This window comes from Mirounga leonina, unplaced genomic scaffold (assembly GCF_011800145.1).
Source record: "Mirounga leonina isolate KUSES-001 unplaced genomic scaffold, KU_Mleo_1.0 Mir_174, whole genome shotgun sequence".
NCBI classification, from domain to species: Eukaryota; Metazoa; Chordata; class Mammalia; order Carnivora; family Phocidae; genus Mirounga; species Mirounga leonina.
The window spans coordinates 79683912-79756000 of NW_023270451.1; the positions used below are offsets into that span (position 1 = coordinate 79683912).

Below are 72089 nucleotides of genomic sequence, written 5' to 3' on the forward strand. Positions count from 1 at the left end.
GCGGAATCAGGGCTCCCCACTTCGTACCTCAAAACCAACCGCCTGCAATATTCTGTTTGTAGAGATCCAGATCTTCTTACATCTCAGGCTGGTTTTGTGGGTGCTCAGACCGATCTGGTAGATATCCAGCTCAATTCTGGGGACCAGTTGAAATAGGGTCCCCTACTCCTCCACCATCTTTCGCCTCTCAGGTCTTTTTTTTTTTAAGATTTTATTTATTTGAGAGAGAGAGAGAGAGAGAGAGAGAGAGCACAGTGGGGGGAGGGGCAGATTCCCCACTAAGCAAGGAGTCTGATGCAAGCTGGATCCCAAGACCCTGAGATCACGACCTGAGCTGAAGTCAGACACTTAACCAACTGAGCCACCCAGGTGCCCCAGCTTAGGTCTTGATCTCAGGTTGTGAGTTTGGGCCCTGTGTTGGGCTCTATGCTGGGCATGGAGCCCAATGGAAAAAAAAAAATCACAAATCCTATGTATGAAACAGAAAGAGCACCCTAATGAACCAAGAACAATGTGTATAGGAAGAATCAACTTTAAACTCTTAGGAAGGAAAAAATAAAGTCATTAAAATTAAAAAAAGAAAAATCAGGCAGATGGGATAAATGTTAACCTGGTGTTAGTCATAGAATAAATGTACAATTACAATATAGTCATGTAAAAGTCTATCACATGGTGAAGAGAGAAAAAGAAAAACATCTGAAAGGGTAATTAAGGGACATAAGTTGATCGACTACACTTTGAATAAAAGACCCACAAGGTCTAGACACAGTGAAATGTAGAGGATGGAGAAAAGACAACAGTCGAAGAGATAATTGTTAAGAATTTACATTCATTGAGAATTTTTATTTATCCTATTCTGTTATCAGGATACATTTTTTATCCAAAGATTCATATATTCTTCAGTAATGGAAAATACTCCAGTTGCTTGAGTGTACATTTATGTTTATTTTTTTGTGCTCCTTAAGTGGAATGCATTTTTTTTTTTCTTAACCATTTAAGGACTTAGGTCTGTTTTGAATTCTGAAACATTTTTGCTGAAATCTCTTCAAATACTGTTTCTTCATTATTCTCTCCATTCTTTTGCTCTGGAAACTTTATCATGTCTAAGTTTAGCCACTCAATCTGTTATTCATGTCTCAAGATTGCACTTTGAAAATGGTAGCCCTTTGTTTGTCTGCATTAACATCTGCATGGGTTCTTAAATGTGACCTTCCAGTACACTTTTTCTCTCTTTAATGTGAGGTCTGGAAACTATCTCCTTATTGGTTATAAAATTATGTAGCTTTATGTCTTATTTCAAATATCTGTGCTTGATCTATTTTATACACTCATTTTTTTATGGTTACCTTGTTCATTTTTCTTAATTTATCAAGCATTTCAGTAATTATTATTAATTAATTTATTATTTATTTATTATAAATTTATTAATTTATAGGAGCATCCTAACCATCCTTAGTCTTTGGAAGATTGTGCTATACATTTATTACATCCTGAATGAATTCAAAGCTAATTGTTTACTTTGTTTTTCCTCGTTAGCAGAACTTATTTTCCCCAAAATGTGTTTAGGCACATATTCTGAGTGAAAGATTTTTTGTTGTTAGAATTGTTTTTATTTTTATTTGCCTTTTCCAACTTTTCTTTTTTTCTGTCTTGTGATTTTGAATTTTTGTTGTTCTTCACCCAGCTCTATGGGCCCTGCATATATAATATATAATATGTAATATATAATACAAGAGTGTCTCAGACTCTGGTGATCTAATGAGAAAGCCAGGAAGCATACTGACTTCTTTGTAGTCTCCTTATCCAGCTGCCCAATAGTTGTTTTATACCTCCTTTTATACCCAAGCGCTTAGTTTCAAGCAATCGTATTAGTATATCCCATCTCCCAAAACTTGCCTTGACTCTGTAAGAGCTGAGCTCCAGGTATAACATTCTGCCTTCATACTTGGAGCATACATGTTTCTGATTCATTTCTGGTGTTGCAAAAATGATCTCATTTTAAACTCTGGCTATTTGGGGGTTTGTATTTTATATTTTGATTTCTCATCTCCACGTGTTAGGAATTCCTCTTGAGCACAGATCTTTCTTCTTAACTAATATACAACCAATAGTGTAATACAATGATAAAATTGTTAGTGTCAATTATTATTGTTAATAATATTTCTGGGAGAAAATAGAAATTAGTGGAAGCAGAGGTAAGTGAAAGAGAATCTGACTCTAGTTCCTTATTATCTTCAGCTGATTATTGTTTACAATGAATTTCAAGAAATGACATTTCTTCTATTTTTGAAATGTAGCCAGAGACCCCAATTTTTATGTGAAGTCTACTAATTGTTAATATTGGTCAATAACTAAATTTATTAGGTATCTCTAAAAGCCAAATGTACAGATCAACATCACAGACTTTGGACTAGATTGGATCCATGAATTACTGACTTGTGGCCTCTGCATAAATTCTTACTCTGTATGAATGTATCATTCCTTTTTCCTTTTCTACCACTCAGCTCCAAAATTCCTGTGCTAAGTGCAGCAATGTACCCACCTGTGAAAAGAACATGGGAAGCAATCAGACATAGATCACAGAAGTCATCCTGCTGGGATTCCAGGTTGACCCCAAACTTGAAGTTTTCCTCTTTGGGTTCTTCTTGCTATTCTATAGCCTCACCCTGATGGGAAATGGGCTCATCCTGGGGCTCATCTGGCTGGACTCCAGACTGCACACCCCCATGTACTTCTTCCTCTCAAACCTGGCCATTGTTGACATGGCCTATGCCTCAAGCATTGTCCCCAAGATGCTGGCAAATCTTATAATGCAGATGAAAACCATCTCCTTTGTTCCATGCTTACTTCAGACATTTTTGTATTTGACATTTGCTGTCACAGAGTGTATGAGTTTGGTAGTAATGTCCTATGATCGGTATGTGGCTATCTGCCATCCCCTACATTACACTGTCATCATGAGCTGGAGGATATGCACTATCATGGCTGCCACTTGCTGGATATTCAGCTTCCTCTTAGCTCTGATCCATATTACTCTCATTCTGAGGTTGCCCTTTTGTGGGCCACAAAAAATCAACCACTTTTTCTGTCAAATCATGTCAGTATTCAAATTGGCCTGTGCTGACACTAGATTCAGCCAAATTGTTCTCTTTGCGGGCTCTGTGTTTGTTTCAGTAGGGCCCCTCTGCTTGGTGCTGGTGTTCTATATGCGCATCCTGTTTGCCCTCCTGAGGATCCAGTCTGGGGAGGGCCCACAGGAAGGCCTTCTCCACCTCTGCGTGGTGGGGCTCTTCATTGGCAGCGCCATTGTTATGTATATGGCCCCTAAATCCAGCCATTCTCAGGAACAAAGAAAGATTCTACCATTGTTTTATAGTCTTTTCAACCCTATGCTAAACCCACTGATCTACAGCCTGAGGAATGCAGAGGTGAAGGGTGCCCTGAGGAGATTTCTGAGGAAGAAGTCATCAGTGTGAGGGATGGTTTGGAGTATTCCAAGACTGTGAGCTTTAACACATGGTTCTGGGTCCTTGAATGCCTTTTTGAGTCCCTTAATTTAACAAACCCAGTACTCTTTATCTTTGGATTTCTTATAAAATGAGAATATAAATACTCTTACACTTTAAGCCATTGATACAAAACCTGAGATAAACATTATGAAACAGAAAATCACAGTCTAATCCTATTCATGAACAGAGATGCAAATATCTTAAAGAAAATATTAGTAAAATAAGTCCACAAAATAATATTACATTTTGATAAAGTTTTATCCTCCAAATGCAAGAATTATTTAACATTAAAACAAACAATGAAAATAATTGGCCACATTAACAAATTAAAGGATATATATCAGTAGATCCAAGAGAGTATTTGACAAAATTCAACATCAATTCATGATAAAACTCTTTACAACCTAGTATACAATCTACCAAAAAAACCAAAAGAACACATATAATAGATATAATACTTACTGGTGAAATGCCAGCACCTTTCCCCGTAAGCTAAAAAGTAAGACAAAGATGTAGACTCTCACCACTTGTTTTCCTTGTTTTGACCTTTTTGCTAGAGACCCTGAAGAGTACAGTTAGAGAATAAGAAGAAACATACAGATTTGTGCACACACTCACACATTTGAGAAGGAATAAACGAATTGTGATTATAAACAAAATAACATGATTACATATGTAGGAAATCCAAATTATAAGAAAGTTTAGCAAAGTAGCTTGATACAAAATCAATATGAACATCAATTATACATTTTTATATAACAAATAATTAAAATGAAATTTTACAAAATGCTGGTATAGACTACAGGACTTACTTTTAAAATGCTTAGGAATAAATTTAACAAACCATATACAAAAACTATAAAGATACAATTAGAAAAATTTATTGAGTCCCTATGACAACTAAATACACAGATAATACAACATGTGATATGCTGACTTCTTGGACTAGGAAACATAATATTACAAAGATTCGATCTCCTCAAACTGATTAATATATTTCATGTAATCCTAATCAATATCCCACAATATTCCAGTTGTGTGGGTATGTGCAGAACTTCACAAGCTGAATCTAAAATGCAAAGGGCCAAACACTATTAAAAAAGATAAAGGACGGGGCGCCTGGGTGGCTCAGTCGGTTAAGCGACTGCCTTCGGCTCAGGTCATGATCCTGGAGTCCCTGGATCAAGTCCCGCATCGGGCTCCCTGCTCGGCGGGGAGTCTGCTTCTCCCTCTGACTCTTCCCCCTCTCATGTGCTCTCTCTCATTCTCTCTGTCTCAAATAAATAAATAAAATCTTTAAAAAAAAAAAAAAAGATAAAGGACAAGGTGGGGAGTATTTAATTCTCCAGATAATAAAGTGTAATATAAAGTGCCAGTAAGTAAAACAGTGTGTCATTCATCCAGGCATTGACCAATAAATAAACTGAACAGAATACAAAGCATAGAAGCAGATTCATGACTTTATAAAATGACACTTGCTGTATTAGGGATGTGGCATGGCAGTTCGGTGGGGAAAGGAGAGGCTTTGCAGAGACCAGCATATTTCAGAGTCTCACCTGTCTGGACTAGGTGATTTTCTACCATATCACTCCAGCTTATCTTTGTACCCAAATCACTTTACAGAATAAATAGACTTTAGGAATAAAGGCAGAATGAAGATTTTTTCTTTCCTGGACATACGGTAGATGAGTCATTTTCAGATGTTTTGGTGGTAGAATTTTCTGACATATCAATATTTAAAACTGATTAAGAAGCAAAGAGAAACTTTTTTTGTCTGTCTTTCCCTCTTTATCAAGAAGGAAGATCTTTTCTGGAATTACTCCCCCTCAGCAGATTTTTCCTGGTATTCCACTGGCAAAAACTGGGTCAAATGGTCATCTCTAAACAGTCTCTGACAAAGAAGATGAAATTGAGAGTTTGACTTAGATCCATTATGGTTTAATCCCCTATGGCTCAGAGTGAGAGCCACTTTCTCTGATAAGTTTACTATTTAATACCTCAAGAATATCAGTACTAGCTCAGCAAGGAAGGGGTAATGGCCATAGGGCAGAAAAGCAACAGTATCTGCTAAGTGGTTCAAGTTGTGAAGCAAAACTTCTTGAATCTTAAGTAGGAAATTAAGTGTGCTAATTTTCTCATCCTTTAGCTTTAGGAATCCAACTGATACTTTCTCACAATAAGGCATAATGTTTAAAACCTAAATTAGAGGCTACAACCTCTAAATATAATGAAAAATTATTGTTATATCAAAGAGATTGTATTAAGAATCTTATAAGATTAAAAAATTCTGAATTAGAATAATTTGGTTACATAGTAGGTACTTTTCCTTCTGCTAGATTAAAAAATATATATACTTAAAAATAGCATGAGAAGTATGAATCAATTTTCATTAAAATGTTATCTGTTTATCCTTCCCTCCTTATATTTCTCTAAGCATACAGAGATATGTGGGAGTCCACTAACCAAATGTGTGGATAATGTATTTTTCTGAATTGCTTATTTTCATTTGGGGAAAATATTTTTTTACACAAAATAAAAAGTCAAAATACTTTCCTAAAATATCATGTGATTACATTTTATTAGCCCTGAATCCGATTTACTTGAAGAAATCTCTGGGATACTGAGCTATAGTAGTTACTTCAGAGTGCTTTGATATAGAATAATTTTAGATTTTTTCTTTGTACTTTTCAAGATTGCTTTATTTTTCACACATGGACCTCATTTCCTTTTTACAACAAAAATAATTCCATTTTTTTTTCCTCTAAAAGTGGGTGGAGAGAGGCTGGTAAAGAAGCATGAAGACTTTTAAGAAAGAAGGTAACATGAGTGCAGCCCTCCTGTTTACCACTAGGATCTGAGCAAAGGAAATGCAGATTTGTCTCTATCAGTTGTATCCCTTAGTGTCTGACCATTATTGGTCTATAATAAACATCTGATTAGGGAAGATAGTGGTGGTAAGCACCCACTCTCTGATCCTGAGCAGGGTACAATGCAATGTTGTTGTCCCATTGATCAGCCTAACCATGGAGACGCAATTTCTGGAAAAGTCTACGGGTGGAAGAAAGAGAAACACCACCACACTTGAAGCCCATTCATCCACAGCACATCAGCCGTGGCAAAAGTTTGTATAGGGGCGCCTGGGTGGCTCAGTCGTTAAGCGTCTGCCTTCAGCTCGGGTCATGATCCCAGGGTCCTGAGATCGAGCCCCGCATCGGGCTCCCTGCTCAGCGGGGAGCCTGTTTCTCTCTCTGCTGCTCCCCCTGCTTGTGCTCTCTCTCTGTCTCTGGCAAATAAATAAATAATAAAATCTTAAAAAAAAAAAGTTTGTATAGAAAACTCTTTATTAGGCCAATATTTTCCCTCACCCAATTTCTAAGCAGGAAGTATATGGCAACTAAAGGCTTCTAGGTACAAGTGATAAAGGTGATGTTAACAAATTACCTTGTTTTTCCCTCCACTTGGACTCTTACTCCCTCTTCCTAAGGTTTTCACAATCTCTTACTCCCCATCAGCCACCTCAAATAATATATCCATCCTTCAGGAGATTTCCATTCTCCTTCTATCTGGACTGGTTGCTTCCTGGCAATTTCATCTGCCTTTACCCTGTGTTATATTTCTTAGTTCATTAATCTCGTCTTTCTCTTTCTTGGTTTAACTCTCCTTGTTTTTATGGAGCACCTCCTTCAGTTGCTCATACACTTAGAAAGGTTTATCATGACAGAAGTGGTGAAAATAATCATAACCACTTCTCATTTCTCATCACTTATACTATTTTATCTTCTTCAAATACCATGTTGAAATTCTATGTGCTATGTGGACAGAAAGAAAGAAAGACAAGACTCAAGCTCTCTGAAGGAGGATTTTCTGTCTCAGAGATGGCAAAATATTAAAATGATATTTAGGTGCAGCTGTAGGTATTGTATTTGTGATCTGTAAACACCTCTCTCTAAATTGACATTCTTTAATAAAGGTCCATCACTAATGATAGAGCCAAGTATGCTTTGTAACATTTATTCTTACTAAAATATTAATCACTATGAATATTGATAATAAGTCTAAGACTCTTCATAAGAAATGCTTTTGCTTTCTCCACTTCAAAGATTAGAGACAAAAAATTAGAGATAAACCGTGACATCTCTTTGTATCCACAATATGCTGTGTTAAATATCATCATTCAACCAAAAGAAATAAAAGTGGTAAATATACATATTTTTTTAAGAGGGAGGGGCAGAGAGAGGGGGAGAGAGAACCTTAAGCAAGCTTCACACCCCACATGAAGCTCGACATAGGGCTCAATCTCACAACCCTGAGATCATTACCTGAGCTGAAGTCAAGAGTAAGATGGACATTTAACCGACTGAGCCACCCAGGCACTGCTAAATATGTATATTTGAATGAGCATACACCAACATATTATCCTTGGTTCTATCTGGGTATTGGTGAGTGAAATTTATTTTTCTGTAATAATCTTGTTTTCCTTGTAAAATACAAACAATAAAAAAATAAGAAAATTATAAAATTATTTAAGTACAACTTTGAAAGATGTTATCATAAGTGCTTTTAGTCTTCCGGAGAAGGGAGACCAATTTGGGTTTGGATAGCTGAAGAGAGCACCCTGAGTGCTTTGAAGGATTGTTATTATATTTGAAGTCAAATGGGTACTACAAGGACAAAACTGACTTGGAACAAGGAAAAGCATTTCAAGAGTGGGAGCTATGGAGGAGTAGTACTTGATTAAAGTGGAGTGTCTTGAAGAATGAGAAGGTATGCTCTTTCCAACACAGATTATTTTATGAAAAGAAATAACACCAATATCCTCCCCCTTAAATATATTTTTTCTGCTTTCCAATAGATTAAATATACTACTTTTATTTTGAAGTGACTTTTCTACCAGAGTTTAAGAAATAAGACTCTACATGGACACTCTGGAAGTTAGAAGTGGAAGGACTTTACAATCATCAAACATCATTTAGCACATGAGGTGGCAGGGAGAGAGATTCATTTTTTTTAAGATTTTATTTATTTATTTGAGAGAGAGAGAGCACCAGTGGGGCAGTGGGAGGGAGGAGCAGAGGAACAGAGAGAAGCAGACTCCCCGCTGAGCAGGGAGCCTGATGCGGGGCTCAATCCCAGGACCCCAGGATCATGACCTGAACCAAAGGCAGACGCTTAACTGACTGAGCCACCCAGGCACCCTCCACCCTTTTTTTCCTTTTCAAATATTTTATTGAGATTCATTTTAACTGTAGGCCTTAACCCAGAATGAAGAAATAAAAATGTGATCCAGAAATCTTGAGAAGTTTGAAATGGAGACCAAACTAAAGAAAATTAAGGGAGAATTATATCTAAACTGCCAAGTCAAGAATACTAGTAAGTGAGAAATGTGCAGTGATTTCCTGGCAACGATATTTCTCCATTGGGAGAAACCTGTTTCTCTGGATTGTGTATTAAGAGGGTCCATGGCGCCCCTACCATGAGACATCAAGAAATCACAGTCTCTCTTCTATAAACAGGAAGAATTACAGAGTGGAGCAGTTTTTTTGTTTGTTTGTTTGTTTAAGATTTATTTATTTATTTACTTGAGAGAGAGAGAATGAGAGACAGAGAGCATGAGAGGGAGGAGGGTCAGAGGGAGAAGCAGACTCCCTGCCGAGCAGGGAGCCCGATGCGGGGCTCCATCCCGGGACTCCAGGATCATGACCTGAGCTGAAGGCAGCCGTTTAACCAGCTGAGCCACCCAGGCGCCCCCAGAGTGGAGCAGTTTTAAGCCTGGTAAAATATATATGGAGAGAAATTAATTTATGACATGACCTTGAATTTTTTATTTTCTGTGCCAGGGTCTTGCATAGTTTAGAGACATCCTGGTCTCACCCAATCCCAAGCAAACATAAATCCCAAACAAATGCACACTAAAATTTCCGTGGGACACTGAAAGATCAAAATGAATACACGTGGGAAACACATTTATTGGTTCACCTGCTGATAGGAAAGTAGCAAACTCTAAATCTCTCTGAGGAGAATGTGAGTGGATGTAATGCCACAGGGTTCTGTCCCCTGAATCATTATTTGTGTCTGTGGGGATGGAGCTGGGTTCAAATGATGACAGAACAAAGCCCTAGCTTGCAGAAGCGAATCCATCATCAGGTTCTGCCATGAGAACTGTGAATGCGGGCTTCACCTCCTGATGAGGTCTCGTTAGACAAGGGACTCATTCCTGGTCCTTCCCTGTGAGATTTCTTCTAAACCCGAGGCCACATTTGAAGAAAAGAACACAGATTATACCACTGTAAGTAAACGTGGTTCATTAGCCGTAGGAAGGGGTTTGCAGGTGAGAAATGGGAAAGGGGGCTGGGAATGAAACCACTGGCTCTGGGTATTAGTGACTAAATGTCTTTCACGTGTGGCCCTAAGCCTATCTTCATAACTAGGGCCCTGATGGGGACCTCTAGGTACCGCTACTAATTCCCATGGTGTAGCCATGATGCCTCTGACCCTCTAAGACCCTCAGTCCATATTCTCATCATCCTCATGTGGCAGCTCTTGGCTTTGTCATGACCGTGTCAGAGAAGAGGCATCAGCTAACCATCCAGTAGGATATGATCTGACTGACGAAAGGCTTACAAAGAAATTTAGGGGGTCACGTGGCCCACATGCCTCTTCTTACAAATAAAAAATTCTGAAGTCGGAGGTTAAGTGGTTACTTGCCCTAAGACCTATCTTCCTTCCCTGCCCTGTTAAATGCCTGCCCCAGCAGATCTCAGAAATATTGTCTGCCCCAACAGGACCCACTTGTCTCTTGCCTGGGAGAGAGATGGCATTCTCTTACAGGGGAAACCCAGGTCTGTTGGTGTACAGATTTCTCTTTTTGTTCCTTGTTTTAGCAGAGAAGTATTGCGATTCTTAACATGTTTCCTTATGATTATCTAATCCAGAAGTTACTCTGTGTGATGGTTTTCAAATCCCTAATATATTGTTAGGAACTTATTAAGTGTCTTATGTGAGTTAACTCATGAGGTTTATTGTTCATCCCATTTTGTAGCTGATGGAGCTGAGGACCGGAGAAGCTCAGAGAGGTCACAAAACTACTATGCGGCAAAGTCAGGATTTGAACCCAGGCAGTTGGGCTCAGAATCCATGTTTGTTTGTTGCACTCTGCTACTCATTAAGATCAAGCTGAGTCTTGAAGTAAGTATTGGAGATGATAAGTAATTTCTGAGTAAGTGTGGAAATTGGACAAATGTGTGTTGCCCCAGAACACCATCTTTGATGGCCCAGGGCTCTCACTCAGAGTGATCAATAGAACCTCTCAGTGTAGGTCAGTGCTAAATATCCAAAGTACAGCCTTCTTTCCTGCCAAGAGATTTTTGAGTTTTAAAACCTGTGTTTTCCTCTTCAACCCAGGAGTGAGTTTCCTTTAAAGGACTTTTCCACTTCTTTAAAATCCTTTTGAAAATTAATTTTTAAAAATCAGCATATAAAAACATTAACAGAAATGAAAGTAAAATGGTGTGTTTATTTGTTTATTATTAAATTATTTATTTATTATTTATTTATTTATTTGGTGTGTTTTCTATTTAAAGTCAAAAAATAACCAAAAGAAAAGACAAAATAAATGTGAAAAGGTTTATAATACCATGGTTTTGTTAGATCTCTAATCCTGATGATTTGGACTCTTTCTTGAAATTTGTGGTCTTATTAATACTGTTAATAACAATTAACATTTATATAACTCCAAATATATGCCAGTTTGGTGGTCATTATTCTTCACATCAGTCCTTTTAGACACCTGTTGTCACTATTTTATGGATGAAAACAATGAGGCGGTGACTAGAGTAAGTGGCTCCAGGTCCTACCATTCACCTTGCAGAATGGAGATTGGAACGATGCTCTGACCAGCACTGTTAACACTGTTAACCATGCTATTTTCATCCTGGTTCAGGGATCTTGCTGTTTTCAGTCCTTGTGAATTTTCATGCTATGGAAGAACAGAGAAATGTATCCATGAAATGTCCCTTATTCTGCACACTGGAGACTTTTCTTTAATATGTAGCTGGAGCGGACACAAGTAATTTGAGATCTCTCTCTCTCTTTTTTGTTATCTGCCCCAGGCTTTTTCTCAGAGGAAAAAAAACAAATCTGGCTTCTTGAACTGTGAAATTCAAAATGCAAAATCATGCCAATATTTAAAAGGAAATAATGCTTTCACCTTGTATTTTTCTACTTTCTTTGTTCTCAACAAATGAGCTGATCGACAATCAGTGTATGCTGTAGAGTGGTCTCCTTGTGACCTTCCTACAAAACTGTACAAAGGTGTGGCGCCTGGGTGGCTCAGTTGGTTAAGCGACTGCCTTCGGCTCAGGTCATGATCCTGGAGTCCTGGGATCGAGTCCCGCATCGGGCTCCCTGCTCGGCGGGGAGTCTGCTTCTCCCTCTCCTGCTCCCCCCTCTCGTGCTCACCGTCTCTCTCTCAAATAAATAAATAAAATCTTTAAAAAAAAAAAAAAAACTGTACAAAGGTGAGATTGGCATCCAGTAGGACCTATAGTCTGTTAGTAGCTCACATTTGACGAAACGAGTTGTTTCACTAAGAATTCCATTTGCCTCCTTCATTCCTGCCATTTTGGAGGTTAGTTACTGGTTTCTCTCAAAATATCTTAGGAAAAAGAATTACACATAAAACTCTATCATTCCAGCTTGTTTTAAGTATGAACTTTGATGAGTTAAACAATTCTAATCATTTGGGAAAGGGAAGCTAATGCCCAGCCTGATAGCTGAAGGATCCAAGTGTCTGCTGTCCTAGGTCACTGGCCTGGGTGCAGGAGTAACACAGGGACACATCACAGATCAGCCCCCTGGGCTTGCCCTTGGATCCACTCCCAGCATCGCATCTCAGGCCCAGACAGGCTTCCCTGGCCACGGGCTCTGTGCTCAGCCTGCCTGCCCGTCCTCCTCAAGCTCGTATCACATTCACCTCCAGGAGGTGTCCTAGGACTCATCCAAAGGTGATCTTTGGAACAAAATTTAGTCTTTCGGCTTCCTGTGTCTTTATTAGCTCTAAAGACATGCATACAAGACTTTCTCTGAAAGCATGATCTCCTTTTCTGTCATTACTTGTGCCTTGCTTTCCATGGTGAAAGAATGTGTTTATTTCAGGAGAGCCTTAAAAATTTACAAAATGTCCATATTCCCAGAGGACTAGGGCATTAAGAGCTCTCTGAGCCCTCCTATTCGGCTTGATTTCCTGGGACCCATTAGCACAATATTCAGTCTGCCCACAAAATGCCATATTCTGTTCAGACAGAATTTGTATTGTCCAGACAGTTGGACAGTTTCCTATTTCATATCTGCTAATTGGTAGTTCAGTCTACATCCTTTAACTGTGCTCTGCTTGCATGAATTTAAAAATAAGTCAGTAAGTCAAAAGTAGATCAGCCCATATAAAATCAGTAATATTTGAGTGACTTTGTAGATATTTTACTGATCATAATTTGCTGCTATTTCTTGGGACCTCCAGTGAATGTCCACGCAGAACGTAGGAAGTTGGCTTAAGACAACCACTTCCTTTTAAGAGAAACACCAAATTCACAGAGACATAGACACGTAAGTTCACATGAGAGCAAATGCCTCTCAAATTTGCAACTTCATTGCACTCTGCACAAATGTGTCTGCTAGTAAGCATGTTGGTCAACCACATGATTATAAACAAAGGGAATTCACAGAGGCAAACATTAGTATGCAACATTTGAGCAGTATCCAGGGAAAGAGGAGGCCTTCATGAACTGGCTTGGGATAAAAAGTTCCCACTGGTAAACAGGCTGGTCCTATGTGACTTTTTCTAAGGTACTGAGGGGAAGATTCCTAGCTGACAGGTAAATTCTCTGTCACTTCTGATTCTGCTTACAGTTTTATTGTTTTTATTGTTTTCAGTGTTTTGGTTTTTAACTACAAACCCCTAAAAGCTACATTGCAGATGAGGAAATTAAAAGGGCATCTCAATGGGCTTCTCTGAATGACAAAGGCCACTTTCTTTGACCTCTGCAACATCACAGCTCTGCCTGTGTCTTGTTCACATTTTGGTGAGTGTTGCAATAATTTTCAACCTAATTTATGATCTATTTCTACTTTTAGTCAGTAGAAGATCTTGATCTTTTTCTCTATTAGGACAATTCAGGGGAAAAAAATCTGTATAAAGAAAAATGAGATTGAGATTTTCAATTTCCCCTTTCCTGTCAAAGGTTAACTATTTTTCATAATGTAGTGATTGATTTCTCCCATATGAAGCTGTAAGAAAATCTGCTTTGATTTGAGATTCCTGTTAAAATTTGGTGAGGATTACTCTGAAGATGAGTAGGAATAATGTGCACCTTTAGTTGTATATTACATTGTAGATTTTTCCAAAATGAAAATATTTTGTTTTTTTTTACCCATGGTAATGCATAAAGTTTATTAAGGAAATGAGCAAATAAGCAAACAATTTATATAAAAAACAAATCATATAATCAATATAATAGTTAATATCAACAGATAATCAATATAAACAGTTTCATGATTAAAACAAAGAATTTTTATACATATATGTATGTAGGCACAAAAGACGTGTATAAATATTTTTATATTAAAATATAAGTTGGATCATATTATATGCACATTTTTTTACTTCATGTGGAAAAATTTTTCATTTCACTATATAAAGATTTATATTAACCTTTTTAATGGTTGCATTGCATTCTGTGTTATAAAAGTAGCCAAATATCTTAATCCATCTCCAATTTATAACCTTTATATCAGTTCCAAAATTTTGAAAATATAAGCAGGGTTATAATGAATATTTACAACCTCTTAGTCACTATAGTTCTGGTACATTGGACTTTTTCCTTTCCCAGACCTCACTAAGTCCTTCCTGCCCAGGGATTTTGTCTTTACTGTTCCCTGAGCAAGGAGCAGTCTACTTTGGCAATAGTTAGGGTGGACTCCCCTTCATCATTTGGACTCTACCCATGTGTCTCCTTGTTAGAAAGATTTTTCCTGACAATCCCATCTAAATGACCTCCCTTCACACCAAGTGACTTTCAATCATATTACCCTGTTCATTTTCATCATTATACTTTCCACTATGAACAAATATTTTACGACTTTGCTCCTGTTGTTTTAGGGATGGTAATCAACCATGACGTCTCCTTGCTCCTGGTCTGAAGAAATAGAGAAACAGACCCAGGAATCAGGTAGAAATTAAAAATATATGCTTTCTTAGTGAGGTTTATTGGAAAATATGATCTACAGCTTTAACAAAATGTCTCTCCAAATTAAAATCACAACAATTAGCCCACCTCCACTCCCTAAATGGGACAGTACATGCTCCTGTAGGCTTTAGCCTGAAAGAATAGAAATGCATATGACCAAAAAAGAGAGCAGAGAAGGGGCATCCTCATTTCCTGTTTCCTGTTCTACAAATCCTATAAATAAGAGAGCAGGAGAGCGGCAGGTATCCTCCCGTGTTTCCATCCAGGGGGAGAGAGATTTCTCCCCTAAATGGAAACATGAAGAGTAGATGACAAGTACACCACCCAGCTTCTTCACTATCTGTATCCCCTTCAGAATGCATCTACTTTCCCTATGCTGTTCTTCCAGAGTTTAAAAGAAAGGCTGGAACAGATGATGCACCCAAGGAATATGTGTTAAAGAATTATTGAAATAGAAATTTAAATTGTAGGGGCGCCTGGGTGGCTCAGTTGGTTAAGAAATTTAAATTGTAAAAAACTACTCACATACTCCATTTTCAAAGTTCATAAGAGGGGGACATTGGTACATTTTTCGTGCAGGAAGCTGGCCATAGGTATCACAAGCTTTGAAATGTCTATATATTTTAGCACCTGCAATTTGACTTTTAGAATATATCCTAAATAATCATGAACATAGACAAAACTTCAGTTTGAAAGAATATTTATCTTGATGCTAATAAGAGAAATAAGAACCCCAATTTTTTCAACAATAAGAAATTAAATAAATTGTAATATAATAGAATATTGCATTAGTTTTAAATAATACCTGTAAAATATTACTTTTAATACAAGAAAAATGTTCATTATATTAAGGGAAATGTTAGTTAAAAATAGTCTCTATAATATAATCCTGATTTTAAAATATGACTTTGAGGATTCAAGTTTTTACAAAGAAAAAAAATGAAATTATTTGTAAAATATTCTGTTGGATTTGAAACTACAGCCTAATTTGAAAGTAAAAAGTTCTCAGGTTGTTTCTGGGAACAATGTGAAGAGAGTGTAAAGGGACAGCAAGCACCAGTTTACATGGTTTCGAGGCATAATGTCACCATCTGGCTGTTCCATGACCGTTTTTCCCCCTGGATAGACCCAGCCACCTCCCAGGAAGAGCTTCCTAGAAAGAAATAACCAACCAATGCCCCACCTGTTCCCACTCCCTGTGACCTGCTCAGAACCCATTAGAACAGCAGGGGGCAGTCAGCATGGTAGCAGGTGAAGAAGGTCTGAGGGGAGTTGATGGCCATAGGAGTTACCAAAGCTGGGAAGATACCATGATGACAATTCTTTCACCAGAAAATAAGATAAACTCTGAGATTTTTCTGTGTATTACGTTATAAAAGGAAAAAGAAAACACCCAAAGAAAATACAATTACAATATAGCTGTTAATGTTAATTCATTTTCCCTTTTGAGATTCATAGTTGAGAAAGTTGCAGAACTGTCCTTCTGTTTACCTGAATTTAGGATATATACACGTGTTCATTGCATGGGGCCAAAGAATTCTTTTACTTATGCCTAAATTTCAGTATCTGGTGCTGTGATAAAACTCTCAGAATAAAACCGCAAACACTGGAAATGGAAAAGAGGTACTAGAAGAAGCTTGTACAGAGGATTATAGCTGAAAATGAGGGGCTTACAAAGTTATAAAGACACTATAAAATGAGACTTCATTTAGAAGGCACTTCAAATCTGAAACAAATAAGTAGAAAAGCATCTGAGAAGGGAAATTGTTAAGTAAACAACCTATAAAGAACAGAGGGCCCTAATCGCCTCCTATCTTGGACCAAGAAGACAAACAAGCTTAGGAAACAAAACTACGTCCTGTTCCATACATTCTGTCAGGGCATCTCTCTTCTAACTACCTTAATAATCAAGACTCAAACCCTTGAAAGGAAGCTAGAGCACTTTAATTCTCCAAAACAACATATGTGTGCGTGTATGTGTGTGTATGCTATTAGGTACTGTATATAATAATGTATAATATTATCTTGTAATATATTTTATTTGTAGTAAATTATATACAGATATAGCCTATCATTCCATTGATAGAAGGGGAATTTTTTCTGATTTATATTAGCACACTGAGTTTTTTAGAGATATCTAAAAATAAATGACAGAAAATTGATCCAGAGTAATATATTTCTAAATGTTCATTCTGTAACATTTAGTGCTATTTTGAGTCTTGATTACCCTAGAGCTCTGACCTTCCTGTTGTGAATGTGGACTTGTCAGTCTCTGCCATAGGAACATGGGAGGCAACCAGACATGGATCACAGAAGTCACCCTGCTGGGATTCCAGGTCGATCCAGCACTGGAGCTCTTTCTCTTTGGACTTTTCTGCCTCTTCTATACCCTCACCCTTCTCGGGAATGTAGTCATCCTAGGGCTTATCTGCTTAGACTCTAGACGGCACACCCCCATGTACTTCCTCTCTCACCTGGCCATTGTTGACATGTCCTATGCTTCCAACAGTGTCCCCAAGATCCTGGCAAATCTTGTGAATCTGAAAAGAACCATCTCCTTTGTTCATGCAGACTTTTTTGTATCTGGCTTTTGCTCACATAGAGTGCCTGATTTTGGTCATGATGTCCTATGACTGGTTTGTGGCAATCTGCCATCCCCTACATTACACTGTCATCATGAACTGGAGAATGTGCATGGTCCTTGTTGTGACTTCCTGGGTGTTTAGCTTCCTCTTGGCTCTGGTCCATTTAATTCTCATCCTGAGACTGCCCTTCTGTGGGCCTCATAAAATCAACCACTTCTTCTGTGAAATCCTGTCTGTCCTCAAGTTGGCCTGTGCTGACACCTGGCTCAACCAAGTGGTCATCTTTGTGGCCTGTGTGTTTATCTTACTGGGGCCCCTCTGCTTCGTGCTGGTGTCCTACTCACACATCCTATTTGCCATCCTGAGGATCCGGTCCGGGGAGGGCCGCAGAAAGATCTTCTCCTCCTGTTCCTCCCACCTCTGTGTGGTGGGGCTCTTCTTTGGCAGTGCCATTGTCATGTGCATGGCCCCCAAATCCCACCACCCTGAGGAGCAGCAGCAGATTCTTTCCCTATTTTATAGCCTTTTCAACCCTATGCTGAACCCACTGATCTACAGCCTGAGGAATGCAGAGGTCATGGGTGCCCTGAGGAGAGCACTATATAAGCAGAGGCACACGTGAAGGATAACGAAAATCAACATGGTGAGGGACACTCTGCTCCCCATGAAATATGGTAGGTGGCATTTTTTCACCTTATGCTATAATAAATGCCACATTAAGATAGAATATTTTAGACCTAAACATACAACCTGAAGCCATACAGACTTTAGAAAATAAAATAGATGAATACCTTCATGACCGTATGTATGCAAAGATTCTTAGAGATGATTCAAGAAGCACAAGACACAGAATTTGAAGAATTAATAAATATTAGGCCTTTTCAAAATTAATCCTTCTGACCATCAAAGTCACTATGAAGAAACAAGAAATGCAAATCACAGATGAAGTGTTTTATATTTTTTAAATGCGATGGTGAGTCAGGTATGTCCACATGAGGAGACACGGGAATGTCAGGGAAACACAAAGTTTGTTGTCCTCACAGGTCCTGGAGAAGGAGGCATGCACGCCTTGCAGGGCCATGTAGGAAAGACACCAGGGTGCTCAGGAGACAGAAGACAGGATTAAGGGAAGGTTTACATCATTGCCTTCCTGGGCATTTCCACAGAAAATACCCAATAAAGGGTTGTATTAGAAAAAGCTGGAGTTTGTATAATGGGCAAATCTTTGCTATGTACAGAAAGGGCATCATGGAGACTGATGGTCCAGGAGAATTCTAAAGCTGAGAGTTTCTGTGATCTTCAGAATGCGAGTTACCTTACTTCCAATAATCTCCTTCAAATCCATCTGCCTTCTCTTCTGTCCTGAGCTATAGAGTGCTGTGTAATAGTACGTACTACTGTTTGCCCTTTCTCAAAAATCAACATGCCCAATTCTGACCTTCATACAACTGGGATGGATTTCCTCTTAGGTCTGCCAATCCCTTGGTATTAAAAAAGAATTATAATAAACCAATGTTCAAATGAACAGTTTACAATTGCAAACTTCAAAGTCATGAAATGTTGAATCTCTGATCTCTAAAAACAAAACAAAATGAAAATAAATAAATACCTTTTGCTTGGAAATGGAGTTTTTAAACCCTGACTGATAAACTAGATAATGTTTTCAGATCTCAAAGCAAATTTCTAAAATACACTGCCTTCAATTATGAGAATAAAGTAAAACAAACAAACAAACAAACAAACAAAACCCAATCCTTTTGTCACCAAATTATAGTTACTAAAGGTAAAAACACTAATGGGGATTTTCAATACAACTGCTGGGAAGGCAAGGTTCATGAGGCACCCACAGCCATACACCAGGCCTGTAGACACCAGGGTGGCGACGTAGACACCAGGCCCTATTGAGAGCCTCTTTTAGGAGCAACAAAGCCCATGAGTTTTTAACATGTATGAAGGTCATCAGCTGGGAGGAAAAGGAACTGCTCTGAATAACACCATGTCCTCATTGATATATGACACACAATAAAAACTAGCTTCAGCACAAGCCTTTAAACTGAGGTAGGGTAACTGGTTTTGTCTTCAAATGATTGGAACTCAGAAATCAGTGAACCATGGCTAATTGTAAGGACACCTATCATCATAATAATCTGGTGTATGGACAAGGGCCAAATCTATTGGAACGTCACAGCAAATACTTCTGTAATTCTTACTGATTTGTTTCGTAATGAAACAAATTGTACCATGACCATACTCTGCTGTGGGGTACCATTGGTATTATTGATAAAATTCAACCACCTTATGGAAATAAATGATATGTCAATGCTGATACTGAGGACCAAATGTATTGGGAGATCACGTTAAAGCCTCCTCAAGTTGTAATACCAAAGGAAAATGGCTGGTCTGGGGAAGCCCTAGAGTTGACTAACCATCAGCTCATTTCTATGCTAAATAGCTCTGCTCAAGGTTATTACAAGGTACAAACAACATAGCTCCAAGGGGAGCAAGTAATCAAATTAATACGAAAATGTATGCCATGGCTTTCTAGGATATCACTGTTTCTTTGAATCTATCCCTAGTCTTCACTGGCTCCTCCCAATATGGGGCATATTCATGCTCTTGCTGTATCTACCCTATTAAGTAAAACCTTGCTGTACCTGCTACCTAAGTGCTCTTTAAATGTAGATGCTCAGAAAAATATGGTCATTTTGCTGGAAGAGCACATAGGCTGAGGTCCAGGTGTGGACCATGCCATAAGAAAGGGTTAACTCGGTTAAATTTGTGTAAGTTAGGAATTTAAAGGAACTTTAAAATATTCTGATCCTAACAGCTAAAGTGAGCCACAGAACTAGAAATTGTGTCCCTCTGAGTTGGGATTCAGAATTACTTTGATAATTAGGGGTAGGAGTCCTGGAGGCACATGTGGCGGATGATGAAGAGCAGTGACAGGATAGCATGTGTCTGAGGAAAAACATGGGATCCAAGGGCTGCTCCCTAGTTAAGAGAAAAGACTGCAGGTGGCAGGATTCTCAAGATGACCCCCTGAGGTACCTGCCCCACTCTTTTTTAATCAAGTGCTAATCTGGGCTCTGCTGTGAAGATATTTTATAAATCAACTGATATTAAACTATGGAGTTACATTGGTGGGCATACCCCATTTAGGTGAGCTTTTGGAAAGCAGGGAGTGTTCTCATCTAGGAGCAGAGGAGGAAGTCAGGATATCTGAAGTGTGAGGATGGAGGGCGTCATGTGCAAGGTCTGCAGATAAGGACTTCAGACCCAGCCATGTCTTTGATGTCAGTCTGTGAGACAGGTTCAGAGAATCCAGCTGCCCCATCCTACAACTCTGATCCATGGAAACTGGGAGAGAACACATGTGGGCTTTTTTTTTTTTTAATGTGTCTGGTCTTTTTTTTTTTTACACTGTGTATATATATATATATATATTATATATATACATATATATACATATATTAATATATATATATTAATTTGTTAAAAATTCCAATATAATTAACATATAGTGTTATGTTAGTGTCACATATACAATATAGTGATTCAATAATTCTGTACATTACTCAGTGCCCATCATAAGTGTACCCTTAATCCCCTTCATGGGTTTCCTACCTCCCCCCACCGACCTCCCCTCTGGTAACCACCAGTTTGTTCTCAACAGTTAAGAGTTTATTTTTTTATTTGTCTCTTTTTTCCTTTGTTTGCTTGTTTTGTTACTTAAACTCCCCATATGAGTGAAACCATTTATCTGACTTATTTCACTTAGCATGATACCCTCTAGGTCTATCCATGTTGCTGTGAATGGAAAGATTTCATTCTTTTTTATGGCTGAGTAATATTCCATGGTATATAGATACCAGTTGTGTGTTGTTTTAAGCTGCTAAGTTTGTGTTCACTTCTGGCAGCAACAAGAGAAAACTATAAAACTTTTGGTATCAGATAAAATCCATTTGTTTTCAAATTAGTAAAAAGATTAGTAATCTACCATTTAGTGCAATGGTACTCTACATTTCTGGTCTTGGGGCTTCTTTGAACTCGTAAAAATTACTGAGGACCTAAAGATATATTATTTATATGGTAATATTTGTTAATATGTACCATATTAGAAGTCAAAAGTGAGAATTTATTAAATATCTTAATTCATTGAGAATTATTTCTATTATATATTAATATAATGTATTTTTATGAAAAATAACTATCTTTTATAAAGCAAAAAAAAAGAGTAAAGAGAGTAGCTATGTTTTACATTTTAAAAAAATATTTATTTGGGCGCCTGGGTGGCTCAGTTGGTTAAGCGACTGCCTTCGGCTCAGGTCATGATCCTGGAGTCCCGGGATCGAGTCCCACATTGGGCTCCCTGCTCAGCAGGGAGTCTGCTTCTCCCTCTGACCCTCCTCCCTCTCATGCTCTCTGTCTCTCATTCTCTCTCTCACAAATAAATAAAATCTTTAAAAAAAATTTTTATTTATTTTAGGAGAGGGTATGGAATGGAACTAGAGCAGGAAAAGGGCAGATGGAGAGTGAGTTAGAGAATCCTAAACCAACTCGGCTCTGAGTGCAAAGCCTGACATAGGGCTGGATCCATTACCCTAAGATTATGACCTGAGCTGTATTCAAGATTCAGACACTTAACCAACTGAGGCCCCCAGGCACCCCTGTTTTACATTTTGAACAATCTTACATGTTGGCTTAAGGAAAGCTGAATTTTATATTTCTGCTGTACTCTGTCTAATGCAATATCACATGTCATGTTACCTCTGGAAAACTCCATGGGGCACTCATGAGAAAGGGAGGGTGAAAAAGGCAAAAAGTCTAAATATAACTATCAAAATAGTTTTGATCATATGGCCCCTTCGAGAGATTCTCAGACATTCCCCCAAGCCCCTGGACCACACTTAAAGAACAAATAACTTAGTATATTCAAACTTAGTATCCACATTCATAAAATGGTAATGCTGATCAGATTAAACCATGTAGTCAGTATAGAGCATTTGGCACATTTTCAGAAACAAGAGAAGTGCTCAATAATTGTTGCTTGTGAATAGTAGAAACCTTCCTCATTTGTATTTACCAATCCTTGCTGCAGATAGAGATACATCTTGGCTTGGGGATCTATTCTCTCTCAGGTTTGCCATAACACGTTCCATGGGAATCCACTTCTCAAGCATCTAAAAATCCCAGTCCCTCAGATGCTTTGATGGAGATTGTAAAGAAGCATGACTTCATAAAACTGTAATCAATTTGAGAGTTTTGGTACAGTAACTTGTGACATTTGTCTTATCTTATAACCCTTGAGATAGCTGCAAGTTTGTGTACAAACAGTGTGATGCCAATATCCACCCTGTTTCCTCACCAGGATTTTCCTCCAAGGACCATCAGACACTACCAACCTCTCCCCCAGAGAGAAAATTCAGGGATTTCCCTCCCTAATCTTAGGAAGAAGATAAATAGGTATAATATTGTATGATCATTCTGGGAATTTGAATTCTCAATAGAAACTCAAGAATGTTTTTAATTCATCTGACTCTAAAATAAAAGCTATGCTCCTGGGGTTCTTTGAAGAACCTTCAGAAGTCTAGTGAGTGACTCCTGTATCTGGGATTTAATCCTCTGAAAGCTACCAAGGGAACAGGACCCTACATCCATTTTAGAGGTACATTTCTCAACTCTGTGGAGTTTATTGTAGGTTAAAGTTGCTCCTTGTGAGAAAACCCAATGCTAGCATGTCCTTATGCAGAAGAGATTATTAATTTATGCTGGGAGATGATTTTCAGTATAGGTAGTTGATAAAGGGCAGACTATGTGGACAAAAATGATATTCCTGGGTGAACTTCCCTCCTGACTCACACTGTGCACTGTAGGTAGATACAATAGGCACCTGGACGTCTCCCTCCTGTATCTTAGGGACTATCTGCCCACTGTGTGGTGGGCAGGCATCCTTGAACTCCCCCAGCATCTCTCTCACCATTTCCTCCTAATGTAACTGAGTGGTGGTAGCACAGTTGTCTCAGGGTAGTGTGAGGGGGCTCAGACAATGAGAAGCCTTATGCAGCCATTTTCTCTGAACAAGGTTCCCAAATGGCCAAATTAACAAAAGTACAATATCACCTAGCCTAAATGAAGATCTTAATGTCTAGAGCAACCTGTCTCAATGGAAAAGAATGTTCTAGTAACAGTTACAGTAAGTCTTTGCTGAAACACTGTAAGATGTAAGTTTGCCATATAGTCATTCTTTTTGGCACTATCCGAGGTTATTACCCTGTTATGATGATTATTAGGCTTAAAAAATCACTGAGTTTGTGTACATGTCTTTCTTATCACAAAATAGGACAGAAGGAGTGCTAACGCTCCTGACGAGGGTTGGAGAAATAGATATATCTCCCTTGATCAAGAAACATTCTGGGGTCCAGGACAGCCCAGAAAGAGCTGCTCCTACCAACTGAGCAAAGCTTTCCTATTTGAGCTGCTATTGTTTCATTTACCTCATTGGGGCCATGAAATTTTAGGTATCACTACCATGACATTTTCTTCTCTATGCCAGTAATGTATTTGCTTAAGAGTTTTAACCTACTTTCAATTTTATTTTGTGTTGTTCATTTTTTAACAGCAAGATGGTAATAACGGTAATGAAAATGAGAATGAAAAAATATACTCAGACACAAAAATAACTAGGCTAAAAAGTTATTAAACCAATGTTCCCACTGAACAGTGATGGATTCTGTGCCTTCCACAGTATTTTTATCCTTTCTGTTCACAGAGTAAATGTGGTTCAGACATTGCTTATTGTATCCCACTGTGCCTCTAGAATTCTGCAATACTGATGTTGCTGTCTTCCACTTTACATAACATAGGCATAGTCTTTAATTGTAGCAAAAATCCATGTCACAAACTTAAGGCACATTTATGTAGAAGCTTCCCAAATGCAATCATATTCATGGAGGTGAACGAATCTGTGATTTTGTCTCTCTTTAATTTTCCAGTGATCATATTCTGTGAACTTCTCTAGGGAAGGAGAAACCATGTCTTTGTCAAATGAAACTGGGACACATAAGATACGTAGCACGTCAATTTTTGAACTAAAATGACAACGATCCATCTAACAAACATTTCCTGAGTGCCTGTTTCATCGAGAACTTTACCTGTTATTTTGGGATATAAAGATGTTCAGGACATATTACATACCCACAAAACTTCCTATTTGGGAAAGAGAATCTCAGTTCAGATACACGACATTTGGTATAACCCCCTTTCTATCTTTGATTTTATCTTGAGGGTTATCCAGATCTTCATAGTGATGATCTACCTCTTAACTGTTAATATTGACCAAGCCCATACATTTAATAGGTACCTGAAGAGCTTCTTCAGATGCATCTACTCTGATTCACAAGAATAGAAAAGACCCTTTTTACAGGCTGTTTTATCATTAGACTCCCAATGGGGCCTAGAGAAGATCAAGTAGGCTGCCTTCTTTCTCTTTGTAGTACCTAGTGGTACCTACAATAAAATGGTTCAAATGAGGAGGACTATGACCCCATGGCAACACCCCACCAGGATTATACAATGAGGGTAGTGATGCACACAGTTTATAACCACACTAATATTTTTGAATGACCCAGATGCATTTTCTGGCCCAATATATACTAGATTAAGAATTTACAATTCTCTAACCCTAGTATGCTCTAAAAGGATATACAATAATTCTCAGTATTTAAAAAATTACTGAATTCATCTTACATTCAGAAAAGGTAGCATAAATGTAGAGAAAAAGAGAATAAGGTAAATATGAAAGAAATATTAAAATTTGTTGAATCTGTGTAAAGGAACATGGGTTTTTTTGGTATAATTCTTGACACTTTTCTGTGAGTTTAAACTTATTCCTTATCAAAAATTCAAATCAAGAAGGTAATCAATTTTGGGAATAGCGGATCTGGCAAGTGGGGCCAAAGATACAACCTTTCTCTGAGCTCATTTTGAGATAGGTAACTCTAATTTTTGTCAATTCTCCAGCTCTACCTTTTCTCACACTTCAGTCCTTGATAAACTGTCATTAAGAAATGGGAAACAACCAGTCATGGGTCACAGAATTCATCTTGGTGGGACTCCAGCTCGGTGCAGAGATGGAAGTATTCCTCTTCTGGATCTTCTCCCTGTTCTACATCTGCAGTCTGTTGGCAAATAGCATGATCTTTGGACTCATCTGTCTGGACCTGAGACTGCACACCCCCATGTACTTCTTCCTCTCACACCTGGCTGTCATTGACATGTCCTATGCATCCAATAATGTCCCCAAGATGTTGGCAAACTTAGTGACTCAGAAGAGAACCATCTCCTTTGTCCCATGCATAATGCAGACATTTTTGTATTTGGGTTTTGCTGCTACAGAGTGCCTGATTTTGGTGGCGATGTCCTATGATAGGTTTGTTGCAATCTGTCGTCCTCTCCAGTACACTGTCATCATGAGCTGGAGAGTGTGCTTGGTTCTGGCTGTCACTTTCTGGTCATGTGGATTTATTCTGTCTCTGGTACATGCAATTCTCCTTCTAAGGTTGCCCTTCTGTGGACCCAGGGAAGTGAACCACCTCTTCTGTGAAATTCTGTCCTCAAGCTGGCCTGTGCTGATACATGGATCAACCAGGTGGTTATCCTTGCTGCCTGTATGCTTGTCTTAGTCGGGCTACTCTGCTTAATGCTAGTCTCCTACATGTGCATCCTCTGGGCCATCCTAAAGATCCAGTCAAAGGAGGGCCGAAGAAAGGCCTTCTCCACCTGCTCCTCCCACCTCTGTGTGGTGGGGCTCTTCTTTGGCATAGCCATGGTGGTTTATATGGTCCCAGACTCCAATCAACCTGAAGAGCTGGAGAAAATACTGTCTCTATTTCAGTCTCTTTAACCCAATGCTGAATCCCCTCATCTACAGCCTGAGGAATGCTCAGGTGAAGGCTTCTTTGTATAGAGTACTGCAGAAAAGACCCATGTGAAGCACAGATAGAATGTTGTTTGAGTAGGGTTTCCTTTTAAATTTATGTGGTTTGCTGAAGCAAAAACACATAAGAAGTTCCTGCTTAGAAGTTTGAATTAAAAATGGTTACTGTCCATCTTTTAGCTTTAAAAATAGGGCAAAGTTCCATGAAAAGTAGATCTTCTAAAATTGAGGGACCACATTAGGATTTGGGACATCTAAATTATCAGAATATTTACTCTTTTTTTTTTTTAAAAAAGATTTATTTATTTATTTATTTATTTATTTATTTATTTATTTGAGAGAGGTGGGGGAAAGCAGGGGAAGGGGCAGAGGGAGACCATCTCAAGCAGACTCCCCACTGAGTACAGAGCCTGACACTGGCCCAATCTCATGATCCATGAGATCATGACCTGAGCTGAAACCACGAGTTAGTCACCCAACCAACTGAGCAACCCTGACGCCCCTATTTCTTTTAAAAAATATTAAGTGTTCTTTATTTTTTGAAGCCAGGAAAATATTAATGTAAGGAGAAAACAATTAAATGTAAAAAATTACATCAGTGCATTTCTCTGGCTTATGTATTTAGACATGTGACTTTTTAATCACCTTGTGGTAGCTAGAAACAATACAGTAAGATTAATACCATAAGACAGAACTTCCAAAGTAGATTGAAATTTCAATACAGAAAATATTGCAGAATTATATGACTCTATCTCTCCAATTGTGAGGCCAATGAAGTAAGAGTTTAGAGAAATTCTAAATTCCTTGATGGAATAATTTAGGAGTAAGGGGGAAAAGTTAGGGAAGGCTCTAGTCCAATGAGAAACTATGTTAAAAAAAATCCTAAAATATATTAAATGTTTAGGATTTGGTGAAATGAAGGAAATTCATTAGTAAATGTTTAAATGGTTCTAGAGGTCAGAATTTTGAGCACTGCTCAAACATCACATTTACTATTGGGTTATAATTTCATTTTTAAAAATAATTTCTAATAACATTGAATTACCTGTTAAAGTTCTTCAAATAGATTCCACCAATATTTTTTGTAATGTTTGAATCTACTTACCTGAAGATGGTCTGGGGTAGCACCAAACATCATGAGACAATTATGATTAGCTAACATCATCTTTCTTTCATGATGGTGGAAGTTCCTCTGAATTTACCAGAATTGAACAACTGTCTTCATGATGCTAATGGTGATAAAATAAGAGCTGCTTTTTTTATGATTCAATATTTGTAGATACTGCAAAATGATCACCACAATAAGTATAGTTAACATTGGTCACCATACATAGCTAAAATTTTTTTTCATGTAATGAAAACTTTTAAGGTCTACTCTCTCAAGAGTCTTTTTTTTTTTTTTTTTTTAGGGTCACTCTCCACTTTTATTTATTCTTAAGAGCCACTTTCAATCATGCAGTACAGTATTATTAACTATAGTCACTTCGCTGTGCATACATCTCCATGACTTATTTATTTTATAACTGGAACTTTGTACCTCTTGACCCTCTTCACCCATTTCACCCACTCCCCACACACTGGCCTCTGGTAATCATCAATTCGTTCTTTGTATCTATGAGCTAGTTTTTCTTTTCTTTTTTTTTTTTCTTTTCTTCCTTCCTTCCTTCCTTCTTCCTTCCTTCCTCACTTCCTTCCTTCTTCCTTCCTTCCTCACTTCCTTCCTTTCTCCCTCCCTCTCTCTCTCCTTACCTCCCTCCCTCCCTTTCTTCCTTCTTTCTCTCTCTCTCTCCCTCCCTTTTTGGTTCCACATATAAGTGAGATCATATGGTATTTGTCTTTCTCTGACTTATTTCACTAGCCTAACGCCCTCAAGGTCCATCCAGGTTGTCACAGATGGCAAAGTTTCCATCCTTTTAACGTCTGATTAATATTTCATTGTATATATACCATATTTTCTTTATCTATTCTTCCACTGATGGTCACTTACTTTGTTTCCTCGTCTTAGCTATTGTGAATAGTGCTGCAGTATCATGGGGTTACAGATACCTTTTTGAGTGAGTTAGTGTTTTCATTTCCTTTGGATGAATACCCAGGAATGAAATTGCTGAATCAAATGGTAGTTCTATTTTTAATTTTTTGAGGAACTTCCATAACTATTCTATAGTGGCTGCACCAATTTATATGCACAAGGGTCCCCTTCTCCCTACATCCTTACCAACACTTGTAATCACTGGTTTTTGATGATAGCCATTCTAACAGATGTGAGGTAATATCTCATTGTGATTTTGATGATGACGTGTGATGTCAAGCACCTTTTCATGTACCTGTTGGCCCTGGATGTCTTCTTTGGAAAAGTGTCCATTCAGATCTTCTGCCCATTATTAAAAGAGATCATTTGGGTTTTTGCCATTGAGTTATATGAGTTCTTTATATATTTTGGATATTAACCCTTATTGGATAAATGATTTCCAAATATTTTCTCCCATTTAGTAGGTTGTCTTTTCATTTTGCTGATGGTTTCCTTTGCTGTGCAGAAGCTTTTTAGTTTTATCTTAAAATGTATCATGACGTTAATTATTCTCTATTTTTTGACAAGTCATGAAAACTTCATTAACCTCAAGAGTTATAAAATTCTAGCACATGTACAAAATTAAGTGTAATTAACTTTCATTTAAAAATACATAGTACAGGGGCACCTGGGTGGCTCAGTCGTTAAGCATCTGCCTTCGGTTCAGGTCATGATCACAGGGTCCTGGGATCGAGCCCTGTAAAGGGCTCCCTGCTCAGCCGGGAGTCTGCTTCTCCCTCTTCCACTCCCCCTGCTTGTGTTCCCTCTCTCGCTGTGTCTCTCTCTGTCAAATAAATAAATAAAATCTTAAAAAAATTAAAAAATTAAAAAATAAAAATACATAGTACACAATTAAAAAATACATATTGATATATATTACTCAAAGCATATAATATATAGTATTCAACAATGTAAGCAAATATATATGCTGAGAAAGAAACCAAAAAGGTGAAGTCCAGATTGTTGCTCAAGACATTTAATATGCCTAAATAAATAAACACATAAATAGAATTCACTTTACTTGGCAGAGGACTATTATCTATGTCCACTGCCTCTTTGTTGCCAGTTTTTTCCATCATAATTTTATCTCTAAATTGTTCACATGTGCTGTCAATACATGATTGTAACTATAAAAATAAAGGCAATTCTATGCTTCTTCCCTTTTCTGAGCAAGATAATTGTATTTCCTTGGAATATAAATTGCCACCATTTTTAGAGTTAGAAATTCTTGAAAGAACAATTAAGTCTTTGCTGGAACATGAAATAGAAGACAGTTCTAGAGAAGGTTACAGTGTTTCAATTCAGGGCTTCCAAATGAGAATAAAAAAATTGGCTTAACTGTTGCCCAAAGTCAATACCTCAGATTCTAAGATGTCAGGCTGTATATTTGGATGAGCTTATATATATTCAGCAATATAAGCAAACTGTAAACTATAAAGTTATTCAAGTGAATCAAATGTTTATTTTCTCTACATAATCGAAAACAGGAGAAATCATATGGTTGTAATATTAAACACGATGCACTTTTACGTAAAAGTTTAAAAGAATGGAAAAACAAATAAAATTATTTAAAGCTCTTAAAATAAGGCAGTAAAAAACTGTTTCTAAACTATTATCAGGTTCAAAATCATTTTTAGGGTATCATTTTTAGAGTAGAATTTCATTTTTACCCTGTACTTAGCTATACACTTTGGAGGGGTCTGAGCTATGTTCTTGCTGTTCCGACGTCATCATGAGTCCTGTACTGTAAGCTGCATTATAGGAAAGCCTCTAGAACCTTCTATCAGAGGAAAAGACCAGCAGTAGCAGCCTTCTAGTGATCGGAGGGTCTTCCAAAAGTTACGAAGTTTCTGCTGAGTCACAGCAGAGACAAGCTGTGCCCTGCAAGCTCACTGATATCTCCCCTTGTCACGAGAAAGCCATGGAGGAGGGAAAACACACACACACCTGGACACAACGCTGGCGTTAGAGGAAAGCAGTAAGATACCCCAGAGGTTAGCAGAGGTCAAGAATTCAGAGATACAGGAGGTTAAAAGAGCAGACACCACCACTAGACTGGAGGCAGGGGGACGGGAACGAATCTCATTTCCCTACTTACTGTGTGGCTGGCGCAAGTACCTAACATACAGAGCCCTCGCCATTAAAATAGGATAATACTTCTGCCCCGGAAGATCCAGGCCTGCCAGCGGGACACTGCATCAGCCCAGGGCTGGACACAAAGACACCCCGAGAAGATGGCGCTCACATACACGGTATCCAGAGACCACTAGTCAGGCGTGAAGCCTGAAGGCTGTTCCCAGTTGCGGACACGGTGTGATCAGAATCGTGTGGTGTCCCTCTGCTCGGAAGGAAGGCGCTTCCCTCTTGGGCTTTGCTTCAAACAGCAGGATCCCACCGTGGGGCCCCCCAGACTTGAAGAAACAGTTCGGTCAGCGGCAGTCTTGTGCTTAACGACTTACCACTAGCACACCTGCTCATTATTCTTTCTTAGCCCTCAAAGTCCCCAACATGGATTCGTTCACTCTCCTACTACCTGAGACAGTGATTTTTTTAAAGCCTCAAAAAAGTGTCAGGGGCTCTCAAAACATCAAGGCAGTAATGTCTTCCATCCTGTGAGGTTACATTTTTTTCCCTTAGGAATAACATAGAGAACCTGCTAAGGGGAGGAGCAACATAGGAACCCTCCTTTGTCAGAAGAGGAATAACAAGGGTGAAGCTCAGTGCCTACGCTCAGATCGGGTGGAGAAGGTTCAGCCAGGGGCTGAGGGCTGTGATATAGATGCACAAGCATCAGAGTGGGCAGTCAGCACACCTTGCAATACAAGGAAATGACCTAGCTTCAGTTACCTGAACTAGGTGTTTCATTCCCTCCCACTGGGGCTCTTTGAAGTTCAACTTCTTTAAGGTGATCTAAGGTCCTTTGACCCTGTCTGGAGAATCAAGCAGAATGACAGCATATCAACTAGTGAGCGGCTTATAGAACACATTCTCTAGAGGCAGCCTTCCTGAGTTCAAATCCAGACTCTGCCACTTACCAGCTGTTGACCCTGGGCTAGTTCTTTAACCTGTCTCCGTTCTACCATCTGTAAAGTGGAGATAATTGTACCTACCTCACAGAGTAATCACGTGGACTGAGTTTCTGTGAATGCGTAGGGCATGCATAATACATAGCAGGAACTATCTAAGTGTATGATTGATAAATGACAGAATAAATACATCTACCATGGGCTTAGTGTTACAGCTGGTATTGGAATCTGAGAATAGAAAATATCTCATATTACCTTTCCCTTTTAATGCATAATATTGATTAGTCAGTCAGATCTCGGAAGACTCTAAAAAGATAATTTTTTTTTCCTAGATTTATTCTTTCATTTGGGTTCAAAATCATTTTCCCTACTTAACAGATGAAGCAATTGAGATTTGGAAAGTTTAAATTATTTACTAAAAATGAAAAAGCGAAAAAGAAAATTAGTAAGAAGAGATTAGAAACTGAGAAAACAGTTCTCCCGAACCTGCTATGAGACAGAACATTTTTGCAAGATGCCATTCACAGCCCCTCCTGAAAAGTAATTAGAGCACCTGATAAATCTGAGCAGTTTTCTAACAGATGTTCATGATATTTCAAGAGCCTTTCTGGGCATGCAGGGTTACCCACTCAGCTGACAGTTTTGGGACTTGCCTGCATCTTTAATCCATTTTGTGACTAGCCTAATAGTCTTTATTTTTTTTAACCTTCCAATAAATATTTTTTTATTTTTTTATTATGTTCAATTAGCCAACATATAGTACATCATTAGTTTTTGATGTAGTGTTCAATGATTCATTAGTTGCATATAATCTTCAACCAGACATTTCCATATTGTATCCGGGCTCCTTCTTTCCTACAAAATGTTTTTACCAGCAGGAGGCAGCACTGAATTTGGTTTACGCAGCAACCTCTCTCAGAGCAGCTTGTTTGAAATAGAATCCTGAGATGAACTCAAAATCACTTTCCCTCTCTCCTTCTCTCTCTCCCTTGCTCTTCCCTTCTTTCCCCTCCCCGCTTTCCTCCAGTTCCCTTTTGTTTTTCTTTTTTTTAAAAGTAACCAAAGGTCAGAAAGGAAAAGCCCAGAGAAAACCTGAGACAGCCTGTGGTCGTTCTCAAATCTTAGCGTGCTCCAGAATCCCCTGGAAGGTTTGTTAAAACTCAAATTGCTGGGCTCCACCCCTGGAGTTTCTGATTCTGTAAATCTAGACTGAGGTCTGACAGTCTACACTGCTAAATTTCCTGGTGGAGCAGATGGTGCCAATCAAGGAATAACACATGAGATAAACTACATAAATGGAAAATTCCTTTTTGATCATGACCTTCAGACCAGCCACACCTTTTCTTTCCTTCTCCAAACCCCAAAGCTCTCCTCCCCCTGAGACAGGGGATATACTCAGAGAGACTCATAATCCCAACCCACGAAGTTGGGAGACGATCCCATTGGAGGGGAGGGTGCTGAGTAGACATGGTTAAAGGGATGTTGGGGGAGGCATGCAGGGAAAGTTCCCTGTGAGAATCAGGTTTTCACCCTGAAAAGCCACTTCTGAATCTACACCAACGGGTGCTTTTGTGAGGTTGGATTGTATCTATTTAAACTGGAGAAAAGGATTGGCTGAAGGTTCTTCGAGACTCTCAGGAAAAGGTGGAGGTGTTCTTCTATTTGAGCCGCAGCCCATTTCTCCAGGGGAAGGGGTGAGGAGACCCAGAGATCCATGCTTGGCCCCAAATTCCCACTGGTGCTCCCCAACATCCAGACTCTCTCCCCCCACGGCCCTCCCCCCACCTCCACACAGGCCTTGTTCCACAAACAAGGGAAGAGGAAAATGAATGCAGTTTGTAATGTGCGTTCCTTCTCCCATGTTCTAATTCCTCTAGGTGAGAGATCAAAAACTATCCCCCCAAAGTTTCTCCTGGCTAGAGGTTATTTGGGAAACAAGCTTAATTTTACAAATTTCTCAACCCCAACCCTCATAACATCATTAACATCTTGGGAGTTGTTTTTATCAGTGTTCCCAGCCCCAGCTGGTGGTCATAAGCCTCACATGGGGCACTTTTACAAACCACAAAGCCAGGACTCCACCCCAGACCCACAGCATCAGAGTCAGGAGGCTGAAGTTCCCAAGTGATTCCAATGGACCCTCTACGGGTAAAAACGTCCCTGTTTTAATCAAATAGCCAGTTAGATCTCTGTGAGCGCTGAGCTCCTTTGCTCTGGGCAGTGAGGAAATGCCTACCCCAGGACTGGTTTCAGAGCAGGGAGGCTGCATGAGGGTGCTGTGTGAAGAGGAAAAGACAAAGCTGGGAAGTGAGGGAGCTCGTGAGAAAAGGAGCCACCATCGCAGTCGACGGAACTTTGGTAAGAAACTTTGAAAAGTTACCCATGGCCTCAATCATGATCTTTTGAGTAGTGTAATGACTGAAATCCTCAGCTTTCCCAAGTTGGCTGAACTTCCACTCCAGCTCTGAGTCTGTACTGGGGTGAGGGAGAGGCTAAAGGCAAGTGCTTGAAACTCCCCTCCAACGTTTCCCTTTATTATAGGACATAGTTTTTGTGATTCTAAAGGCTGCCCTAATTATGGCTTCTTTATAATTGGGGGGCTCAAAGGTATCAGTGCTTGGAGGATGCCCACCAGAGAAGACAATAGTTATTTCACACAAGATGACAGTTTTGGTTTTTAACTTTACCAAGAGAGTTGTGGTTTGAATTTCTCCTTGAGGGGAACAGAATGCATTGATGATAATGTTGATCATTTGTGCCTTTTACATGGTGAATAAACACGAATTTGAAATATTTGGTTAAAATCTCTGCTTATTTGTGGACTTAAGAAAATAAAACTCAGTGACTCACATAGTGAATAAACCCCACATCTGTAGGCATAAAAGAAGCAATTTCTTTTCTAAAGTCTTTCTCCTATTTAGCTGCTTTTTAACTTTTTGATCCAAAGAGTCCCCCCAAAATTTCTAGAAAATGGGCTCCTAGGGTGAGCATGTAATGCTTAAGTATTTTTTCTTAACCTGTACAAACTCTTCATAGAGTTGACTTTGTATTTTCGACTAATTAGATTGGGCAGAATTTTCTGTTGGTCTCTGGTATTCAGAAATTGCGTAGGTGAGTGTTTTCCTCCAGTTTTTAAATATTAAGTGTGCTTTTCCTTCTCACAAAGAACAGGTGGATCATCAAGGCCAGAATCATTTTCAAAGTAACATCTCCGTGCTTAGTCCTGACTCACTTATAAGCCACTTGGTCCCTTCATATTAACGAGGTGCTCTCCGAACCTTCTTTAAATTCTTGTTCTTTCTTCACACCTGTTTTCAAAACCCTGTAAATGATACCCCAAGTTCTCTTCTATCAAACCCATATTCCAATTCTAGACATTCACAGTTCATCTTCTGGAAGCACAAGTTTCATTTCTCATGATGTTTCACCAGGGTGGTCTTCTCACTGTATAAATGGCGAGACCATTGCCTGCTCATCCTCACCTGAGGACTTAATTCATGTAGTTTCCATGCTGGAGTGGCCCTCACCTCCAGCAATGGACTGCTGGCTGTGGCAGCCAGCAACCGCAATAGGACCATTATGACCACTTGACTGCCAAAAAAGCTTCTCATTGACCCACTTGTTCCAGGAAATTGCTGGCCATAGAAAATACTGACCCTCCAACCTTGAATAATCCTCTGCCTTTGGCCTTAAACTGTGTGTTTAGCCCCTTACAGCCAATCAAGGACTGCCTAATGCCCCTGAAGCCCAATGAGACTCCTTGACTTCCCCCAAAACCCCAAACCACCAGAATAGAATGCTTGCTAACCAGAGACTGTCTGTGTTTTCACTTTTTACTGTCTAAAACTTACTCTCCTTGCTAACTCATTTGAACCCCTGCTGACATAAAGCAAGAGCAGATGCGTTGCCTTGCCAGAGTCTATGAATAAAGAGCCTTTTAAAATTGTGCCTCAAATCTAGCTTTGTGTTTGACATTAACCATCTAAATCCTATTAACTTTTCAGAAGCTGTTTTCAGAAGCCGATCCACCTAACCTCTCTATAGCTGTCCAGCACTAAATTTCTACTTTCCTATGTTATCTGCCCCCTTTCATCCCCTGTATAGACTGGCCTCAAGCCACCCCCACACAGGCATTGTGAAGTAATCATAAGGAATTGGAAGGAGGGGAGCTGTAGCTTCTTTTTCCCTGCCTGCCCCCTCAGACATCTCCCTCTCTCCATACACCTAAAACTGAACCTAAGCTTAAACACATAATGTCCTGTCAATAAATGTTTTTGAGTATGTTTATACTTATCTACCGGAGCTGTGAGAATGAAGTGGACCAGATTACCATGTTATTTTATATATGTAATATTTAGTCATGGTACAGAACTTTTAAAATCCCATTGACACTGGGAGAAACGTCAATATTCCAAACATGTAAAAATACTAAATAAAAAAAAAATCTAAAAACCTTTAAAAAAATTTTAAAAACATTTCTGTCTGCTTTAGTGTTCAATCTTTATCCTCAGTGATTGAATAATTTTCACAAATGCTTGACCTATAGTAAGGTCTTCATAAATATTTCTGAATGAAAGCATGCATGAATCTGTGCTGAAGGAGGGAAGGCCCAGAGAATACATTTTTAAATGTAAAAAGTGACTTGGAGATAGAAAAGTATAGGAGTTTGGAAGAAGGAGCACAGAAAGAAATTGAATCTCAAGGCCAATATGGCACCACAGATATGCTATTCTAATCAACCGTTTTGGTGGACATTATAATGTTTGTCAGCTGCAAGGTGGCAATTTGATTATTACTTAGCAATAATCCTGCAAACAAAATTTATCTAGTGTCCTGTGAGAAGCAGCTTTTTTCACTTAAATTACTAAGAATCCTAAGGAGAGAGGAGATAAACCCAAAGAACAAATTATTTTTTAAGATAAAAATAATATATCTAGAAAATATTCCATAGGGGTACCTGGGTGGCTCAGTCATTAAGCGTCTGCCTTCAGCTCAGGTCATGATCCCACGGTCCTGGGATCGAGCCCCGCATCAGGCTCCCTGCTCGGCGGGAAGCCTGCTTCTCCCTCTCCCACTCCCCCTGCTTGTGTTCCCTCTCACTGTCTCTCTCTCTCTCTGTCAAATAAATAAATAAAATCTTAAAAAAAAAAATTCCGTAGCTGGATTATTAGTTTCAGAGATAGAAACACCCTTTCTAAATTTTTGTAATCTGTATATTACTTTGTATGATATTAGACACACAGTAGGGACTGAAATATAGACTTGTTAAATGGGGTGGATGAAGCGAATTAAACTTCTTCCAGTTCTTCTTAACGATTGATTCTCAGAAACTTCTTTGATGAGGTTATATTCTTTTCTATAATTTGCCTTTCTTTCATTATTTTTTTAAAATTGAAATGTATTTGACCGATAACATTGTGTAAATTTAAGGTGTACAATGTTGACTTGTTATATTTATATGTTGTAATATATAAAAAAAAAGCATGAGCAAAAGAGAGTATGAGCGGGGGAGGGTCAGAGGGAGAAGCAGACTCCCCGCTGAGCAGGGAGCCCGATTCGGGACTCGATCCCAGGACTCCAGGACCATGACCCGAGCTGAAGGCAGTCGCTTAACCAACTGAGCCACCCAGGCGCCCTGTCTTGTCTTCTTGATAGCCATTCTAACAGGTATGACGTGATATCTCATTGTGGTTTTGATTTGCATTTCCCTGGCAATTAGTTATGTTGAGCATGTTTTCATGTACCTGTTGGCCATTTAGATGTCTTCGTTGGAAAAGCATCAATTTAGTTTGTCCCATTTTTTAAATTGGATTCTTTCATTGTCATTCGGTTGTATGAGTTCTTTATGTATTTTCTGTATTAACCTTTTGTCTGATATATTGTTTGCAAAAATGTTCATCCATTCTATAGGTTGACTTTTCATTTTGTTAATTATTTATTTTGCTGTGCAGAGCATTTAAGTTTGATGTAGTCCCATTTATTTATTTATTTATTTTGCTTCTGTTTGTGCTTTTGGTATCCTATCCAAAAACTTACTGCCAAATGGCAAAAGGGGAGAGGAAGATACAGGTCCAGTTATGGAATGAGTATGTCGCAGGAATGTGACATAAGGAATATAGTCAAGGATATAAGGAATATAGTCAAGGATATTGTAATAGTGATGGATTGGGATAGATGGTAGCTACATTTGTTAACATAGCATAATGTATAAACTTGTCAAACAATTAAGTCATACACCAGAAACTAATGAAACAATTGTGTCAACTATACTCAAATTAAAAAAAAAAATCATTGCCAAGGCCAATGTTGAGCTTCTTCCCCATATTTTCTTCTAGGAGTTTTATAGTATTAGGTCTTACATCTAAGTCTTTGATCCACCACAAGTTAATTTTTCTGACTGGTGTAAGATAAGGGTCCAATTTTCTTTGACATATGGATGTCCCTTTTTCCTACTACCACCTATTGAAGAACTCATCCTTTCCCTATTGGGTGTTCTTCTCCGTTGTCAAATATTAGTTGACCATATATATTGGGGTTTAATTCTGTGCCCTCTATTCTGTTCTGTTGGTCTATGTGTCTATGTTTTGTGCCAGTACCATACTGTTTTCATTACTATAGATTTGTAAAATAGTTTGAAAGAGTTTTGTCTTTTTCTTCAGGATTGCTTTGGCATTTCTGGGTCTTTTGTGGTTCCATAGGAATTTTAGGATCGTTTTTTCTGTTTCTATTTCTATTGGTATTTTGAGGGGAATTGCATTGAACCTATAGATGGCCTTGGGTAAAATGGACTATTTAACAATAATGATTCTCCCAATCCATGAATGTCTTTCTGTGTTTTTGTATCTCTTCCTCAATTTCTTTCAACAAAGTCTTATAGTTTTCATAGTACAGAACTTTCAATTCCTTGGTTAAATTCATTCCGAAGTATTTGATTGTTTTTCATGCTATTGTGAATGGGATGGTTTAATTTTTGAGATGTTTCATCACTAGTGTATAGAAATGCAATTGATTTCTACATGTTAATTTTGTACCTTGCAACTTTACTGAAATCATTCATTAGTTTCAACAGTTTTTGTTGAGTTTTTGAATTTTCCATATTCAAAATTGTATTATCTATAATAGCAACAATTTTACTTCTTCTTTTCTGGTTTGGACACATTTTCTTTCTTTGTCTTGCACAATTGCTCTAGTTATAGGACTTCCAGTACTACATTGAATGAGTGGTGAGAGAAGGCATTCTTGTCTTGTTACTGATGTTAGAGGAAAAGCTTTCACTCTTTCTCCATTGAGTATAATGTTACCTGTGGGTTTGTGGTAGATGGGCCTTATTATGTTGAGGTATGTTTCATCTATACCCAATTTGTCAAGGGTTTTATCATGAAAGGCTGTTGGTTTTTGTCAAATGCTTTTTCTGTATCTACTGAGCCAATTATGTGATTTTTATCTTTCATTTTATTAATGCGATGTATTACATTTATTGATTTGCATTGTGAACCATCCTTGCATCCCAGGGACAAATCCCACTTGGTCATGGGGTATAATCCTTTTAATGTGTTCATGAATTTGATTTGCTAATATTTTCTTGAGAATTTTTGCACCTATAATTAATAGGGATATTGGTCTATAGTTTTCTTATGTTCTTATCTGGCATTGGTATCAGGGTAATATTAACCTCATAGAATGAGTTTGGAAGTGCTCCCTCCTCTTCAAGTTTTTGGAACCATTTGAGAAAGGTTGGCATTAATTCTTCTTTAATTGTTCAGTAGAATTTGCCAGTGAAGTTATCTGGTCTTGGGGATTTCTGCTTTGAGAGGTTTTTGGTTACTGATTCAATCTCCTTATTCATTACTGGTCTGTTCAGATTTTCTATTTCTTCCTGATTCAGTCTTGATAGGTTATGTGTTTCTAGAATATTACCCATTTTTTTTCTAGAAATTTATCCATTTTTTAGGTTACCTAATATGTTGCCATATAATTATTCATGGTAGTCTGTTAGGATCTTGTGTGTTTCTGTAGCAACAGTTATAATGTACCCTCTTTCATTTCTGATTTTGAGACTTACCAGTCTAGCTTAAAGTTTTGTCAGTTAATCTTTTCAAAGAACCAGCTCTTACGTCTATTGATCTTTTTGTTGTTTTTCTGATCTCTATTTCATTTATTTCTACTCTGCTCTACTCTCCTCTTTCTTTCCTTTTGCTAACTTTGGGCTTAATCTGTTCTTTCTCTAGTTCCATGAGGTATAAAGTTAGGCTGTTTATTTGAGATCTTTCTAATCTTTAAACATATGTATTTATCACTTTTTCTGCATCCCATAAGTTTTGGTAGGTCATATTTCCATTTCTATTTGTTTTAAGATAGTTTTTTTATTTCCTTTTGATTTCCTTGACCCATTGGTTATTTAGAAATGTGCTTTGAATTTTCCACTTTTCCTCTTGTTGTTGATTTCTAGTTTTATACCGTTGTGGTCAGAAAGTTGGTATGGTTTCAAATTTAAATTTGCTAAGATTTGTTTTGTGTTCTGTGTTCTATCATTTGATGTATCCTGTGGAATGTTTCAGGTGCACTTGAAGAATGTGTATCCTGCTGCTGTTGGATGAAATGTTCTATAAACATCCGTTTGGTCCATTTGTTCTTAAGTGTGGTTCAGATTCAATGTTTCCGTGCTGCTTTTTTTTTTTTTTTTTTTTTTTGTCTGGATGGACTACCCATTGCTAGCAGTGGAGTACTGAAGTCCTCTACTATTGTACTATGGTCTATCTCTCCCTTTAGATCTGTTGGTGTTTAATATATGTCAGTGCTATGATATTAGGTAGATTAGGTGAGTATATACATATTAATGTTTTATCTTCTTGCTATAGTGATACTTTTATCATTATATAATGACCTTCTGTGTGTCTTGTTTGCATCTTTGGCTTAAAGTCTATTTTGTCTGACATAGGTATGGCTACCCCACTTTCTACTTTGTTTTGGTTTCCACTTGCATGGAATATCTGCTCCCATCCCTTCACTTTGAGTTTATGTGTGTCTTCAGAGTTCTAATGAATCTTCTTTTTCTGCATTCCTATAGCTCATTAAAATGAGCAGCACCAAGAATCTAAGAAAAAATATCTTCCATATGAGAAAACAATCTGAGATGGATGGTTTTAAAAGAATATGGGTAGCAGGAAGTAATTCTTTAGTCTGATAACTGATACAACAAAATAAAAACCTCTCTTTATTGAGAGGTTAGCCCAAATGTCACCCCTCAGAGAGGCCAGCTCTGATAACCCTTGAAGAAATAGTTCTCCATCCACCTACACTGCTCTATTTTATCCTATACTTATTGTTCAAGTGTGTATCTTCCCTATTAAAATGTAAACTCCTGGAGGAACAACGCTGCATCTCTCTTGCTTATTATTCTATCATTACGACCTAGAATGGTGCCTAAAATATTTCTTCAGTGAATGAATGGATGGATGGGTGGATAGACTGCTTTATGCTGTACTTTTATACTGTATTTAACCATTAAGAGAGAATTACTAGGACATCTGGGGCTGTTACAATTATTTTGGGGACAAAAGGTAGCACTTAAGTGATTTACTTTATCATATGGTATTCTATTAATGTTCACTCTCTATAAATGAACATCTTCATCCTCTTTTTATTGTGTTAATGGTGATTGCTGACCTCTGATCTCCCAGAGGGAATTTTGAGAAAAGACCTTTCTTCCCTAAACCTTCCTGATTATGTGGGGATTGGGTTGGGTTCTTGTGTATATTGCTATAATTCTTGTATATTTGTAACAGGATCTTCCAGATTCAGAATGAAATATGAATAGAGAAAGAATGGGGAGATGTAGTAAGTTTAGTTGAGATAATGTATTGTTTAACTGAGTAGTAGGAGACAAAGCTCAAAATGAAGACTGGGGCCAAAAGGTAAAGGGTCTTGGGGAGAGGATAGTGGGTAAGAAATTTAGATTTATTAAGTTAAAAATGAAATCCACACCCTTACTTTCCCCTCACCCCCAACCAGAAGTAAATGAAAAAAAGTAGAATTGATTACATGTAGGGGAGAGAAGTTCACAGAAGCAAAGCTGTCCATTTCTTCATCAATAGGACCTATCTATTTTTTTCTTTGAGGAAAATAACCATAATTATGAATTATTATGGTGGTCTGTTCTTGGTGCTGATGAATAGTACTGTTAAGTTTATAACAATATTTGCTCATGTGTGGCCCTTTCAGTACTGAAGAGCTCCTGATATTCAACAAAAAAAATATGCTAAGGAAATAGTGAAGATATGAAGCAAATGTATCAAAAATATTCCTATTTTCTTTGACATAAATTATATTTTGAAGTCTTTGTATGTAACTTCAATATCTGTGCTATATCTGGGACCACTTCTACTGGATCTTTAATCTCTTATTAACTTTTCCTGCTTTTTCACATGTTGAATGATATCACTGTAGAGGCTATAGGTTATGTTATATAAAGATTATTGAGGCTTTGTTTTTCTCCCTAAAAGAAATCTGTTGAAAATATCCTTATTCCTTTTGGGAATTGGTTTTAGATTTGTTAAAACTGGTATATCTCAGTTTTATTGTACTCAGTTTTATTGCATGATTTTTGTGCCTATACCAAGGTCTTTATGAAGATCTTCCCATTCTAGCTAGATTGTAACTCCAATATCTCATGAACACTTTGCTATTTCTGTGGAATACCTGTTCATCTCTGTTCATCTTTTTTTGTCTCTTAGCCTCCCAACAACTGTTTTTTGCTGGGCCATTCACATTTTTTGCAACTTAGAAGGACCTCAGCAATGCCTAAGAAATTCCTATACATATTTTCGGGACTCCTTTTGCACATATACTTCCTCCTCCAAATTTCCTCCCCCAAAACCACAGCTTTCTTATTAGCTCATGCATGCAACCCCTCTTGCTTACACCCTGTGAAATTTCAATTCCATGTTTGGCCTCCATTTTCTTGATTTATTGTTTGGAAGATACCTCTTGTAAGAAAGCCTGTATGAATGTGAGTCTTACTTGTACTTCCCTTTAAACAAGCATCACAACCTTATACTATCCATCAAAGACCCACTTATTCAAAGCTTAAAAACTCACTTCTGATTACTTAAACAATTTTATCTTGTTCAAAAACACTAAATACTGTGAAATTTTTGGAAAATTATCCTTTAGCACATAACAAATGCTTTTCAAGCTGATTAATCGGTAAAGCAGGAAGAAAATAATAAATTGCACAAGTTTGAAGAGGGTTTGGCAAGGACATATACATGTTATTTACACAAGCATCAAACTGTTCAAATGAACAATTACAGCTTTATTGCCCTGTCTGTATGAGTAGGTAGGTAAGAACAGGGGCAATATAATCCTGAGTCCAAAAGATAAGATTAATCAAAATATTGACTCATATACCAGAGAAGTAAATGTTAAGCAGGTTGATTTGTGGCTGTTAACTAACTACATGCTGTGTATGATTTTCATTGATTTAAGAGAGCAATTCATTGTTATGGGCATAATCAAATATCAGTTAACCAAGTGCCAAACAATGCCATATAGAAGTCAATTATCAATTATTACATTAAAGAAGCTATTGGAAAATTCTCCACCATGGTGTAAAAAAAATGACAGTGCATTTATTTCAGGTTTGGGAGCAAAAATTTTCTCAATTGTAAAAGTCTTATAATTGGGATCTCTTGGAAAATAAGATTATCCTTTGTATTTTTACACAAAAATATTTTTATTTTTTTCTTATCTAAATTCAATTAGCCAACATATAGTATATTAATTTAAGATGTAGTGTTCAACAGTTCATCACATCACCCAATTACCCTATCCTCCCACCCACCTCCCCTCCAGCACCCCTCAGTTTGTTTCCTGTAGTTAAGGGTCTCTCATGGTTTGTCTCCCTCTCTCATGACCTCCCATTCAGTTTTCCTCCCTTCCCTTATGATCCTCTGCCCTGTTTCTTATATTCCACATTTGAGTGAAACCATATGATAATTGCCTTTCTCTGATTGACTTATTTCACTCAGCATAATACCCTCCAAGTCCATCCACATCAATGTAAATGGTAAGTATTTATCCTTTCTAATGGCTGAGTAATATTCCATTGTGTGTGTGTGCGTATATATATATACGCACACACACACATACCACCTCTTCTTTATCCATTCATTTGTTGATGGACATCTTGGCTCTTTCCACAGTTTGACTATTGTGGACATTACTGCTATGATCCAAAGGGTGCAGGTGCCCCTTTGGATCACTACATCTGTGTCTTTGGGGTAAATACCCAGTAGTGCAATTGCTGGGTCATAGGGTAGCTCTATTTTTAATTTTTTTGAGGTACCTCCACACTGTCTTCCAGAGTGGCTGCACCAGCTTGCATTCCCACCAACAGTGCAAGAGGGTTCCCCTTTCTCCACATCCTCGCCAACATTTATTGTTTCCTGTCTTATTAATTTTAGCCATTCTGACTGGTGTGAGGTGGTATCTCATTGTGCTTTTGATTTATATTTCCCTGATGGCAAGTGATGTGGAGCATTTTTTTCATGTGTCTGTTGGCCATTTGGATGTCTTCTTTACAGAAATGTCTGTTGATGTCTTCTGCCCATTTTTGACTGGATATTTTGGTTTTGGGGGGAGTTGAGTTTGACAAGTTCTTTATAGATCTTGGATATCAGCCCTTTATCTGACATGTCATTTGCAAATATCTTCTCCCATTCTGTAGGGTGACTTTTAGTTTTATTGACTGTTTCTTTTGCTGTGCAGAAGCTTTTTATCTTGATGAAGTCTCAATAGTTCATTTTTGCTTTTGTTTCCTTTGCCTTTAGAGACGTGCCTAGCAAGAAGTTGCTGCCTGTGTTCTTCTCTATGACTTTGATGGATTCCTGTCTCACATTTAGGTCTTTCATCCATTTTGAGTTTATCTTAGTGTATGGTGTAAGAAAATGGTCCAGGTTCATTCTTCTTCATGTGGCTGTCCAATTTTCCCAGCACCATTTATTGAAGAGACTGTCTTTTTTCCATTGGATGTTTTTTCCTGATTTGTCGAAGATTAGTTGACCATAGAGTTGAGGGTCGATTTCTGGGGTCTCTATTCTGTTCCATTGATCTTTGTGTCTGTTTTTGTGCCAATATCCTACTCTCTTGGTGATTACAGCTTTGTAATATAGCTTGAAGTCTGGCATTGTGATGCCACCAGCTTTGGTTTTCCTTTTCAACATTCCTCTGGCTATTTGGGGTGTTTTCTGGTTCCATACAAATTTTAGGATTATTCCATCTCTGAAAAGTGTCGATAGTCATTTGATAGGGGTTACATTGAATGTGTAGATTGTTCTGGGTAGCATAGACATTTTATTTTATTTTATTTTAAGATTTTATTTATTTATCTGAGAGAGAATGGGAGACCGAGAGCATGAGAGGGGGAGGATCAGAGGGAGAAGCAGACTCCCCGCTGAGCAGGGAGCCCGATGTGGGACTCGATCCCGGGACTCCAGGATCATGACCTGAGCTGAAGGCAGTTGCTTAACCAACTGAGCCACCCAGGTGCCCCAAGCATAGACATTTTAATAATTTGTTCTTCCAGTACAGGACCATGGAATGTTTTTCCATCTCTTCATGTCTTCCTCAATTTCGTAAGTGTTCTGTAGTTTTTAGAGTACAGATTCTTTACTTCTTTGGGTAGGTTTATTCCTAGGTATCTTATGGTTTTTGGTGCAATTGTAAATGGGATCGATTCCTTAATTTCTCTTTCTTTAGTTACATTGTTAGTGTATAGAAATGCAACTGATTTCTGAGCATTGATTTTTGTATCCTGCCACATTGGTGAATTGTGTGAGCTCTAGCAATTTTGGGGTGGAGTCTTTTGGGTTTTCCAGAGTATCATGTCATCGGCAGAGAGTGAGAGTTTGACGTCTTCTTTGCCAGTTTGAATGCTTTTTACTTCTTTTTGTTGTCTCATTGCTGAGGCTAGGTCTTCTATTACTATGTTGAACAATAGTGGTGAGAGTAGGCATCCCTGTCATGTTCCTGACCGTAGGGGAAATGTTCTCAGTTTCTCCCCATTGAGAATGATACTCGCTGTGGGCTTTTCATAGAGGCCTTTTATGATATTGAGGTATATTCCCGCTATCCCTACACTGTGGAGAGTTTTAATCAAGAAAGGATGCTGTATTTTGTCAGATGCTTTTTCTGCATCAATTGAGAGGATCATAGGGTCCTTGTCCTTTCTTTTATTAAGGTGAGGTAGCATGTGGATTGATTTCTGAATGTTGAACCACACTTGCAGCCCAGGAATAAATCCCAATTAGTAGTGGTGAATAATCCTTTTATTTTTTATTTATTTTTGTTTTTTGAAGGTTTTATTTAAGAGAGAGTGAGCTAGCATGAGAATGGGGAGCAACAGAGGGAGAGGAAGAAGCAGACTCCCTGCTGAGCAGGGAGCGTGGTGCAGTGCTCAATTCCAGGACCCTGGGATCATGACCTGAGCTAAAGGCAGATGTTTAACTGACTGAGCCACCTAGACACCCCATGAATAATCCTTTTAATGTACTGTTGGATCCTATTGGCTAGTATCTTGGTGAGAATTTTGGCATTCATGTCCATTCGGGATATTGGTCTTTAGTTCTCCTTTTTGGTGGGGTCTTTGTCTGGTTTTGGGATCAAGGTAATGCTGACCTCATAGAATGAGTTTGGAAGTTTTCCTTCCATTTCTATTTTTAGAAACAGCTTTAGAAGAATAGGTATTAGTTCTTTAAATGTTTGGTAGAGTTCCCCTGGGAAGCAGTCTTGCCCTGGACTCTTGTTTGTTGGGAGATTTTTGAATACTGCTTCAATTTCCTTGCTGGTTATGGATCTGTTAAGGTTTTTTATTTCTTTCTCTTTCAGTTTTGGTAGTTTATGTTTCCAGAATGATTCCATTTCTTCCAAGTTGCCTAATTTGTTGGCATATAGTTGCTCATAATATGTTCTTAAAATTGTTTGTATTTCCTTGGTGTTGGTTGTGATCTCTCCTCTTTCACTCGGGATTTTATTAATTTGGTTCCTTTCTCTTTTAATAAGTCTGGCTAGGGGTTTATTGATCTTATTTATTCTTTCAAAGAACCAGCTTCTGGTTTCATTGATCTGTTCTGTTCTTTTGGTTTCTATTTCACTGACTTCTGCTCTAATCTTTATTATTTCTCTTCTCCTGCTTGGATTAGGCTTTATTTGCTGTTCTTTCTCCAGCTTCTTTAGTTGTAAGGTTAGCTTGTGTATTTGAGACTTTTCTAATTTTTTTGAGAATGGCTTGTATTGCATTATACTTCCCTCTTAGGACCGCCTTTGCTGTATCCTGAAGGTTTTGAAAAGTTGTGTTTTCATTTTTGTTTCCATGAATTTTCAAATTTTTCTTTAATTTCCTGGTTGACCCATTCATTCTTTAGTAGGATGCTCTTTAACCTCCAAGTATTTGAGTTTCTTCCAAATTTCCTCTTGTGATTGAGTTCAAGTTTCAAAGCATTGTGGCCTGAAAATATGCAGGGAATAATACCAGTCCTTTGGTATCAGTTGAGACCTGATTTGTGACCCAGGATCTGATCTATTCTGGAGAATGTTCCATGTGCACTTGAGAAGAATGTGTATTCTGTTGCTTTAGGATGGAATGTTCTGACTGTATCTGAAGTCCATCTGGTCCAGTGTGTCATTCAGAGCCCTTGTTTCCTTGTTGATCTTCTGCTTGGGTGATCTGTCCTTTGCTGTGAGGGGGTGTTGAAGTCCCCTATTATTTTTGTATTATTATCAATGTGTTTCTTTAATTTGGTTATTAATTGGTTGATATGATTGGCTACTCCCAAGTTAGGAGCATAAATATTTACAATTGTTAGATCTTCTTGTTGGATAGACCCTTTAATTATGATATAGTGTCCTTCCTCATCTCTTATTACAGTCTTTTGTTTAAAATCTAATTTGTCTCATGGGGTGCCTGGGTGGCTCAGTCATTAAGCTTCTGCCTTCGGCTCAGGTCATGATCCCAGGGTCTTGGGATCGAGCCCTGCATCAGACTCCCTGCTCTGCAGGAAGCCTGCTTCTCCCTCTCCTACTGCCCCTGCTTGTGTTCCTGCTCTCATTATCTCTCTCTCTGTCAAATAAATAAATAAAATCTTTTAAAATAAATAAATAAACAAAATCTAATTTGTCTGATATGAGGATTCCTACCGTAGCTTTCTTTTGAGGTCCATTGGCATGATAAATTGTTCTCCACCCCCTCACTTTCAATCTGATGGTATCTTTAGGTCTAAAATGAGTCTCCTGTAGACAGCATATGGATGGGTCTTGCTTTTTTTTTTTTTTAAATCAAATCTGATACCTGTGTCTTTTGATTGGAGAATTTAGCCCATTTACATTTAGAGTAAATATTTACAGATATGAACTTAGTGCCATTGTATTATCTGTCTATACAGGTCCCTGTTTCTGTAGATTGTCTCTGTTTCTTTCTGGTCTATGTTACTTTTGGGCTCTCTCTTTGCTTACAGGATCCCCTTTAATATTTCTTGCTGGACTGGTTTAGTGATCACAGATTCTTTTAATTTCTGTTTGTCCTGGAAGCTCATTATCTCTCCATCTCTCCTTCCATTCTGAATGACAACCTTACTGGATAAAGTATTCTTGGCTACATGTTTTTCTCATTTAGTACCTTGACTATATCATGCCAGTCCTTTCTTGCCTGCCAGGTCTCTGTAGATAGGTCTGCTGCCAGTCTGTTTCTACTATTGTAGTTTAAGGAGCTCTTGTCCCGAGCTGCTTTCAGGATTTTCTCATCTCTGAAATTTGCAAGCTTCACTATTATGTCAGGGTGTTGATCTGTTTTTATTTATTTGGGGGGGGGGGGTGTTCTCTCCACCTCTTTGGCTTGAATGCCTGTTTCCTTCCCCAGGTTAGGGAAGCTCTCAGCTATGATTTGCTCAAATAAACCTTCTGTCCCTCTGTTTCTTCCTCTGAGACCCCAATAATTCTAACATTGTTTTGCTTTATGGTATTGTTGATTTCTTAAAGCCTCCTCTCATAGTCCATTAGTTGTTTTTCTCCTTTCCTCAGCTTCCTTCCTTTCCATTATCTTGTCTTCTATATCACTGACTCTTCTGCCTCATTTACCCTAGCTGTTAGAGCATCCAATTGAGACTGCATCTCAGTTAAAGCATTTTTTATTTCAGCCTGATTAGATTTTATTTCTCAACTAAAAGATTCTCTCCTGTCTTTTATGCTTTTTTCAAGCCCAGCTAGTAACTTTATAATCATTATCCTGAATTCCAGCTCTAACATTTTACTTATATCCATATCGATTGTATCTGTGGCAGAGAGTATTACCTCTGGTTCTTTCCTTTGTTGTGAATTCCTCCTTCTAGTCATTTTGCCCAGAGATGAATGGAGGAATGAGAGAACAAAATAAAAAATATCAACCACGACCCAAGCAAAATACACACTAGACAAATCCAAAAAGGTCAGAAACCAAAAAAGAAGAAAAAAAAAGTGGGGGAGGGAAGAGAGAATATAATCTCCCAGGTGGACAAAACAGGGTGATCCACTTGTTCCTGGGTGTATTTTGATCTGTTTGTTAGAAGACACTAACTCCCAAAATTGTAAAGAAAGCAAAACTTACATATATACAAAAATAAAATTGATTACAGTGAAGGAAGCAAAAAATGAAGAATATATCTATAAAATGTAAATGTAAAACTGAAAGTAAAAGACTTAAAGAGTTGATTAAAAAAAACTAGTTGAAAAGGAAAATTATAAACGGAGAGATTAAAGAATCATGAGGGGGAGAAACCTGATTCTATATACTATTTTCCCCTAGTGCTGGAGTTTTGCAGTTCCGTGTGTTTGGTAAACTTGGTATTCCCCTGATGTTACAGCTGGTCTTCTGGGGGAGGGACCTGCTGAGCTGATTCTCAGGTGTCTTTGCCTGGGCAGAGTTGCACTACCCTTTGCCAGGGGGTGTAAGCTGCTTTGAATTCTTCTATGTGGCTTTTGTTCCCTGAAGGCTTTCTGTACCACTTCAGAGGATGAAAATAAAAATGGCTGAGCCCTGATCTCCAACCCCAGAGCTGAAAGTAAACCCTCAGGGAAAAGCAATCTTCACTTTTGTGTGTGCCAAAGCAGTGTGCACCTGAGCCATTCTCCCAGGGGAGGGAGGAGGCTCACCCCAGGCCTGTAGCTTGCAGGGCCCCTGCACATAGAGGTTTGCTGATCATGCTGGGGTTCATGGTTTATGGAAAACTGGGCTGAGAACCTACTCCTGGGCTCGCTGGTCAGAGCTGGTTTCCTTGCTCTAATGCTTGGGAATTATGCTGGCTCAGGCACCCCTATTCTTTCCATGACCCTGGGGATCCTGAGACCACACTCTTCCACCTAAGATTCTGCCCCACTTTGCCACCTGGGCCCCTTTCAGGCAGGAACATCTCTCACTGGAGCAGACTTCTAAAAGTTCCAGTTTTGTGCTCCGGAGCTTTATCACTTCCTGGTAGCCAGCTTACAGAGGTGCCCCCCCCCCCCCCCCCCCCCCCCGCTGTTTATCTTCCAATATAACCCCTCAGTTTCACTTCTCTGCACTTTCTACCTTGCAAAAAGTGGTCACCTTTCTATTTGTAGAATTCCAGCAATTCTTTTCTTACATCTCAGGTTGAATTCATAGGTGTCAGAATTATTTGATAGTTATCTCACTAAATTCAAGGGACCAGATGAAATGAAGTCCTCTACTCTCCTGCCATCTTGCCTCCCTCTGAAAACCAAAAATATTTTAGATATTTCTAGTTTAACTCTCACTTTAGGAAGTCACACTATCCAGATTCCTTAAGTTGTTCAAGCCTTGCATTTCTCTGAGATCCTTTAAGAGGAGCACGTAATCAAAATTTACCCTTAAATTTTAATTAAAACCATGGGGACATAAATGCATCATGTGAACAAATTGTGTGTGTGTGTGTGTGTGTGTGTATTTTTAAATCAGCAAATCAGGTTGATGATGAGCAGCTTGAATTCAAGAGTAAAAAGGAATCACCTCCATGCTAAATCTTCCCCAACTTTAGGTCATAAACACCAGATAGAGTTGTATAGGTGCAGCACAGTTTGGCACAACTCTGGTTCATCAGAACCGGAACCAAGTTCTCAGGCTCCTACACAGGAGTATGTGATATGAAAGGCTGGAAAAGGTTCTTCATGTCTATCTACCTTATGTAGTGTAAAGAATAGTATGCTATCTCTGCACAGACACAAAATATACTTTAACAAAAAATAAGCAGTGGTCAGTAGGAGTAACAAGTGTGCCAACATATACATAATAGGAGTCCCAGGAAGAGAAGAGAGAAAAATAGGAAGACAAAATATTTTAATAGTAGCAAAAATCTTCCCAAATTTGTGAAAGAGCATTAATATACACTTTGGAGGATATCAACAAACATCAAATAGGACAAATTCAAAGAAATAGGACTTAAAAGGCAAGTACATACATAAAATTTTAAAATATATGTTAATAGACATATTTTAAGATATAATTTGTACAATAATATAGTACAGGGGAAAAGGAGGGAACTGAGCAATATATGAGCAGTTTTTGTAAATGATTGAAATAGTTGGTATTAATACTGATCAGATTATGAATTCAAATGCTAGGTTTTTTTTTTTTAATACGTATTTATTTTAGGGGGGAGGGGTGGAGGGAGAGGAAGGGCAAGAATCTCAAGCAGAATCCCTGTTAAGTGTGGAGCCTGACATGGGGCTCAATCTCACAACCCTAATATCACAACCTGAGCAGAAATCAAGAGTCAGACGCTGAACCAACTGAGCCATGCAGGTGCCCCAAATTCAAATGTTAATTGTAATTGCCAGGGCAAAATCTATGAAAATAACTCCTATATAACAAAAGACAAAGGAATTAAAATAGTCCACTAAAACATATTTCCTTACAAAAAAGGAGCCAGTAATGGAGGAACAGATGTACAAAAAAATAGCAGTTATAGTCTAAATGTTGATGTTGGGGTTAAAGCCTAGGGAGAACATGAATCGTATACTCTTACACCCTCCTTATAGAATTGTGGAATTAAGACTAAATTTTATCAACATCTGAGCATACAATGTACATTTTCAATGTTTAATAAGCAATACAAAAACATACATAAACTGATAGCAATCATCAAAGACAGCCAGAAGAAGGGAAGAGAGAACAGAGGGCATAAGGGTCTAGAAGTGCATTTCTAAATGTATACTATTGATCAGCCTCTACATAAAGCAGGTACTCTCTCAACAACAGAGGGAAGACATGAGAGGGAAGCTTATAATTGGAGTCTTGTAAGTCTCTTTAAAGATGTTGGATTTCCTCTCTTGAGATAAGAGGTCAGTGGGCACTACTGGTCCACACTGATGTGCACTAGGCTAACATTCAGTCTGGAACACTGCATTTGGGAAGAGGCCTGGTGGGACACACTAATTTAAGTGTTATCAGCATGTAAATTGCAGTGAAATCCTTGGGGCTGATGAGGCCCCATAGAAAGTGGACAGAAAACAGATACAAAGAATAAACCTTGAAAAATGTCAGTGTTCAGAGGTTGGGGAAATGAGGAGAAACCCATCAAGGAGACAGAGAAGGAGCCACCAGGAAGGTAGAAGGGCCACAGGGGGAGCAGAACATCATGAGAGTCTTAAGGAAAGGAGTGTTTCAAAGAGAGAGCACTGTTGGCTGGGTTAAATGGTGCTGGCAGGTCAAGTCAGATAAGGACAGAGAACTACTGGTCATTGGGTTTAGCAAAATCAAGATAATTAGTGTCTTTGAGAAAAAGAGTTTCACGTGCTGACTGGATGTGTTCAAGGGAATAAGAGCAAAGACATTTGAGACAAATTGCTGGAGAGAAGTTCTTGAGTAGGCAGGAGGGGTGGGATTCACAACCTAAGTGGCAGGCTGTCCTTCATGAGGGTCGAAGCCAGTAACTTCACAGTGACAGCAGAGGAGTTGGGAATGAATGCAGATCCAGGATCGTGGTCAATGTTTTAGTTAAGATTGTGAATTATCATCGGATAGCTTCTGCGTTCTCAGTGACTGTCAGTCAGTAGCTGGGACTGTGGGTGGGAGGACTCCTGGGAGGTTTAAAGAGAGAAAATATGGGGGGGGGGAATCCTCTTAGGAGACTAGGGAAACAGGATGAGTTCTGGTGGCTTCGAGGACCATACTGATGTGAATAGTCATGAATTTAAAGGAATCTGAGTCATTATGGCTGTGTGTTTCCTTCTAGATGTGTGAGTGCTAGCAAAGCCATTTATTTTAATTTACATCTAAATGCTTAGAGAGGGTGCAATGGCCTCTCTAATGTAGAATGTACATTTGGGGCAGAAATGTTTTAGAAATGGGACAAATACTTGGGCAGTAGCTTAAAATCAAAGAAGATAAGAAAGATGGGATTCAATCTCCATGAGTTTCCCCAATAAAAATTAATATTTGCAATAGAAATTCCTGATAATTATTTCACATTAACACTTTTCAGCAGGCAGAGATTATTCATTCCCTAAAGAAAATATAATCCTTTGAGGCTGCCTTAACAAGCACCATGGGGATTACATTCATCATGAAGCTTTCCAAAAGTAGAATACGGAGGAAGGAAATTTCAAGGTCGAGTACACAGTACATTCCTATCCTTGGGGATTGTACTAGGTGACCTAATAAAGTATAACTTATCTGTTAAATTTTTATACCAAGATCCTCTTTAGTACAGACAACCATCATAGGGAAGACACAGAATGGTGGGAAGATACTTTGTAATTTCCATAGGTATGTCTCTGGGAAATAGGTTGGTTCTAGGTGATCAGAGTATAAAGCCCTCAGGTCTAGAAGCTTCCTGAGCACCCCTGGGTCCTGTCCTGGTGGTCAGGGCAGAAAGAGTATCTGGAACTCCTCATTCGCCAGAACTGCTTCAGGAAACATGTGACTCAGCTCCAACCTTTTCCCGTCTCTGTATGTTTTCCTGTACATCAAAGCCCAATTTGAGAAATACAGGAAATAGTACTTCTGTTTGTCTGAGTCATTATTTTTATATTGGTTAATAGTTTACAGGAGACCCTGGTGATGGGTGTTAAAGAGGGCACGTTCTGCATGGAGCACTGGGTGTTATACACAAGCAATGAATCATGGAACACTACATCAAAAACTAATGATGTAATGTATGGTGATTAACATAACAATAAAAATTTAAAAAAATAGTTTACAGGAGAGTAGGGCAGATTGCTGGCAGAAATTATCAGGTTTAGGAAGGCGAAAAGGCCACTTCTGTGAAGACCCACTTTTCCCCATTACATTGGGAGACTCAGAGCAGTATCTGTTACCCATGATGATAGGTGTCCGACTCTTCTTAATCCCACTTTGCTCATTCATGGGAAGGGGTTGGTGGCACTAGCTGTCCCTGGCTCAAACTGAAAGGGGCATAAGAGCCATATGATCCTCTTATCTCACATTACAAATTATGGTGAACTCAGAGGTATTATGTCATTTGTCCTTGACCTATATTTCATTTCTTCCCCCCCGCCCGATGAGAATCAGGTGTTCCTACTGCATCCTAGAAATCTTCTCCAGCCAGGGAAATAAGGAACATTAGGGTCCTTTACTTTGCTGCCCAAGAGGGAGATGTTAATAAGTGACAGGAAGAAATCCCATAGCTATTGGACAAAGATTCCATAATTATTTCTTGTAATTTGAAACTGGTAAAGGTGCCAGAATAGTTTTTTCCTGCCCCTTTTATTTGATGGTCCTCAACCTAGGGAAACCCTTTGTCAGATCCTAGAGTGGGATAATGTGACCACCATTGTCATATCAGATTTGGGGGGAAAGTTCTAGCTGGTGAAAATATGGTAAAATGTCCTTACTACAGAAACAATTTCTCTGATTCACATGTGTTTGTACCTGGCAACATATTCAGTATGCTTTTTATGCTTTTCACATTTATTTTAAGCCCCTTTTTAAAAAATAAATGAAAATATATATATTTTAAATTTTACAGGAAACAAAAGGAAAATCAAGAAAATCAAGGAAAATCCTGACAGAGCTTATAATGTTGGGATGAGGCATAGAATTTCTAACCCCTTCCTCTAAACTGCAATAATGTGGTTATTTTTGTCCATATTGTCAACATTCTTATATTTGAGATTCAAGTTACTACTTATTAGTCTAAAAGGGCTTTTATATTGATATTAACCCAACTTTTGCTCTGTTAAAGGAGAGCAGTGATGATCTGTTAACAGGAAATTACTGGAAAGGCATTCTAGGTAGCGCCTATTGAGCTTACAAGCCATCCGAGTCCACCAAGGTGGTATGAGGTGTTGGAACCTAAAAGGTTTCACTTCTGCAACAAGTCAGGGAAGGTAGTGATCAATTCCCTGTAGACATAAGGGAGTGTGGGAGAAGTTCTAGGAAAATTAAATATTAAAGCCCTCCAGTGATCATTTTATAATATCATAATTATTAATGCTGTTTTTTTACTAAATAAAAATTCTAAAAATATATTAAAATTATGTAGACATTTAAATACATTAGCCGAATCTCCTATAAGGTAGATTCTTATACAATATACAATGTAACAAATGTATTCTTTTAATCTATGAAGACAACATGCCTGAAACATACAATAAATTTTAGAGCGATTGGATCTTTTGAGAGCTGGACTTAGAAGCTAAAAGCAGATAATTGGGAGCATGGGAGAGAGACAATGAAGGATAGCCATTGAAAGTCCCAGTCTGCTCTGAAAGCCAAAGAATCAGGCAATGTCATCAGGGTGCTATTAGTAAGAGGGGGAAAAGCTATAATTTTGATTTATGTATAAATTTACGAGTTTGTATGCAAGGGATTCTACATTAAACTAAGTAGCTAAGGCCCCCAAGCAGTCCCAACTAAGGACACAAGGGCAGACCAGAACTAACAAAGCAGCAGCCGCCGTGGACGTTCTTAATGGTTGGGCTGACATTAATAACATTTAAAAGTTTAATGACATTAACTGTAACATTATTACCTAAACTTTGAATGTTAAAGATATGTACTGAAACTGGATGAAAGTCTTCTAATCATTTTAGCTAGTTAGCTGACTCAATATTGCTTAAGGGACTTATAAGCTATCATTAAATAGGAAAACCACTGGCCCCTTCTCCCTGGTATACAACACAGAGATTTGTCAGTGTAAGAAGTTAATTGTAAATCAGTGTCTGCAATATGCTGTATTTGCCATTTGATTTTTTTTTATTAGGGCTCATATTTAAATCAGTGTATTCATTTTACCCCAATGGCAATGCCATAAAACTTAGATTTTTCTGCAGTTCCAGGTTTTGAAGAATGACTCTTTTCCTTCCTTCCTGTCCCCTGAAAATGAACATTATATATAATCTATACACCATCCTAAATGTGCCTTCCTAATTGTTGATTATCTGTTTTCGTGAGATAAACTGGAAACTTTAATTCATTTACACAAATTTGCCACATCATTCTCAACAGGTACTAAATACGCAGAAATATTTTCCTCATTTATGGTGAATTACAGGAGCTAAAATTAGATAGTATCCCATAACTGTTACCAAACAGAAGTTTTATAAATTCTTTAGGTGTGAGATGCATAATGGAGGCTAGAAGGTTGAGTATAAGTAAAACCAACTTTTGAAATTAAAAAACTGTGTTTTTATTAAACTATGGATACATATCTCTGCTACTATAATTTTTAAAAAAAATCATTAAACATATATTTTTTTCATAATTAATCATCTTCTTCAATTTAGAACCAGAAAATCATACCTATTCCCCTGCCTGATGTCCAATCAGATTTTGGATGTGATACACTATAATTTTTAAAATCCTCATTTATACCATTTTATTCATATAATAAAGACAAACTAAATCATGTTAATTGATGTTCATAGATTCTGAAATCAGAGAAATCCTTTATGGAATTCAGTATTGATCACAGAATTTTGCATGGGTTTTGTAACTGGTGCTGTGGGTGCTCCATCTATAATACCTTGCCTTCCTCCTTCAGTGTACATGGGTCTGAATTCCAAGTGCCAGCATCTGAATTTCTTTGCCTGATCACTTTCCCTGACGTCCAGAACCATTTTTCTAGCCCATTGGGCTGGGGAAGAGAGCCCTAATACTTGGTGCACTCACCTCAAGGTCTTCAGTCAATAACTGATTCTACTTAGTGTATCAGTTCAGCTTCAAGGAAATCCACCCTCCTTGCCCTACAGGTAACTTCACACCAAGATGCATATTCTACACTGGCTCCAAGATTTTCCCATTAGGCTCAAGCTTCTGTTACTACGATTTGGTCTACTTGATCACCTACCCTTCAGGGACTGGCTTTTCTTGGTTCTCCTCCTTTCCCACACCTCTACCTGTATTTCCTGGGATTACCTTCTAAAAACCACCTTAGATGAATAATTGTCTAGGGGTTGGCTTCTGGAAGAACTGAAGCTAAGATAGATGTTTAAGTAGAATCAATATTTATATTTTTTATTCATAATGGGAGAAGATATTCAGGGACAACAGGCAATTTTGAACATGGAGAGAAACTTGACATGATTTTTATGTTTATAAATATGAAAGCTATTTGTAGAATTCTGGGTATTTTAGCACAAAATATTTGATTGTCAGAATATATTGCATTGCAATTTTAAAAATTCTCATTTATACCATTTCCTTCATATAATACCTGAACAGTGTTAAACTGATGTTCACAGATTTTGAAAACAGTAATGATCACAAATTTTGGGGAATGTGCTTATGACCCTCATGTTTTATTTCTAGAAACTGATTTTATAAAGAGAAATAGCCCAGATTATTTTTGTCAAGTAAGCTTCCCAAAAACTTAATTTTTCTAGGAATAGGTAAATCATACATTTTAAAAACTAATTACAGAAGTGCCCACAATAAATACTTGTGTAGTTACATGGTTTGTATTGTCAAGCAAAAAGATAAGCCCTTGTTTCAATCTTCTTTCATAAGATTCCCCCCCCCCCCCCGAAAATTGGATAGCCACATGCAGAAGAATGAAACTGGACCATTTCCTTACACCACACACAAAAATAGACTCCAAATGGTTGAAAGACCTCAATGTGAGACAGGAGTCCATCAAAATCCTAAAGGAGAACACAGGCAGCAACCTCTTTGACCTCAGCCGAAGCAACTTTTTCCTAGAAACATCGCCAAAGGCAAGGGAAGCAAGGGCAAAAATGAACTATTGGGACTTCGTCAAGATAAAAAGCTTTTGCAAAGCAAAGGAAACAGTCAACAAAACCAAAAGACAACAGACAGAATGGGAGAAGATATTTGCAAATGACATATCAGATAAAGGGCTAGTATCCAAAATCTATAAAGAACTCCTCAAACTCAACACCCAAAGAACAAAGAATCCAATCAAGAAATGGGCAGAAGACATGAACATTTTCCCAAAGAAGACATCCAGATGGCCAACAGACACATGAAAAGTGCTCAATATCGCTTGGCATCAGGGAAATCCAAATCAAAACCTCAATGAGATACCACCTCACACCAGTCAGAATAGCTAAAATTAACAAGTCAGGAAATGACAGATGTTGGCGGGGATGCAGAGAAAGGGGAACCCTCCTACACTGTTGGTGGGAATGCAAGATGGTGCAGCCACTCTGGAAAACAGTAGGGAGGTTCCTCAAAAAGTTGAAAATACAGCTACCATATGATCTAGCAATTGCACTACTGGGTATTTACCCCAAAGATACAAAAGTAGGGATCTGAAAGGGTACGTGCACCCCGATGTTTATAGCAGCAATGTCCACAATAGCCAAACTGTGGAAAGAGCCAAGATGTCCATCAACAGATGAATGGATAAAGAAGAAGTGGTATATATATACAATGGAATATTCAGCCATCAAAAGGAATGAGATCTTGCCATTTGCAATGACGTGGATGGAACTGGAGGGTATTATGTTGAGTGAAATAAGTCAAACAGAGAAAGACATGTATCATATGACCTCACTGATATGAGGAATTCTTAATCGCAGGAAACAAACTGAGGGTTGCTGGAGTGGGGGGTGGGGTGGGAGGGATGGGGTGGCTGGGTGAGAGACATTGGGGAGGGTATGTGCTATGGTGAGTGCTGTGAATTGTGTAAGACTGTTGAATCTCAGATCTGTACCTCTGAAACAAATAATGCAATATATGTTAAGGAAAAAAAAAAAGGTAGGAGGGGAAGAATGAAGCGGGGGAAATCGGAGGGGTAGACGAACCACGAGAGACGATGGACTCTGAAAAACAAACTGAGGGTTCTAGAGGGGAGGGGGGTGGGAGGATGGGTTAGCCTGGTGATGGGTATTAAAGAGAGCATGTTCTGCATGGAGCACTGGGTGTTATGCACAAACAATGAATCATGGAACACTATATCTAAAACTAATGATGTATGGGGATTAACATAATAAAAAAATAAAAAATAATAAAAAAATAAAAAGATTCCCCCCCCCCAGGACTTTAGGAAAGTTATAATCTTATGAATATTCATATATAAATGTAGAGCAAAAACAAGTTTAAATAAAAGGATTGAAATTATGCAAAGCATCTTTTCTGATCATAATAGAATAAAACTAGAAACCAATAATAGTAGAAAAAACAAAATCATGTGGAAATTAGAGAACACGTTTAACAACCAATTGTTCAAAGAAGAAAATACAACAGAAATTAGAATATACCTTGAAACTATTCAAAACAAAAACAGAATACATCAAAATTTATAGGATCCATAGAGAATCATGCTACAAAGTAAATCTATTGCTATAAACACTTGTATTAAAAAAGAAGAAAGGGGGCGCCTGGGTGGCTCAGTTGGTTGGGCGACTGCCTTCGGCTCAGGTCATGATCCTGGAGTCCCTAGATCGAGTCCCGCATCAGAGTCCCTGGATCGAGTCCCACCTCGGGCTCCCTACTCAGCAAGGAGCCTGCTTCTCCCTCTAACCCTCCCCCCTCTCATGTGCTTGCTCTCTCTCATTCTCTCTCTCTCAAATAAATAAAATCTTACAAAAAAAAAAGAAGAAAGGTCTCTAATATAACCTAATATTATATCTTGAGGAACCTAGGGAAAGAAGAGCAAACTAAAGACAAAGCTAGAAGAGAGGAAAGAATAAAAGTTTAAAGTTGAGATCAATGAAGCAGAGAATAGGGGAAAAAATAGAGAAAATCAATGAAATCAGAAGTTAGTTATTTGAAAGTATCAATAAAATTTTTAAGTAGATTAATGAAAAATGAAATTATTAAAATCAAATGATTGTGGGGAAATTACTACTGATTTTATAGAAATAAACAGGAATATAAGAGTACCATGAGGGGCATCTGGGTGGTTCAGTCAGTCAAGTGGCGACTCTTGATTTTGGCTCAGGTCTTGATCTCAGGGTTGTGAGATTGAGCCCTGCATTGGGCTCCTTGCTCAGTGGGGAAGCTGCTTGAGATTCTCTCCCTCTCCCTCTGTGCCCCCCAACCCTGCTGGTTCACTCTCTCTCCCTCTCTCCCTCTCTCTCTCAAATCTTTAAAAAAGAGCATACCATAAAAATTGCATAACCTGATGAACTGGGAAAATTCCTAAAAACACACAACCTATGAAGACTCCATGTGAAGAAATAGAAAATCTGAACAGATCCATAACTAGTAAAGAGTTTGAATCAGTAATTAAAAACTCCCCAGTGATGAAAGTCTGGACCAGATGATTTCATTGGTGAATTCTGCCACTGTTTAAACAAAATCTTTCATAAACTTTTCTGAAGTATTGAAGAGGGGAGGATACTTCCTAACTTATTCTATGAGGCCAACATTACCCTGTTACAAAAGTCAGATAAAGACACTACAAAACAAGAAAACTGAATCTCTATATAAATAGGTAAAATCTCCCAATAATCAGAATCTGGATCCAGGAGCATACTAAAAACATTAGACAGTATGGTCAGGGGGGAGAGGGTATTCCTAGAAGGCAGCCTTAGTTCCACCTACAAAAATCAATCAATGTAATACATCATATTTGTACAATGAAGGGGAAAAAAACACATGTTCATCTAATTAATGGAGAAAAAGCATTTGACAAAATTCAATATCCTTTAATGATGAAAAAAGGAGAAAATGACTCCACAATCTAGGAATAAGAAAGGAACCATGAGAAAAACCATAGATGAAGCCTCTCCTACTTTTTGGTCCATTTTCAATCAATGGGGTTGGGTTTCACATGAAAATTACAAACCAAGGCAATCCCCTTCTGGGAGGTCCAGGAGACCCGTGCAGAGAATCCAGATGATCTGTATCAGGACTTCCAACTCACGGAAACTGTGAGATAAATAGTGTTGTTTTAAGTTGCTACATTTGCAATAATTTGTTATGGCAGCAATAAAAAAACTAACATGCTTTGAAATAGACATCATTTGACTGTAGCTCTAGCCTGGGCTGATTGTTGATGGTTCTTTACTGCAATGGTCCTTTTAATTGTCTGATTTCAAGATAATTTCACAATTGTAAATATCCCTGAGGACCCAAAGAGATTTTATTTGTGTGGGTATTTGTTGGCATTTATCATACTAGAAACTAAATTTTAAAACATTTAAATCACTTAAAAGATAATTACATCATATAATATGTATTTAAAACAAGAGTGAAGAGATGGCATTATTTTATATTTTTTGTAAAATTCTTTAATGTTTATCAAGGACAGCTAGATTTTTGTATTTGCTTCTACATCCAGTCTTAAAATAGAAAGTGTTATGTAGCCTTTGAAAAACTCCATTATACCCTCATGAGTGAATGATGGTAGAAAACGAGTCATATTTTAGATTATTAAGAAAATAATTTTGACCTCATGGACAATTTCAGAGGGTCTCAGAGTCCCTTAACTAAATATTAGGGAACTGCTGACTTAGTTTACTTAAACTTGAGTCACCCTGGCTGTAAAATGATTATATCAAACATATATATTCCATGGAAAGCATTTGGTACATTATCTGAAATAGAATAAGGACTCAATAATTATTGCTTAAGGTTATTACAGTCCTTTCATAATTGCGCACATCACATACCCTTGCAGATAGAGCTACACCTTGACTTTGGGATCTGTTCTTTCTCAGGTTTGCCCTAACAGGTTCATGGAAACTACCTCTCAACAATCAAAATCCTGGGCTCTCATAGGCCTTCATAGGGTCTGAAGAGAAGCATGAATTCATAAAACTATAGTCGTTTTGAAGGCTTAAATATTATAATTTGTGATCTCACCCTCAGTTTTTTTTTTCCTCCTCATGAGATATTCAAAGTCTGTGAGTATAAAGAGCATGATGCTAGGATGTGCCCTGCCTCTTCCTAGAATTTTCCTCCATGTTAAATTAGCCCTTTGTTTTCTGAGCTGCTGTTAACCTATTCTCTATTGGGGAGATATTATTTAAGCTAAATAATAGGTAAAAAGATGTCTAGGAAGAAAGTCCTGAATAGTTGGTGGGATAACTACATCCACATGGAACCATTTGGGCAGTATGAGACCCAGGCAAATGTCCCAGTTGTAATTAGCTCCCTGAGACTGGAGGGTAGATGGCTCTTAGCTAAAAGTAAAGGACAGATTTAACCCAGTAAACAGGAAGTTACCTACATTATAGTCAGATTATTCTTAAGCTTCATAAAGTCTCACTTTCCAGTAACTATTCTTACTCTTTCTTGGTATTTAATATAAAGAGAGAATGAACCTGGTACATTTTATACCAGGTTGGACTAAATTGTGTAAAACCTTGAAAGTCAGCATGATAGAAGCTGAAAAAGTAAAGTGGGACAACTTCATAGAAAAGGTGAGTTTGAAATTAGTCATAATTATTATAGATTCTTTCCCTCTGATTTCTTCTGGTGATGATATGTCTGGATTTTTTTTTTTTTTTTTTTGCTTTTTAGACAGAAGATAATGACAGAGATAGATTTCACTGAGAACTCCCCTGTCTAGGAATTTATTATAGGAAAATGATACACAAAATTTATGAATTTACACAATTTATGTTGCATACAATATAGGTAGAAGGTAATCTATTAAATCAGTTAAAATATAAAATAGTATGCAGCTGTCAAAATACATTGTAGAAAAATATTTTGTCATGGAAAATGTACATGAAATGATTCTAAAAGAAAGAATACTTTTTAATTTCTAAAAGAATTTCTAAAAGAAAGAATACTGTTTAATTTTTAATTATATATGAAAATACATGTAGAGTAAGTAATGAAACACTATATGCAAATTATTAACAATGATCACCTTTGGTCATATTTCACAGTATTATCTCTTTGGTCTTTTATTGAATTTCATGTTTTCCTGAAATATTTTTGAAAATTTGAAAATTTTTGAAATTTTGAAAATCTCGTATGAGGTAGGTAGGTGCCTCTTCATTCACATAGTGAACCAGACTATTGAAACTAATCTGTGAATCTGAAATTACCAAGTCTGAGTGTCTAAATATAAAGAAAAACAAAAAAATTTAAGCAAGATAATAAGATTTTTTGCCTAAAATACGCAACTGCATAATATCAAGATCATTTTCTTTAATCTTAATATTTATTTATTAAAAAGATTTGGCTCTCCAAAGGAAGTCTGAAAAGATGTATTAGGATTAAACGAATATTATCCCCTTAACAGTTTGTGTGCCAAATTATATGCTTTACCAATTAAATGAGGCTATTAGAAATTTGGCAACAATCATAAAAATATTGTTAATGATCTAATAAAATCAGATATTTTTTTGAAAATATGATTCTTGGGGCGCCTGGGTGGCTCAGTTGGTTAAGCGGCTGCTTTCGGCTCAGGTCATGATCCTGGAGTCCCGGGATCGAGTCCCGCATCGGGCTCCCTGCTTGGCGGGGAGTCTGCTTCTCCCTCTGACCCTCCTCCCTCTCATGCTCTCTGTCTCTCATTCTCTCTCTCTCAAATAAAAAAATAAAAAAAAGGAAAAAAAAGAAAATATGATTCTTCACTAAGAGGAACTAGACCTTTTTTTGTGAAATAACTGATTTCAAGTTGAAGTGGGAAATGTACAAGATGAGGCTAGAACAACTTAGTAAGCCAGCAGTAAGAAAGTGCTTAAAATTCTGGAGTAATTTTACAATGGAGATAACCTGGAGACACCACCTTAACCAAGAGATCTACATTAGAATCACCAATATTGGGACAAATTAACATTATCTATGTATTAATGAAAGCCATTAAGAAGGACACTTTTTTTTTTTTTAAGATTTTATTTATTTGACAGAGGCACAGCGAGAGAGGGAACACAAGCAGGGGGAATGGAGAAGGAGAAACAGGCTTCCCGCTGAGCAGAGAGCCTGATGTGGGCTCAACCCCAGGACCCTGGGATCATGACCTGAGCCAAAGTCAGACGCTTAATGACTCAGCCATCCAGGTGCCCCAAGAAGGACACTTTTTAATATACTATCAGAAATGTATATTTTGAACTAAAAAATGGGCAATCAATGGAAAACCCAAATCAAGAGACACTTTAAAAATATCAATTTTAAGGTAAAGTCTGAGTGATTTCAGATTAGAGGAGATAAAATATGTGATATTGGATTACATCTTGGACCAGAGGGGCAGAAAATGCTGTGTCTAGAATAGAGAATCATGTTAATATTACATCTCCTGATTTTGGTTAATTATCCTGAGGATAGATGAATCTCGTTCTTAGAAAAAAATACTAAAGTTTAGGGACAAATTGGCATTGTGGCTGCATTTTACTCTCATGTGATCCAGAAAAAAATTAAGGTGTATATAGAAAAAAAGAAATGATAAAGTAAACTTTAAAACAACTTGGTAGGGGTGTCTGGGTGGCTCAGTCGGTTAAAGCATCTGCCTTCCGTTCAGGTCATGATCTCAGCCAGGAGCCTGCTTCTCCCCCTCCCCCTTCCTCTGCCACCTCCCCCCCCCCCCCCGCCGCTTGTGCACTCTCTCTCTGTCAAACAAACAAAATCTTAAAAAAAAAAGCAATTTGGTAAAATGTACATAGTATTGTTTTAATTTTTGGATACTGATCTGAAAGTTCGAATTACTTCGAATAAAAAATTTTAAACTAAAATATTGGAGAGAAAAAGTCAAGTAGGGACAAGCATACAAGCTTCCTCTGAGTTCGAGGTAAATAACTTCAATTTTCATTGAATTCAATTTTCATTGATTCATTCCAGCTCTGACCTTTCTATCCCACTTCAGTCCTTTATAAACTATCATGGAATGGGGGGCAACCAATTATGGATCATGGAATTCATCCTAGTGGGATTCCAGCTCAGTGAAGACATTGAAATGCTCCTCTTCTGTATCTTCTCCCTGTTGTATATCTTCAACCTGCTGGCAAATGGCATGATCTTGGGACTCATTTGGCTAGACCTCAGACTGTACTCCCCCATGTATTTCTTCCTTTCTCATTTGGCTACCATTGACATACCCTATGCTTCCAGCAATTTGCCCAATATGCTGGAAAACCTAGTGATACACAAAAAAACTATCTTTTTTGTCTTATGCACTATGCAGATAATTTTGTGACTTTTGCTGGAGCAGAGTGCCTGATTTTGGTTGTGATGGTCTATGACCGGTTCATGGTAATCTGCTATCCACTCCAATACACCATCATCATGAACTGGAGAGTGTGCATGGTCCTGTTTGTCACTACTGGGTGTGTGGGTTTTCCCGGGCCCTAGTGCATCTAATTCTCTAAAGTTGACCTTCTGTGGGCCCCAGGAGGTGAACCACTTCTGTGAAATCCTATCTATCCTCAAAGTGGCCTGTGGTGATACTTGGATCAGTGAAGTTTTTGTCTTTACTGGTGGTGTGTTTATCTTAGTTGGGCCCCTTTCCCTGATGTTGGTCTCCTACATTCACATCTTCTGGGCCATCCTGAAGATCCAGACAAAGGAGAGGCACAGAAAAGCCTTTTCCACCTACTCCTCCCACTTCTGTGTGGTTGGATTCTACTTTGGCATAGCCATAATGGTTTATTTGGTTCCAGACAATAGCCAACATGAGGAGGAGCAGAAAATCCTTACCCTGTTTTACACCCTCTTCAACCCATTGCTGAACCCCCTCATTTACAGTCTGAGGAATGTTTAGAGGGCAATATAAAGGAAGTTAGAATTTTGCATCAGGGAACTTTTCTCCTTAAGAGGTGATTGGTGGTGCAATAAAACTCAAGAAAATTCCCCAAGAAGAGGCATGATTCAATGATGAGAATTATCAGAGTTACATTAACCAGGTAGCGGAATAAAAATCCCTGGGCCCTCCTTCTTCCATGGAGACAATAATATATAGATCAATTGCCATTGTGAAAAACCAGTTAAGAGGCTGCAGCACCCAGACAAGCACAAAGCCAAGAAGAAATACAGTAGAGTGATCAGGCAAATCCATGGCATTTTTCCTGCCCTAGTCACTCCCCATCACTGGCCCAGTGTGGTGTGATCAGAAGATTCCTAACTCTGCTTTCCCTCTGGAGGGAAGGAGATGAGTGGACCATGGGTATTACATTCTGGCTTTCAGGGCCTGGCCTGAGGGATTGTTTTCCATCTGGTGTGATTTAGAGCACTGATAAGAATGGCAGTTTGGGGGCCATGTTGGGGGCACTGAGAAGGCAAACATTCCAACTTCCTGCCAATAGGGATATTGTAGCATCTCAGACAAACACCAAGGGGAGCAAGAGTTAACAGGCTCCAGAGAAAAAGCAGGCAAACCTCTTTAACTGAGAAAATACATATGCCAGCTCAGAGAAGCTACATCCCCTCTAAAGGTTGGAGAGGTCCCCAGAATTTCTAGCAGGGCAGATTGCCCAAGATCTTCTCTTCATGAAGACAGTAAAGACTAGGAGAGGTAGCTGTTTTTCCAAAAGCCCAAATTTCAACTAAAATTCACAAGATATGCAAAGAAACCAGGAAACCATGGGCCAAAGGAACAAAATTCATCTCTGGAAACCACCACTAAAGAAACGCAAATTTATGAATTACTGACAAAGAACCCAATATAATCATTTTAAAGCTAGATCCTCAATGATATAAAAGAACATAAACAAATCAAGGAAAATGATACATGAACAAAATGAAAATATCCCCAAGGGGTAAAAACTGAAAAAGAACAAAACAAATTCTGGAGTTGAAGAATACAATAACTGAAGTGAAAAATTCACCAAGAGACGAAGAGAAGAAATTAAAAACTAGCTGGAGAGAGATGAAAACAAAACACAACAAACCAAAATGGGATGTTGCAAAAGCAGTACTAAGAGGGTAGTTTATAGTGTAAACTCCTACATTAAAATAGAACAAAAGTTGCAAATTAGCAGCCCCACTTTATACGTCAAAGGACTAGAAAAAGAAGAAAAATCAGATCCTGAATTAGCAGAAGGAAGGAAATAAAGATTAGGGCAGAGGTAAATGAACTAGAGAATAGAAAAACCCTCAGTAGAAGAAAAAAATGAAAATACAAATTGGTTTTCTGAAAAATTCAACAATATTGGCAATCACTTAGCAAGCTGACAGGCAAAAAAGATGCCTAGAACAGTCATAGTTATGGAAACATAGAATAGTGGTTACAGGGACTGGAGGACGGAGGAATGGGGAATTTTTATTTAATGGGGACAGAGTTTCCATTTGGGATGAGAAAGTTCTGGAGATGGATGCTGGTGATGGTGATGATACACAATGTGAATAATTTAATGCCACTGAACTGCACATTTAAAAATCATTAAAATTTTATGTATATTTTCTGCAATAAAATATTAAAGATACCCTTCATTTGATAACTATACAAAAAGCTGTCTTTATTGATTATATCACCATGAGAGGTGCTCAATCTGGCTTTGTAAGACCATAATTTTAATAAAGATAATACTGAAGAGCAATATGCTTCTATCTCACCAATTGTGAGGGCAGTGAAATAAACAATGAAGAAACTCTGAATTCTATTTGAAATAACATCCAAGTAAATGATGAAAAGTTGTGGAAATCTTTAATTCAATTGGGATTATATAAATTTTAAGACACATTTCAAGTTATGATAAAGTCAATGGAAGTCCATTTGAAAATGTCTAAATGGGCCTGGAAGGTAAGACATTGAGCACTGATTTAATGTTAACATTTATTTCTGGCTTATGGTAATTGCCAGTATGGCAAGATTGGCTCACCTGTAGAGATTCTTGGATAAATTTTCCTACCAATATTTTTAGTGTTTTAATCAATTCATCTTAAAATGGTTTGGGGTGATACCAAGAGATGTGAGATAAGTTTGAAATAACTAACATCACTTACCTTTCATGGTGGTAGAAAGTCCTCTGGATTTGGGAAACAGGAATGAGCAGTACTCAGGCTAATGTTTTTGTAGAAAGTGTGTTTTTCTGTAGTCGTCAGCTAAGCATTTCTTTAGTTTTGAAAGCGTTCTCTTTATTAAGGACTTTCACCTGAATAACAGATTTAATTTGATATTCAATTGTCAGGTAAGTCATTAATGTTTTTTTTAATTAACTTTATTTTTAGTGCAGTTTTTGGTTTACACAAAAATTGAGTACTAAGCTGAGAGTTCCATATACTCCCTCATCCCTCCCCACACAGGCTCTCCTATTTTTAATATCTTGCATCATATGTGGTATATTTGTTATAATTGATGGGCCAATATTGATATATTTTTATTCATTGAAGTCCAAGTTTACATTAGCATTCACTCTGTGTTCTACATGCCATGAGTTTTGACAAATGTATAGTGACATGTATCCATCATTACAGTAATCTACAGAATAGTTTCACTACTCTACAAATCTGCTGTGTTCTACCTATTCATCTTTCCCTCTTTCCACCCAAACCCCTGGCAACCACTGATTTTATTTTTTTTTAAGTTTTTATTAAATTAACAGTTAACATACACTGTAATATTGGTTTCAGGTGTAGAATTTGGTGATTCAACACTTCCATATACCTGATGCTCATCCCAACAAGTGCACTCCTTAATCCCCATCACCTAATTCACCCATCCCCCTACTCACCTCCCCTCTGGTAACTACTAGTTCTCTATAGTTAGGAGTCTGTTTCTTGGTCTGCCTTTCTCTTTTTTTCCCCTTTCCTCATTTGTTTTGTTTCTTAAATTCCACATGAATGAAATCCTATGGTATTTGTCTTTTTCTGACTGACTTATTTCATTTAGCATAATACTCTCTAGCTCCATCCACATCATTGCAAATGGCAAGATTTCATTCTTTTAGCTGGCTGAGTAATATTCGTGTGTGTACGTACCACATTTTTATCCATTCCTCAGCTGATGGACACTTAGGCTGTTTCCATGATTTGGCTATTATAGATAATGCTGCTATAATGCTGTTATAAACACCAGGTGCATGTATCCCTTTGAATCGGTATTTTTGTATTTTTGGGGTAAATACCTAGTAGTGCAATTGCTGTGAGTGGTTCTATTTTTAACTTTTTTGAGGAACCTCCATATTGTTTTCCAGAGTGGCTGCACCAGTTTGCATTCCCACCAACAGTGCAAGAGGGTTCCCCTTTCTCCACATCTTTGCCAACACCTATTGTTTCTTGTGTTGATTTTAGCCATTCTGACAGGTATGAGGTGATATCTCATTTTAGTTTTGATTTGTATTTCCCTGATGATCAGCATCTTTTCGTGGGTCTGTTGGCCATCTGTGTGTCTATTTGTGTCTTCTCACTATTTGTTAATTGGATTATTCATTTTTTGGGTGTTGGGTTGGATAAGTTCTTTATTGATTTTGGATACTAACCCTTTATCAGACATGTCATTTGCAAATATCTTCTCCCATTCAGTATGTTGCCTTTTAGTGTTGTTGATTATTTCCTTCACTGTGCAGAAGCTTTTTATTTTGATGAAAAATAGTTTATTTTTGCTTTTGTTTCCCTATGCCTCAGGAAACGTATATAGAAGGAAGTTGCTATGGCCAATGTCAAAGAGGTTACTGTCTGTTCTCCTCTAGGAGTTTTATGGTTTCCTGTCTCATATTTAGGTCTCTAATCCATTTTGAATTTATTTTTTGTGTATGATGTAAAAAAGTGGCCCAGTTTCATTCTTTTGCATGTTCCTGTCCAATTTGCCCCACATCATTTGTTGAAGAGACTGTCTTTTTCCCATTGGATATTCTTTCATGCTTTGTCGAATATTAATTGACCACATAGTCGTGCGTTCCTTTCTGGGTTTTCTGCTCTGTTCCATTGATCTACGTGTCTCTTTTTGTTCCAGTACCATCCTATCTTGATGACTGCAGCTTTGTAATAGAGCTTTAAGTCTGGAATTGTGATGCCTCTAGTTTTACTTTTCTTTTTCAAGGTTGCTTTGGCTATTTGGGGTCTTTTGTGGTTCCATACACATTTTAAGATCCTTTTTTCTAGCTCTGTGAAAAATGCTGGTGGTATTTTGGTAAGGATTGTATTAAATGTGTAGATTGCTTTGGGTAGTACAGACATTTTAGCAATATTTATTCTTCTAATCCGTGAGCATGGAATGTCTTTCCATTTCTGTGTGTCATCTTCAATTTCTTTCAACAGTATTTTATAGTTTTCAGAGTACAGGTCTTTCACTTCTTTGGATAGGCTTATTCCTAGGTATTTTACTGTTTTTGGTGTGGTTATAAATAGGATCAATTCCTTAATTTCTCTTTCTGCAGTCACTGATCTTTTTAATATCTCCATAGTTTTGCCTTTTCCAGAATGTCATATAGTTGAAACCATACAGTATGTAGCCATTTCAGATTGGCTTCCTTCACAAGGAAATATGCTTTTAAGGTTTCTTCAAATTTTCTGTGGTGTTAGAGGACCTTTCTTTTATTGCTGAATAATATTTCACTGTATGGATGTACCACAGCTTGTTTATCTACCTATTAAAAGACATCTTTAGAACTTTTAAGTTTAGATAATTATGAATAAAGCTCCTCATTTTTCCTATATGTGCAAAGGTCTTCTCCAGTCTATGGCTTGACTTTTCATATTCTTAACAGTGTCTTTCACAGAGCACAACTTTTTAATTTTAGTGAAATGCAGCTTATTAATTTTTAATGACGAGTTTTTGGTTTTCGGTATGTTCAGATTTTTTCTTCTCTGAAGACAGGACTGATGACTTCCCAGCTCTCTTACATGCTCAAATAAAAACCAGAAGTCACCAATTTCTCTTTGAATTTTTATTGGGGTGCCCACAGAAGTCAGAAATGGATTAATTTTGTAACAATACTGAGAGCATAATCATTCCTATATTACTTTATTATTACCACTGAAACATATTACCACAAACTTAGTGTCTTAAAACAACATGAACATATATCCTGTAATTCTAAAGGTCCTAAGTCTGAAATGTCTGCAGGATTGTGTTCTTTTTGGAGGCTCCAGGGAACAATTTATTTCCTTGTCTGTCCTTCAAATTTTCCAGTCTGCCTACATTCTTTGGTTCCACTCTCAGAGCCAGCAGCATAGCATATTCTTTTCCTCTCTGACCTCCTGCTTCCCTCTTACAAGGACTCCTGTGATTATAGTGGCCCCTGTGAATAATGCATGATAATCTCTGTATTTCACGATCTTTAACTAAATTCCTGGAATTCAGATGTCGACATCTTGGGGGGCGGTGCATTATTCCGTCTACAGATGCCCCAGAGATGCTCCTACTATTAACAAAGATTTTAACTCTCAAAACTTTAACGATGAATTATAAAAAATATATATTATCTCATTTGATTATTACCAAATAATTCAAGAAGTTAATGTGCTAGCGTGTCACACTAATTCTACGTCTCTGATTCATCTATCAACCAACAGGTCACCTAATTTTCCTGTTTTGCTTTCCACTTATAAAGCCCATTTGAAAGAACTAATTTGCATTTCTTGCCTAATCATGTTTATGCCTTATGTGGATGTAAATGTGCTAAGATAAATTAAAAATAATGTGGACACCTTCTTATATGGCATGCCCAGTGGAACAACACTGGAGCAACAATCCTAGAACTACAAGACAATAAAAACATTTTGAGAACATTTTTGAGATTAGATTCATACAGACTGTAATCTGAAGAATCGTACAGCAAAAGACATAAAGAGAAATCATTATCTTCTGAGGTTATGAGTCATACCAGGGAAATATGAGTGGGAATTCTGGAAGGATTACAAAACCAGTAAGAGTTCATAAGGGCAGGTGAAGTCTTTCTGAGAGATCACTTGAAGAACTTTTGAAAATGAGTATATCTTCAGTAGTTTAGAACAAAGAATTTAGTTATCTGTACTATTATTGGTGCTGGTGGTTGAAAGACTGGACAATTTACATATTTCTCTAACTTCATAGTCCACATTTATAACACGGAGATAACATATTAAAATGGTATGTGTAAAATATATATCTGAGGTCCTGAAACACAATACAAGCTAAATCAACACCAGTGTCATTATGATAATCTCACTGCTTTACATCCCAGTCTGATTCTTCAGTAGATGAAAATATGCACCTTCTTGGAAGGATTTACTCCCCTTAGAGATGGCAGCACAGGCTCTGTAGGCACCCATTTATTAGATATTAGGGAGACGCAGATCTTATAAACCCACCTTGGGGATAAGAACTTTGAATTAGTAGAACTATTATACATCCAAGTGTTATGTCCCATAAATTGTGATATTTTCCTCAGGTTAAAGTCTTTGAGATATTCGCAAATCTTTTTGCATTCTATGAGAATCTATCTGCTCTTGCCCTTCCCAAAT

General features: G+C 37.9%; 3 protein-coding genes, 1 long non-coding RNA gene and 1 pseudogene across 4 annotated transcripts; all 5 read left to right on the forward strand.

Annotated features, from left to right (window-relative positions):
- Positions 1–2555: 2555 nt before the first annotated feature.
- LOC118021402 (olfactory receptor 2A12-like) lies at positions 2556–3476 on the forward strand. The gene is given in 1 exon segment (XM_035021471.1): positions 2556–3476. A coding segment is annotated over 1 exon segment (921 nt).
- A 6026-nt stretch (positions 3477–9502) lies between these two features.
- On the forward strand, positions 9503–14722 carry LOC118021403. Its single transcript, XR_004682155.1, has 3 exons — positions 9503–10694; positions 13437–13585; positions 14662–14722. It is a non-coding gene; the product is annotated as an uncharacterized LOC118021403 (long non-coding RNA).
- A 2268-nt stretch (positions 14723–16990) lies between these two features.
- On the forward strand, positions 16991–17956 carry LOC118021405 (olfactory receptor 2A14-like). Its single transcript, XM_035021472.1, is given in 2 exon segments — positions 16991–17309; positions 17311–17956. Coding segments are annotated over 2 exon segments (921 nt in total). The 5' UTR covers positions 16991–17034.
- Positions 17957–25142: 7186 nt separating this feature from the next.
- Positions 25143–26324, forward strand: LOC118021406 (olfactory receptor 2A2-like). Its single transcript, XM_035021473.1, is given in 3 exon segments — positions 25143–25935; positions 25938–26223; positions 26225–26324. Coding segments are annotated over 3 exon segments (921 nt in total). The 5' UTR covers positions 25143–25400.
- A 38272-nt stretch (positions 26325–64596) lies between these two features.
- Positions 64597–65469, forward strand: LOC118020586 (annotated as a pseudogene).
- Positions 65470–72089: the final 6620 nt, after the last annotated feature.